The sequence below is a fragment of the Homo sapiens genome, chromosome 20 (assembly GCF_000001405.40).
Source record: "Homo sapiens chromosome 20, GRCh38.p14 Primary Assembly".
NCBI lineage: Eukaryota > Metazoa > Chordata > Mammalia > Primates > Hominidae > Homo > Homo sapiens.
This window is the reverse complement of record NC_000020.11, coordinates 12,632,439-12,704,527: the sequence shown is the minus strand read 5'-3', so window position 1 is coordinate 12,704,527 and position 72,089 is coordinate 12,632,439. Positions and strand designations below refer to the sequence as shown.

At 39.4% G+C, this 72,089-nt stretch overlaps 1 long non-coding RNA gene across 5 annotated transcripts, besides 1 other annotated feature; it reads left to right on the top strand.

Moving 5' to 3' along the window:
* Positions 3,365-3,866: an enhancer, noted in NCBI's record as "NANOG hESC enhancer chr20:12681309-12681810 (GRCh37/hg19 assembly coordinates)". NCBI's record gives its function as "activates a minimal SCP1, AML or CMV promoter by ChIP-STARR-seq in primed H9 embryonic stem cells {active_cell/tissue: H9 hESC(primed)}" and the evidence as "EXISTENCE:reporter gene assay evidence [ECO:0000049][PMID:30033119]".
* On the top strand, positions 31,308-53,315 carry LOC105372532 (uncharacterized). Of its 5 annotated transcripts, XR_937266.3 has the most exons (6): positions 31,325-31,411; positions 33,411-33,541; positions 33,674-33,800; positions 45,377-45,437; positions 47,741-47,984; positions 53,007-53,084. It is a non-coding gene; the product is annotated as an uncharacterized LOC105372532 (long non-coding RNA). The 5 variants fall into 5 exon arrangements; XR_937267.3 differs by lacking the exon at positions 47,741-47,984 and having other exon boundaries at positions 53,007-53,090; XR_937268.3 differs by lacking the exon at positions 33,674-33,800.
* Positions 53,316-72,089: the final 18,774 nt, after the last annotated feature.

The window sequence follows — 72,089 nt, the reverse complement described above, 5'->3', positions numbered from 1 at the left end:
TCACCAAAGAAGATATTCAAATGGAAAATAAGCATATGAAAACATGCTCAATATCGTTTGCAATTAGTGAATTTCAAATTAAAACGATAATGAGGTATCAGTATATACCTAATGCATATTGCTTTAGAAGGGCAAAAATCCAAAAATCTGACAATACTAATTACTGCTAAGGATGTGGAGCAACAGGAATTCTCATATATTGCTGGTAGGAATGCAAATGGTATAGCTACTTTAGAAGCAGTTTAGCAGTTGCTTATAAAGTTAAGCACAGTTTTACCATATGATTCAGCCTTCATTGTTTCTAGATATTTACCCAAATGATTTGAAAATTTTTTTCCAGATAAAAACCATCGCATGAATGTTTATAGCAGCAGCTTTATGATTATGAAGTTAGAAAAATATAGAAGCAACCAAGATGTCTTTTAATAGGTGAATAGCCAAACAGATGGTGGCATATCTATACCAGGGAATATTATTTAGTGACAGAAATAAATAATCTATCAAGTTATAAAAAGGCAGGTATAAATATATTTCTAACTGAAATTTCTATCTCTAAGTAAAACCTATTCCTAAGCATATTTCTAAGTGAAAGAAAACAATGAAAAGACTACATACTGTATAATTCCAATTATATGATATTCTGGAAAAGGCAACACTATAGTTATGATAAAAATATCAATGTTTGCCAGGGGTTTAGAGGGAAAAAAGGCAGGTTGAACAAGTGATACACAGGGAAATTTTTTAGGGCAGTAGAATTTTTCTGTTTAATACTATAATTGTGGAAACATAAACTATGCGTATATTAAATCCCACAGAAATTTACTGTAGAACAAACATTAGTGTGTGAAAATTTTAAAAAATCATTTAGGAGTTTGGGAGAGCCCGAGATGGAATGCAGCACGTGACAAAATAATTTACCTAAATTACAAATCTATGAAACAACTTCACTGAGCAGGGTGGAGGAAAAGGTGCTGAACTCAATAACTTTGGATATAAGTGGAGTCCACTCTTTGAGTGGAGTAGAGTCTGTAAGACTAAAGACAAAAGAGAGTGTACATAGACACCATACTGTGGTGGATAGAGTTGATTTTCATGAATATATGGGTTAATAATTCTGTTGCCAATGCACATGTATCCTGAAATTGGACAATTCAGTGGATGGTAGGAATCAGATTTCTAGATGTTGAGGGGAAGTTATAAATACATAAGGAGAGGAGAGTCAAATGCTCCACATGGTAATAAATTAGAGTAGGAGACATCAGTGCTAACTGATATTTAGCTTAATATAGATACATATGGCTACATATATAAATTTTATAAATATGTAAATATACTACTGGAAGCAATGACACCACAGTAGCAATGAGCACACCTATGACCCAGATATTGGTTTGTCATACCATTCACCATTAACAGTACAGTGCTTCTTGTAAAAATGGTAGCTCCTAGGATTGTCAAATGAAATATATAGGATGAGCCTTAAAAATGTGGTATTGCCAGAAAGTACGAAAGTACCTGGAAAAATACCTCACTCTGATGGGGATATGGCAAAGGGACACAGAAGCCAACTTAAAGAGTTCTCAATGGTCAAAGCTAGAGAAATTTAAACAATAAAATCAATAGAAAAATATTGGATTATAACCCAAAGTATAAAGTATTTATGAGCCCATATTAACATAAATAAATGATTGCATAAATAATTAAATGAAGGAAATGGACAAATATCAAGTACAGAATAATTCCAAATAATTTATTTAAATTCTCAACCTTCAAGGAAGAGGTGGGTATCAACTTCTACTGTTTGGTATGAGCTATGCATAGTTACTTCCTTTAAAGAGCACAGTATGGAAATTGTGAGGAAAGAGGGTAACTTTAGAGGGGAGAAGCCTGACAAACACTACCTCAGCCTGGTGATCAATGTCAATGTTGTTATGTGATGAAAGTGGCACTTTACCTCTGTGGTCTTCCTCTCTTGACTAATTCTTTCCCCTTTCTGTGACTACCTGCTTTCTCTATACACTGTTTCACTTCTGCCCTACAGTTTAGCCATTCACTGATGACTTTTAGTCTTACTCTTTAAGACTCAGCTGAATGTATACAACCTTCCCCATTTGCTAAACATAGGCTCATATGTTCTTGGTTCCTGTTATCGTTGATTCCACTCTGGAAACTCTTGGCTTCCATGTCTCTGCATTTGTCCCAGTCTCAGAGTTACTTCTTGGGGTACTTCCTGATTATTTGTTTACGATTTACTTTGAGCTTGAACTTAAGACTGCAGTATGTGTATTTCAAACTGTGGCGTTGATATATCAAGGCTAGATTTTGGTGGACATGTGGGTGGTGACATTTCATTTTGCTTTAGCCCTTCTGGCCCTGCAGTTCTCAAACATGTTACTCTCATTTCTGCCTTAGGACCTTTGCACTTATGACTTCCCCTCTTGGAGCACTCTTCTTCCCCAAATTTCCATCTCATTCTCCTTCATCCAGGTCTAGTCTCAAATCTCAAGCTCTTTAAAAAAAACTTCTGTGACTATTCTAACTAAAGCAATATGCTCATCTCATAACTTTCTATTCCCAGCTGGCTTGTTTTTCTTTTTAACATGTTAATATTATATATTACATAATTATGTGATATAATTATATAATTATTACACATTATAATTATATAATGTAACTTACATAATTATATAATAATCATATACATATTATATAGTTATATAATTATATATTTCTTATAGTTTATTATCAGTCTCTCTCTACTAGATCATAAGCTTCATGAAAATGGGTGCTTTTTCTGCCTTTATCACCATATTTCCACCATCTAGGACAGTGCCTAGGGTACTCTAACCATATTTGACATTGCATAAGTGAATATCACTCCATCTACCAAGGGTAGTTTTTCCTGTCCCAGAATACATCAGAGAGAGCTTAATATTCGAATAAAATATAATGCTTCCAGTGCTGATGTTTCAACTGGATGCTTGACTTTAGCTGCCTCTTCCCCTACATCCATTGCCATGTACCATTGATGTCTGACTTCTGCTGAGGAATAACTATGAACTCAGGCTGTGGGCATCCTGATGTATCATACCCATGTTTCCAATTATATAGTGGCTCAAACTGATGAGCAGTCCGTGTCAGAAAAGCTGCAATGCCAGGGGAAGCAGAGCCCGCCATGTACCTACAGATCCTTGGATGGAGAGCTTCCAGGACACTCATCTTAGCTACAGTCTCAGATGGTTGAAGCAAAACATTGAAAGTAATGATATGGCTCTGTTGCCTGGAGAAGCACCCAGGGTCCTTGGTCATGCGCCGAGAAAATTAGTGACACGGACACATGTGGAGTGGTTTAAAGAACAAAAAGTTCAACGGGCAAGAAAGAAGAAAACAGCTCCCCCATAAAGAGGGAGGTGGGCTCCGGATGGAAAAGCCCTGCCTATGGTGAAAAGCAGTTGGTTATATTGGGAGGCTGGAGGAGGTGGTGTCTGATTTGCATAGGGCCCAGGGGATTGGTTTGACGAGGTACGTCATTCACGTAGCCCGCAAAAAAACTGGCCCTCCCACTCTAGCATTTTAATATGCAAATACGGCTTCCTGGCCTGTCGCCATGTTGTCCTGCATACGTGGCTTTATCTGGAGGCTGTCATGACATCTGGCACACGTAGTGACAAGGAAAAGAGGGCAAGAGGCTCCATATGGAATGCACCTGGCTTCCAGGTAGAGCTGCTTGCATTTACATATAAAAGCTTCTAGTGTGCGTATCTATGCCTGACTTCTAGGCTGCTTTCTGTTAGAGAAGAAATGGTTTGGTGGTTGCTTTTCATTAAAGGAAAATTCCACCAAGAACTTTCACCCTTTCTATCTGCCTAAAAATTATTTCTTAATAACTCCTGTATTAGTAAGAAGCGTATATCTGTGAAATGACGGACAGGGATGGGTAGAGTAGAGCCCACCTGGCCTATGGCATTGGGGATTTCAAAGCAACATGGTAACTCTTGTACAAAGTAGAAAGCCAGAGACCATCAGAACCAGTAAGCATGGTCCACTGAGATGGCTGGGATCCCCATTACTGAAACAATGCTTTCCAGAGCAAGAGTCCATATATTCAAACCAATGATGGGCTCAGCAGACCCACACAAATACCATACCCTTAACATTCCTGGGAAGATTGTGACAAATCCAGTCCCTGAACTCAGGACCCAAACTCTGACACAGACTAATGTGGCTTGTTTCTTCCTAGTATGCTGACTTTGATCTTCTGTGCTGGCTGGCTTACTTCACCAGCCAGTACCATTAAGATAATCTAGGAACCATTAATTCTCTACAAACCATTAGACTTTCAACTGACTTCCGACTGCAGTCCCTGGTTCACAGTTCAGTAAAACTCAAAGGTAAAGAAAATGGTTTTAGATCAGTGATTCTTGGTTCAAGTCCGGGAGGCCTCTGCTTGATCTCACAGGGTGGCAGTATACTGCAGTAGTTACCAGTTCAGACTTGAGAGCAGAGAACTGGCCTCCAAGCCTAGCTGTACTATGTCTCACTGTGGGATGTGGAGCAGATGCTTATCTTTTCTCAGCGTTTGTTTGCTCAGCTATAATAGTGGCTGCTTCGTGGCATTGTTGTAGAGCCTGTGAAATAATCCATTAAGTTACTTGACATGGCTTTCACCATCATCTTTTCCTACTTCTCCAAGGTGAAGTCTCCACTATAGGAAGCAGTATCATTACTGTCACAGAGCTCTGGGTACACTTCCCTTCTCTTGCCTGTGAATGTTGTACCATCCACATAGATCATCTTCTTTTCTCTTATGTTAAACTTACAGAGTGCATGTTTGGAGTAGATTTCCCTGAGCACTCTATGAATTGTCCTGTCCTCTTAACTCTTAAGATAATTAAAATCTGTGCTGATGCAGATAGTACATGCTGCCATGCATTCTAGAGCATTCTCATTTATTCATGACACACTAATGGACTGTCTACCATATGTCAGTCACTGTAATAGATGCTGAGCATACAAACAAGACCTTCCTCTTTTCTTAGAATCTGTTTCCAGTCTGCTGAACTACAGACAGATGAGATTATCCCCATGCATAGAAGCCCCTAGATGGAGGGCATCTAATTACTGTTGGGCTAAGGCTGGAGGCCTCGTGGAGATGATGCCCTTCATGTGTTTTCTTGCCCTAATCATTCCACAAGTTCCTTGAAGCCACGATTATCTCAGGTCATTTATAATGCTTTCATATGGAAGATTACACATAGTAGGAGCTCTGTAAGGCCACCTCACTAAAAGTAAATAATATCAACTAAAAATTATACAACAATTTTAGGAAATAATTGTAATAATTTAAAATATAAAAATTTTCCTAAGAAAGGCTGCTGGCACAATCTTTAGATGAACAGATGCAGCCCATCTCATGTGCAAACTGGGTGACAGCCTGAAAATGTGCATCTCAATGTCCAGCAACAGCCACAGAAATGTTCTCTGAAAGTGAGGCTCCCCACAACCTCTAGGCATGAAAGGCTGTGGGTGGAAGACTTGCTCTTTCAGGTTCCTTTAGGTCCACAAGAAGTTTCCATTGATCACAGTCTCCCCCAACCCCCCCGCAGGTTCACAGATTGGGCATAGACCTCTGCCATCGTTCCTTAGACAGATGGCCCAGTAAATTGATTAGCTGAAAGCTCAATGTGATTATTATGGTTTTTGCTAAAGGATATTTATTTTTCTTGACTAATTATCCAGTTTGGAGATTTCCTAATCTGTTCTGTCTGGCCTAGTGTTTAGAAAAGCTTGTTTCTCATGACTGATGACTTTTCAGGCCACTGCAAACTCTGTTTAAGCCACAGAAAGAGAAGCAGGCAACAGAATGGCTTTACTTCACCAGTGTATGCTATTTAGGGAACGTGGCTCAGCTAGGAGAGAAGGTTGCTATGTTCAGGGGCATAGAAATGCATCTTTGCACCCCAAAAAGATGAGAAATGATTAAATCAATATATCCAGGAACATGTTTTTTACCTTCTTCATCAGCAATGGGTTCTACTGAGTAATTGTCATCAAATGTGCAGCTTACCCTCTCAGTGTTAGCCATTCACCCAACACTGTCACTTATCATGTGAATGGTATTGAGATGTGTCAGTGATTCTTAAAGTATGGTACCCCAGATCAGCATCACCTGGAACTTGTTGAATGCAAATTGTTAGAAAACAATACTGTGGTTTAATAGGCCCTCCAGGTGATTCTGATTCATTCTGAAGTTTGAGAACTAATGAAATAAAAAATGATGTATAAGAGATAAGACTGCTGACTTTTTATTTATCTGTAAAGATTCAGAAAAGTTTCTCGTATTTAGGGTATTCAGAATACAAAAGGGTGCTTTGATTTTAACTTTAGTACATAATTCAGGAAGCTGAAGAATGTTTCAGGTAAATATGAAAACCTTTAAGTCCCTTCTCAATTATTTTTCATCACACTTCTGACCCCTAGAAGTTGAGAGATACTGTCTAAGCCAGTATTCCTCAGATACTGTCAAGATCTCTTTAAGTCATCTTGGCTGAGTTCAGTGTGGTTCCTGCAAAAAGTAGGGATTCACCCCATATCTCGGGCATATTCTTGGGAATCCCACATATTTACCACACCTGGATTTGCACCAGAGAGACTTAGAAAAACTTCAATGCATGAAAGAGTACCCAGATCAACCCACTTGCATAAGAATATTTCTTGAAAGATCTAATCCCATAGAAAATTTCCGATGGGTTATGGACATGAGTAGATTGTATTTAGAATTCCTGTGTTAGTATGACACTTTGGTTGTAGGTAACAGAAAACTTAGTTCTAGTGAGCTTAAACAAATAGGAGTGTGTGTTTCATTATGTAAAGTTCAAAATAGCCCAACTTCAGCCACAATGACAACTGTGTCTTAGGAAATCTTCTCTTCATCTCTCAGTCCTGCTGCTTTTCTCTGCTGAATTTCTTTTTAGGCAACATCACCTCAAATAAGGACAAGGATGGCCTCTATTAGTTCCAGGCTTATGTGCCACCAACATAGTAAAAATCAACTTTTGTGGTAGCTCCATCAAAAGTCCTGGTGAGGGCACTCAGGGGCTTGCCTTGGTTCATGCACCTATTTTCTAGCCAGTTACTAAGGCCAGTGCTGAATTAGTCTGACCCTGGAGTAAAGGCAATGCCAACCAGGAGAATCAAAAGAAAAGAAGGGGGTGCTCACCTGTGTGGACATTAAGGGCTCTGTTGTCCATCAAGTGTTATCAAGCTGGCAGAAACAAGTGATTTCTATTGCAAACTCCAAGAAAATGTGTAGAGCTCAGGATTTAAGAAGAATGCTGCTTTCTGTTCTTGCCATCTATAAGCATAGTAGGAGCTTTCACTCCATTACCAGAGTACACATTTAGGGAAAAATCAAGATTATTAAATTCGATGTGGACCAATACAAAGTCTTTTGTTATTTCCTTAATAGGTAATTCATATTTATATGGTATTATGCTAGATGGTGGGGAAGAGGGCTATATTGCGATGGTTTTTACACATTTATGAGAACATTCTAGAAAATCAGGATAAAAAGACACAACAATTAATTATCTAAAAATTCCAGGACTAAGTAGTCTACAGAAAACTCAATTTTGAAAATATATTCAACAAGTCACTGGTTAAAAAGTGGTTCATATCCTGGCTAACAAGGTGAAACCCCATCTCTACTAAAAATACAAAAACTAAGCTGGGAGTGGTGGCAGGAGCCTGTAGTTCCAGCTACTCGTGAGGCTGAGGAAGGAGAATGGCGTGAACCCAGGAGGCGGAGCTTGCAGTAAGCCGAGATCGCGCCACTGCACTCAGCCTGGGCGACAGAGCGAGCCTCCGTCTCAAAAAAAAAAAAAAAAAAAAAAAGGGGGTTCATAAAGCCATATAAACAGATTTTCTGTCTCCACGCACATTTTCAAAAAAGATGCTTAACTTCCAAAGGACAACCATGCCCATTCCTCCTAATCTGAGGATTCATTCATTCCAGCAAATATTCCATATGTTTTAAGAGCCTAGAGCAGAGCAAAGCATATCCAGGCTAAGATACATACTCTTCCATGCATAACAAGGAGTCGCTTGCATTTTCATCCCAAGTGTGAATGGTAGGTATGGAAGGGCAAGTGTTTAATGAAGTGTGGAACCTCAGGGTGGACCAGAATGCAGTGAGAGGTCATTGGATGCAGCTGCTGCGTTGATGACTTATCTTTGACAGGAGAATGAGGGAACTCTGGCTGAAACACCAATGTCACTCCTCACTGCACTCCTGTCGGATGAAGCCTAATGTAGATAATTCTGTCACAGGAGAATCTCAGCCTTGCCAAAAGCTACAGGGATGAGCCCTCCCGCTCTGATACTGCCCATTGCCCCCTTCAGGCTTGAAGGGGAAAAAACAGTGCCAGGCTACTGTTGTTGGTGGTGTTGATATGTCCAGGTGAAAAGGTCACTCCAGGTAAATTTCAGCCTCTTCAGTGTGCTGAGTTCAAAGGTACTGCAGAAGGATGAGGTGTGTGGCAAGAGGGAGGGAGGAAAATCAAATTAGAAATGGCAGATGTAGAGTGTTCAGACTCTAGACTCAGAGGGACTTGGGATTAGACCCCAGCTCTACTGTTTATTCACCATGTGTGGTCAGGAAAGGTTAACGCTTTACATCAGATTCTTACCCACTCAATGAAGGCTCAGATTTGGTTATAAGGATTAAGAAAGAGGCCAGGCACGATGGCTCATGCTTGTAATCCCACCAGTTTGGGAGGCTGAGGTGGGCAAATCACCTGAGGTCAGGAGTTCGAAACCAGCCTGACCAACATAGTGAAACCCCATCTCTACTAAAAATACAAAATTAGCCAGGTGTGGTGGTGCATGCCTTTAATCCCAGCTACTAGGGAGGCTGAGGCAGGAGAATCACTTGAACCTAGGGGGCAGAGGTTGCAGTGAGCCGGGATCATGCCATTGCACCCCAGCCTGGGCCACAAAAGGGAAACTCCATCTCAAAAAAACAAAAGAAAGAAAGACAGGTATATGAAGTGTCTACTTGGTGAGCACTCAATTGATGGCAATTATTGTGAGTAGTATAATCTAAAACAGTGGTCACTTTTCTGCCAGTTCTGGAACTTTACCATAAGTAATCCCAGAAACACAAATTTTAGAACTGTGTACTATAAGTTGGTTCTAAGGGAAATTTTGAAAATTCAGGTTTATTTATTTTCAGTGTTTCTTTCCTTGAGGTATTTCTGATTGCTTTATGCTATTTGACACTGGCAATAAATTGTCAAATTTTGATGCTATCTTAAAATACTAAACTGTCATATTCATTAGGTCTCTTTTTTAAGTTAGTGAATTTTCAGCTTATTTGTGAGACTATTTCTATCATTATTTGAAAATAAGATATAGTTTGATAAAGGTTGCTACTGAAAAAAATTTCTTTAAAATGTTTTACTTTACAAAGTCAAAAAATAAATTAATATATTAAATGTTAAAAGATATCACCTTTCCTTAAAATATGTTAGCTTTCACCTTATTTTTTACCTTCTATGAAGTTTATGGGCTCAAAAAGAGAGTCCAGGTTTGAAGTAACTGGTGAGAAAGCATTTTCAATTCGGTTTTGGGAATGAGTGATCTGAACACAGGACATAATTACAGCTGAAAAAAAGGTGTTTCTACAGTGATGTCAATAAAATTAAAAGAATCATAAAAAAGATAAAAGGAACAAGAAAGACGTCTTGTTAAGACTACAAGAATATATATATATGTATACATATACGTATATATGTGTATACGTATACGTATATATGTATATATGTATATATATACATACACATATACATATATATACATATATGTATAGATGTGTATATATATACATATATATACAGACGTATATATAAAAGGAAAAGCTATACTCATATCTAAATCCTAGAGCACTTTTAACTGCAAGATATGGAAAACCAGGCTAATCAAATCGACTTGAGCAAAAAATTGAATTTAGTCATTTATTCGCTCACATATCCAGAGAAGTCCCAGGAGTGAGTCAGGATTCATGCTTCACATATTCAGACCTCAGTTTTTCTCAATCTTCAAATCTTGTGTCTTCTCAGTGGACATTAATCTTTGAGCACTACAGCCTAGAAGCTGCTCTCTTTTCTAACAGCTGAACATGTTTATTAGGCTTCCTCTTGTGGTTTCAGTCAAGTCCTCATCCCAGAAGCAATTCCTGTGACCAAGGGGATGTGATGCCTTGGCCAGTTAGACCTGAGTCTTATGGACACCCCTCAAGTCTGGAATATAGTTCCCATCATAAACCACATGTGATGATGGTGGAGGAGGTGAGAGTTCCCCAGGAGGAAATCAAATGCAATTATTGGAAAGGGGAAGATGACTGCATTCCTCAATGTCCAGTTTAAATTCTACTTTCTCTGGCAAATCTTTCCAGAACACATCTTACACAGTGACCACTTCTCCCTCTCAACACACAAAATATACTGCAAGTGATGTGCTTGCCTGACAGCCATTCTCCTAATTCCTTGTACTGTTCTTTACATCTTAGATTATTCCAGGGGATGCTTGTCTTGGTCCATTTGGACCACTATACCAATGTACCATAGACTGAACCACTTATAAATTACAGAAATTTATTTCTTATTGTTCTGGAGACTGGAAGTCCAAGATCAGGGTGCCAGCATGGCTAAGTTCTGGTAAGGATCCTCTTCCGAGTTGCAGGCTGCCAACTCTCAATGTATCCTCACATGGTGGAAAAGACCAAGGGAGCTATCTGGGGCCATTTTTATAGGGTACTAATCTCACTCATGAGTGCTCTGCCCTCATGACCTAATTACTTCCTAAGGACCCCGTTTCCTAATACCATCACTTTGGACGTTAAGATTTGAAAATATAAATTTTGGTGGCCCATAAACATTCAGAACATGGCAATGCTGTTGGTGCCTCATCCAGATTCCCTTTACTAGCCAGTGCACCCTTCCCCCACCACCCGCTGTGAGAGTTGACTGCTAACACCTCACAGTTGCTCTGCTTCCTCAGATAACTTAGCTGAACTCAGCCATTTGGCCAGAAATTTGTGTCCCATACTTCCACCCAGGAGCAGCCCATAGCAAATGTCTGCAACTCATTTTCTCACATGGAGAACAAGAGGCTTATTCCCTTGCCTTGAGGCAATATCAGCTCTGTGGCACAATTCACACTCCAGAGCTGCCTATGTGATTAGGCCCAAGCTGAGATCTTCATTCCGCTCCTCTCCTGCCCCATCTATATTTAGAGAACATACTTTTAAAATCAGCTTTCTTTTCTCTTTTCTTTCTCTCACTTTTATTTTTCTTCTCCTGAGAGCTTCTCTCAGTAAGTCAAGAGTCTCGAATCTCTTTTTCAGTTTCTAGGTTTGGATAACTTGATATAAGGTAATTATTAAACTTGTCACATTCATTTGTCTCTAATAAATGTAAGATTCCTGTGAAGAGGAACCATGTTTTGGTCTATCCCTAATTTTTAATATGATTTACGTTTTCATATATGTACATGGTGCTTTTCCAGCTGCTTTGAGAAGGCAAGACCACATCTTCTATTGCAATATTTCTCAATCTTTAATATTCATACAGATCCCCTAGAGATGTTATCAAAATGGCTTAGTAGACCTAAATTAAGGCCTGAGATCTGTAGTTCTAAGAAGCTCCCAAGTGATGCTAATGTTGTCGGTCTGTGTATGACACTTTCAGTAACAAGTTCTACTACACATCAATTATTTTAAATCACCCACCGCATTTAGTACTATGCTTTCTATCCCATAAGCATTCAGTAAATGTTTGTTCTTAGACTCTGAACTAATTGAAAAACATAGGAATTGAAGGCATTTTATTGAAAAGAAAGCTGATTTTAAAAGTATGTTCTCTAAATATAGATTTTCTTTCCTACATCAATGGCTATCAGTAAAAGTTACTAAGGGAGGCTTTTTTTTTTTTTTTTTTTTTTTAAGTTTCTAGATAGCCTGCAACAGAAATATTTCCTGAACTTAATTTCTTCTGTTCCAGGACACAGAGCTAAGGGGCCAATTAGTAACAGTCCAGTATTTCTTAGATATGCCAACGGAAATTGAAGACAGTAATTTTGTGAAGAATTAGAATTTGATTTCTTATCTGGCATCGGAAATTTAATGTCCACACTGAGCCTCAGCTCCTGAGTTTCATCTTGAAGTCACTCACGCTTGGGCCTTTGGTTCATCTCCACAGCAAGGATAACGGCTGCAGTCAGGCTTCTGCTGAGATGTGCATTTCAGGTCTTAGGGCTGTAGGTGACTTCATCCCAGGGCTCACAGTTCAGCTGTCCTTCTGACATTCATCCTATTAATTATAGATGAGATACTAATCAATCTGTCATTCTGGAATTCTGCAGAATCTAGCTCTGCTCTCAACAAAGAGTGAGAGTTCTTCAGTGTTATCATCAGATCTTTCTTTTGGAACAAAGATTTGTATTATGTTTCTCTCTGAGAGGGAGAAAAACTATCAAGTCTGATAAATTCTGATATACAAACACTGAAAGCGTATAAAGCAGTACAATTTATTTTGTATAAATATGTGGTTTTCAATCCTGAGTTTATCAGAATTGCCTGAAGGGCTATGTGAAAATACAGTTTTAATAGATCTGGGGCATGAATCTGGACTCTCCAATTTTAATTAAGCTCTCTAGGGATTCTGATACACAGGGATGAGCATCATTGGTGTAAAATGCTAATTTCTAAATTTTCATGAGGATCAGAATCATCTGGAGGGATTTTTAAAACACAGTTTCCTGAGTTCACTCCAGATGTTCTGACTTAGCAGGTCTAGGGAGGAACCTAAACATTTGCATTCATTATTGTTAGTTGTAGAGATAGGGTTATAGCTATGTTGTCCAGCATGGTCTTGAACTCCTGGGCTCAAGTAATCCTCCCATCTAGGCCTCCCAAAGCATTGGGAGTGCAGGCATGAGCCACTGAGCCCAGAGCAGAATTTGCATTTCTGAAAAGCTCAGGTAATGCTGATATCGCTTGTTCATAGATAACCTGTTATATATGATATGGTTTGGCTGTGTCCTCACACAAATCTCATCTTGAATTGTAGCTCCCGTAATTCTCATGTGTTACGGGAGGGACCCTGTGGGAGATAATTGAATCATGGGGGCAGTTTCCCTCATAGTGTCTGGTGGTAGTGAATAACTCTCACAAGATCTGATGGTTTTATAAGGGGTTTCCTCTTTCACTTGGCTCTCATTTTCTCTTGCCTGCCACCATGTAAGACATGACTTTGCTCCTCCTTTGCCTTCCACCATGATTGTGAGGCCTCACCAGCCACGTGGAACTGTGAGTCCATTAAATCTCTTTTTCTTTATAAATTACCCAGTCTCGGGTATTGTCTTTATTAGCAGCATGAGAAACAGACTAATACAATATAACAGTAGTATAGCTACATATTAGAATCACTGTAGAGATTTTAAAATCTCATGCTCAGAACAAGTACCAGCATCTCTGGAAGTAGGACAAAGGCATCAGCCTTTTAAAAAATCAGGTTATTTCAGTGTGCAGTTAAGGCTGAGAATCACTGGTGGGGAGCAATATAGCATCAATCTTACCTTCAATTTTTAGAAGGAGCCACCTGTGGAAACATGGAATGGTGAAAAGCATTAACTTTATGATAGGCAGATGCAAGTTCAAATCCCGACTCTGCCATCCAATAACTGAGAGCCTGGGTGCACATTACCTAACCCTTTTAAGCCTCAGTATTCTCATCTATCAAATGGGTATTATAGCAATAGTATCCTCCTCAAATAAATGAGATTAAAAAAAAGTCAAAGCTTTTGCCACAAAGGCTAATACACAGTAAATGCTCAATAAATGCACATGGATATTATTGTTACCATTGTGTCATTTGTTATTATTATAATTGTCATTATGTAAAGAATTTTAATGAAAATATTTCTTTTTTTAATTTTAATTTTTTAACTTTTATTTTAGGTTTGGGGATATATGAGAAGGTTTGTTACATAGGTAAACGCATGTCACAGGGTTTTTTTGTACAGATCATTTAATCACCCAGCTATTAAGCCCAGTACCCAATAATTATCTTTTCTGCACCTCACCCTCCTTCCATTCTCCACCTTCAAGTATACTCCAGTGTCTATTGTTTTCTTCCTTGTGTTCATAAGTTCTCATCATTTAGCTCTCGCTTATAAGTGAGAACATGCAGCATTTGGTTTTCTGTTCCTTCCTTAATTTGCTACAGATAATACCCTCCAGCTCCATCCATATTCTTGAAAAAGACATGACTTTGTTCTTTTTATGGCTACATAGTATTCCATGGTGTGTATATATCACATTTTCTTTCCTTACCATGCAGAATGCTATTTCCAACTACTTCCTTATACCTGATATTCTTTATTTTAGAGTCTATGTGGTGGGTGTTTTGGGGGCTGAGGCCAATTATTCGGCATTATTTTACATATAGACAGATAGTACATTTAGCTTTAAATATCATTCATCTCTTTGTGAATATATGTCTCAGATAATTTCCCAATCACAAGTTTTAAAGACAAGAAGGATGTAGACTGAAAATCTTGGTGTTATAGAACACCTGCAAAGCTGGAGGAGAGACTATTTTCAAAAATGACTCCAACTTTTTACCCATTTCTGTGTCTATACTCTGCAATGTGACTGTGCAATTCTTCCCATGAGGAGAATAGATCTCTTTTTCCACCTCTTGCATCCGGGCTGTCTTGTGAATAGCTTCAGCTGATAGAATGTGGTGGAAGTGATTGGCAGCAAGTTCGGAGCCTGGGCGTCAAGAGCCCTTACACACTTCTGTTCTCTCTTCTGCTCTTCCATCTTCATCATGAGAACATGCCAGGCTGGCCTGCTGGCATATATGACATGGGGAGCAGAGCAAAGTCAACCAAGTTGTCCCAACTGAGGCCCCAGATACATCAAAGAACCCAGCCAAGATCAACAAAGTCTCCTGGTCAATCCATAACTCAACTGACGCAGGAATAGTCAACTCAGATCAGCAGAACTGCCCAGCCAACTCATAGGTTCATGAGAAATAATAAATGGTTGTTGTTTTAAGCCACTACATTCTGGGCATAGTTTGTTATACGGCACTAGCTAACTGACATAGAAGATTAAGTAAAAAGATTATTTTTAAGTAAGTGAAGATAATAGGGACTGGGAATAATGGAAGCCACATTTCACTACTTCAAAAAAATTGTTTAGGGTTGGTCATCTGGACGTATTACATATAACCTGAATGAGCCAGCATTTATTTACTTTCTCAAAAATAAATTATATCACATTGGGGTCTCTGAAATGACATTTTTTGTGATATTTTCTGGTAATATAGTTGAAGAATAGGTGAGGGGCGTGTGTGTGTGTGTGTGTGTGTGTGTGTGTGTGTGTGTGTTAAATTTAGTCAACAGTCCGTAGACACCCAGGAAGTCTCCAGGAGGGAAGACTTCCTGGAAGATTCTGTTCCAGACAAGAAACAGATGACATTTCTAGTGTGTAGGTCATAGACAAGGCTAAAGCAACAATAGATAGTGCCAGTTTCCTATTTTAGGCTTATAAGATTTATCAGAAGCTACCAGTTACAGGCCTATCAGCAAAGTCACCCAAGTAGTGGGGATTGAGGAAAGGTGGCAGCAAGGAAACTACTAATTGTGCTTTTTAAAGCAACTGCCTCCCAGGAACATGGACACGTAGCATTTATCTTCATAGAGCTATTGGAAGGCCCACAAAGGAAGGTACTGTGAGGTCATGAGCTAGTGTCACTGTGCACTTATCAGTGCTGAAATCCCAGGTGATCTCATCCACCCCTCATAGAGATAATAAGAACTACCAACATTCTTCTTCAACAGAGTCCTTTTGTAAATGTGCTTTAACTGTTCAACTCTGTAAGACAAGTGCCTAAGAGTGTAGTATCTAATTATTCCACAAAAAATTGAGTTGGTATTTAATCTTGTTAAAGTCTGTAAATAAGTTTGGCAAGCAAGCTTACGGATGGCAACTTGACACATAAAATATTTCATTTTGGGGTGTTGTCGGTGTATGTGATTTGATTTAGATACTTCACAATCCACAATGTGGGAGACAGGGACAACTAAGCAATAAAATTTTTCTCTCAGGTTAGTTTGATCACAATGCCTATAACAAGAATGTCCTAACCACAGGAGTCATGATGACTGGGCATGTGATTTCTAGGTTGTAATGGATATTTACTGAGCATCTTCTGTACATAATGGGACCCTATGTGGGCCAAAATGATTGAGAAACATTCCCTATCTTTAGAAACAGGTAACATTGGAGGAATCAACATTAGAAGGAAAATCAGACAAAGTAACAAACAGTTAAACTACAATGTAAAAAATACTATTAGAAGTGAAAAAGAGAGGGCTGGACTGCAAAAGAGGTGGAATTAAGAAAATTCTCACTGGGATATTGACACTACTTTTGAAGGAAGAATATGAATTTGCCTACCAGAAAAGCTGGGGGAGACCAGCTCTGGTGAGAGAAACAGCTTGTGCAATATTATGATGCCATGATGGACCTTTGTATATTTGGGACACGGCAATTTCTTTGGTGTGGTTAGAGGTTGCACTTGCTAGGAAGAACAAGAGACGCTGGAGCTGAAGAATCAGGTCTGGGTTAGATGGTGGATAACCTAGGGATGCCATGATAAGGATTTTATCCTGGAAGAAATGGAGAGGGTAAGTCTAGAAGCAGGGAGGCCATGTAATGGCATATGGCGGGAGTCTACATCACAGATGGTGAGAGCCTGAAATAAGGTATTGTGCTGCTGCTCGTTGGGAAGCAGACCCTGAGCCAAGGATTTGTGTGTAAGTGGTTTATGAAGGCAGTACTTTCAGCAGAATGTGTGAGGGAGTATGAAAAGCAAAACAGAGAAGGCGAAAAAGTCAAGCAAGGGTGTGAGTTCAGAAATAGCATCACCCTCAGCCTGGTCCTAGGATGAACTCTGTAGCAATAATTACTCCTCACTCTGTAGCATTAATTACTCCTCACCCTGTATCCCATACCAGCTAGCCATGGGCTAGAATCCATCCTAAGGGAGATGTAAACTCTGAGTCACTTCTGACTCTCTCTACAGGTGAGGCTGGTTACAGGCCCAAGGTCAGTCCTCTGAAGGTCAAAGGTATAAACTTTTAATGGCAAGAGCACAGCTGGGCAATGGTGAAAAAAAGTTGGTTAAAAGACCCTAGAGGATCTGAATGGGGTACCAAGGGTATCCACTACACAGCTGTAATGGGAAAGGGGGACAAAGAACAATAGTTCCCAAACTATGTTTCTGGGGACATTTAATTGTGTGAAATTTCTACAGGAATTAGCAATGGGAATGGTGGTTATAAGTTTGAAATTGCCAAGTTGAATGAAATTAAAAACCTTGTTTACTGCAGAAATTCTCAGATCCTTTGATATCCCAAGAGGCCAATAAAATACAAAGCATTTTCAAGCTCATTTAATGAGAGCACACCTTGGGAAATACTTGAGTTGGGAGGTATTAAGAGTTTGCATTGATTGAACTAAGTAGATCGCTATAAATGTTGAAAGTGAGGAAGGTGTCTGGGTGACTTTCATGTTTCTGACTTGGGCAGTGGGATGGTAGGGCAGGTTGTGGGTAGGGGACATGAATAGTTCATTTTTGGATTTGTTGAGTTTAAAATCTCTATAGGAAGGAAAGAAATCCGTGCTGTTGATTTGCCAGAAAGTTATCACTTAAGTTTAATTTATAGATGAAATTACTCAGGATGAGGGTATAGGCTGTAGGAGAACAAAAGTTCTGAGGGTGGATATTTGGAAGACACCAGGGTTTAATTAAAGAGAGTAAAACCACCCCACAAAGGAAACTGACAAGGAATATTTGGAAATGGAGGATAACCAAGGGCGAAGAGGTCTAGTAACCTAAGAACTAAAAAGATACATTTTTGGTTTGCAAACTAGATCATTTATAATCTTTGTGAAACAACATTAGTGGAATATTGGATACATATGCTATATTGCAGCAGGTTTAATCTAACAGAAAATGGAGCAGCTCCTCTGCAAAAACAAAAACAAAAAACCAAAAGACCAAAAGGAAAGGGGAGAGGGTAAAGGAATAAAAGAGTTTCTTTAGATGGAGAAAGTTGAGTGTGTGATTACACTGAAAGGAAGGAGATTTCAGAGAACAGATAGATGAAAATTTAGAAGTGAAAATAAGTGACTAATGAGGGAAAGCTTTTAAGGTGTTCAAATTAAAGTATTAGGAAAGTGGACACAAGTTTTGTTATAAGGGATGGGGATGATCATCATGGTATGGGAATTGGAAAAATAATTATAACTAATTTCTTTGCTTTATTTGTGGGACATGAGGAATCATCCTCTGAGTGGTTTCTGATTGTAGTAAAACTTTCTTTATTTGTCAGATATTTGTTGACTGTCTAAAGCATGCCAGACACTGTGCTAGGCACTGGTGCTGGGAAGATTAGGCAGCATCTTTGTAGATATAATTATGCTTCTTGTCCTTAAGCAGCAGACAGTTTAGATGGAGAGGCAAACTTCATGGAGGAGACTGTGAATGTTTGAGTAGAAGAACATTGACCAAGAGCATGAAATGGTATTCTTGGATATCAGTGAGCACCCTGCTGAGTAGCATGAATGCTCATCACTGGTTAACTTTCCTCAGTGGTATTCTATTATACCCTGGCAGGAAGGATGAGGATGCAAGTTCGAATGGATCTAGGCTTGGAATTTTGCGATAAGGGTTGACAGAATTAAAAAGATAGGATAAAGAAAATGGCTACAGTGATGCACAATGATGTCCTAGGAGGACAAGCAGAAAGTTGGGAGGTACCAAGGGCCAGCAGAATAATGAGAACAAGTAACTGATGCAGAAAGGGCCGGGGAGAATAAGCTTTAAATTTGTGGTCAAAGATTAGGACTTTTGAGGTAGATCAACTTCAGGTTGTTGATATTTTCATGGAAATGTGTGGTCAAAGATTAGTGGAGGTGAAGGTTATTGAAGTTAAGGAAGTTACAGAACTGAACACCAGTCAGTGTCAACTATGCTTCTAGCAAGAGATGGAGCAGGGATTAAGATCACAAATCAGATGGCAAGGTTCTCAAGAATAAAATAATGAAAAAGTGAATGATTCTGTCCCATTAGACTCTAAGAATAGTAAATTTAAAGCTAAACCAGACATGCACATACAGGACCCAATAGTCAATATGAAACACTTCCCTGATTTACCAAGCAGTAGAACAAGCAATAATCTCTACAAAGCAAAACTCGTTCATGACTATTAAAAAACACACCTTCCTTCTTTCTGTGTCATGAATTTAAAAATAATGTCAGAATGTTTGAAATCCTTCCCTCACTGTTTAAAAGTAATGGACTTAGTTGAGGGGTATAAAATATTCACCTCAAACCCTAGGGATTTGAGAGCATCCAAATTCCATTCCAGTCCCCTGCAGATGACCAGCACTACTGTACACACAAGAGAGGCTCACTCGTGTGTCAAAATAAGGCAAAGAAACTTCCCCCATCTGAGATAGATGTCTGGTTTACTCTTCATTGACATAATCAAAAGTAAGTCATTTCCTCAGGAAATAATAGATGCTTGGCATAATGTTTGTCTATGCTTAATGGTTCAGAGAGATAAATTTAACATGACAAGGGGCAGGATAGACCAAATACACATCATATGGAATGAAGTGAATAGTCACCTATATATTGTCACTTTATGATATTGATTCTTGTTTATAACTAACAGAAGCTTCTTCCAGCTGCTCTATGTTATTCTTTCCCCTCCAGTCTGCAAGCCATTTCACCAAACGCCTATCACGGCAAGCTAATTCTTTGATTAGTTTGACTAAATTCTACACCACCACCAACTTAGGATGTGTGAACCTTGGGTCAAGTGATTTTTCAAATATGTTCTTTGATCTTTACCACAAACCTGAAAGATAGGCATTATTATCTCAGTTTTACAAATGAATGAATGGAGGCTTAGAAGTAAAACTTCTTGCCCAACAGAACTGTCACCAAGTAGTTGTGGGACTGTAATCTGAGCTCAGGTCAGGCAGGCAGGCCAGTGGTGAAGCTTGTGATCTCTCCAAAGTGCCTGCTGGCCTCAGAAACTAATGAAACTGCAACATTTTATATCTCATTTGGGTATCTTGGGAAATAAAGTTGTTTATTGCTTGGATTCCAGGTACACCAATGTTTGGCTTCTAGTTGATTCCATATCAGCATAGCCATCTCCTCATAATCTAGGATTGTAAGCTGCCAATCAACAGGGGCATGGGAGGATAGATGAGCTCTTCCTAATTCCTTCCAAAATCAAGATTCTGTGAGGGATCCTGAACAGTCCCTGTCTAGTAGCAGTCCCCTGCCCTATGCACAAATAAGTGAAAAACCCAATTCCATCCACTGTTCCACACTATATAACCAGTGGACTCCAAATAGCAAATTTATGGCATACAGTACAGTGCACTACCATGATACACATTGAAAATAGTGATTTGTCAACATGATAGAAAAAAAGTTTTCTTGGAATCTGTGTAAGTCAGACTATATAATAATTTAACACACATAAGGAGATTCAAGAGGGTGCCACCATGAATATTTCCCCAGCCATAAGCCTTAAAATAAGAAGGTGATAGGAGAAGTTTGCTTTTGCCTTATTGTCTTTGGTGTTACAGAAAATGATAAATAAATTTGGAAAACTAGTGGAGTTATTATTAAGTTTTTCTGCAATGCCTTTTCATAGTGGGAACAACATAGAATTGAACATGTCTATCACATAGATGACTCTAATCCTAGGACTACCAGCTTAGCAAAACTTTCTCTGCTAAGATTCATTTCTCTGCTTGGGGTGCAGTGCAGAAAAATTATTTTTAAACTGAGATAAAACTTTTTATTCAAAAGCCAATTTCAAAAATAAATAAATAGATGGGACCTCTTTGATATACATTTTGATACGGGAAGGAATAGGACAGGGTTTGGAAAGACATCATCATTTTGATATGACTGTGAACAGTAGACTTCTTTAGGGAAAAAAAAATCCCAGTGAAAAATAGGTAGTTTCATGTCCTGAAGATCAAATGTAAAGAGTATGATCATAGTTTTGTAAACTGCTTGTCTTTCCTTGTTTTGTTTTTTGTTTTTGTTTTCTTGCCACATGCAGAAGATAGAGTTGGATTATTTTGGAAGAGTGACCTATGACCTGGAAGTCTGGATCCCACAACATTTGACCCAAATCCCAAATGTTTACTTTTTCTTTACCTAGAAAGAACACATTAGTCTTGAAATCTGATATGTTTTCCATTTTATAATAAATAATGCTTAAAACCCACTGTCTCAGTCAAGGTTTAATAAGAGAAGCAAGACCACTAGGATTATATATGTATGAAAGAGAAGATGGATGTAAAATGGAAGAAATTAAAGACAAATGGAAACCCACAAGGATAAAGTGGAAACTATGTCAGTCTTGTTGCCTCTGATCTTGGTAATGTGTTTGTCCTGCAGAAATAGGAGCTCTATCCTGCACTAAACACACACTTGGTCCAGGAGTCAGGGAAGCTGTAGGAAGAATGTGGGGAAGACAGAGAAGTTGCAGGCCCCAGCTCCTGCCTCACAACAGCAAGGTGAACCAACAGATTAATGACAAGGCATGTGCATGACAAAAGCTTGTTCCCCAACCTTCCAAGAGTAAAAGCAAATGGCCAATGCCTCATCACCTCCCTCCAAATCTGCAAACACATCTGTTGTGGTTCATCCTAGCCAGAAACATAGAGAAAGGGACTTCTGGGAAATACAGTGCAGCCTTGCCATGCTTATGTGTTAAGAAAGCCACCCCATCTACCTTCATGAAAGTACACTGACTCTTTCCCCAAAGCATCATGTACAACTAGGGGCCCAGCCACATAATGATGGGAGGCAGTGATTCCAGTGCTCTAAGGCAGGTGGCATGGCCACATTCAAGGACAGACACACAGTTTCATCAGGCAACCAACTCTTCACAACTGTTTTCAAGATCCATCATGCCTCCTCTTCCTTATGACTATCTCCTCAGTTTTCTCTCCAAAGCCAAGAGATAAAATACACACCTTTAGCCATGGTCTAACACACACGGCAGAGGCCAATATAGAGAGGAGATAAACCATATTCAAGTTCTCTGAGACATGACAGCAGTTCTTTTTTTTTTTTTAGTGATATTTCCAAACTACATTTTTTCCTAAACATTTACTACTAGACTAAGTTCTGATTTCCTCTTCTGGTAAAATATTTATATCAGCTGATGAAGGCCTTTATTTTCCTTAACACTGACATGCATAACCCAGCCTCTTTGTCAGGCATATAATTCACCTGGCAGTAAATACATTTGATACACAATATGGAATGCAATCTGAGGTGCTTGCAGCATGAGAACACCAAAGCCACATTAAAAATCAAGAATCCTATGGTCGTGCTTGGGAGGGTAAGCATACGGCAGGCAACTAAACTCCATTTATGGTACAGCATCTCAGTTATTTAAAAATATCTCATAAAATGACTATATAAGTACTATATACGTTTGTGTGTATGAGAGAGAGAGAGAGAGTGTGTGTGTGTGTGTGTGTGTGTATTTTGTTAGTACTGATGAATACGAGAATGAATGAATAACTTCCTGGGGAAGATGAGAACCTTGAATCTGGCTTGAAAGTGGCAAATAACTTGAAAATGTAAAGGAAGAAACCAGATGAGGCATTATAGTGAAGGAAAGACAAGCAATTGTGGAGGGTCTTAATAAGAAAAGTAACAAAAAGTTAGGCTGATGAGGTGGTGCAAATAAGTCAATGGTTCCTCTTACAAGGAGGCTAAGAAGTCTTGGGATAAGAAGATATCTGTAGGGTGAGGAATGATTTTAAGAAAATCTTAGCTGGTAGAAAAAAATTCCCAGAAAACTAGAAGCCTAAGACCTAGTGCTAAAATCCAATTAGTGGGGACAATAAGGGCTCTTTTTAAGGATGTGTCTTCCAAACAGAAAAGTAAGCATCTGAATTCATTAGGCAGAAAAAAATGGCCGTCAACCAACCAACATGGAACCTCTTTGGTGCTGTCAGCTCAGGCCCCAGGCCCCATGGGACACACTCCAGAAAACACAGGCTCAGAGACCAATTAAAGGAAGGACCTTCATTTTCCCAGAGTAATGTACTATGTGAGATAATCAAGATCTGCAAAAGGAACAAGCTGTTGCTCTTTGTCTTAAAGAGCAGATTTGACTGGGCATGACCAATTCTATTTTTTAGAGCTGTTCACACCTAAGCCCACACTTATGTCTCCCACCTCATTTACTCTTTTTACAATGAAGCGTTGACACTCCTCCATCAAGATGTGGGGTCCACACTTTCTCCCCTTAAAACTGGTGGCCTTGTGTCTATAGGAGAATTGAGGCTGAATGAGTTCTGAAGCAAGGACATAAAAAGAAATATAATGCCTCTGCCATCTTCATTCTGTCTCTGAGGACACACACCTTGGGGCCCCTAAGTTGTCAGGTAAAGTGTCCAGCTACTTGAAGCTGTCTTTGTGAAGGGACCATGATGCAGGGAGACCATATATTTGGAAAGAGATGCCCAGAGAGCTCCATCTGTTCCAGCCCTCAATTGTTTGAGTCTTCCTTGTCCAGGTGTCAGACATATAAGTGACTGAGCCTGGATAATTCCAGCCCCCGGCCTGTGGCTGCCCCAGCTGACAGTTGGCGCCAGCCTTTGAGTCTCCGAATTCAGGGTCCAGACCTGGCTGAGCAGAGATGAGCCATGCAAATGTTGAAATTTTGCTTTACACCACTAAGTTCTGGGGATAATTTGTTATACAACCTTTAAAGAATTTTGGACTACAGGGTGAATACAAGTTCGTAGAGAAGATGGAAACATGTCCAATAACAGTAAGAGTGATGTGGAATAATATTAGTAGAAGTAGGAGTATTAGTAGTCATTTCAGTAGTAGCAACATTACAGTAATAGTAGCATTACATATATTTTTTCCACATAATATTTAAAAAGAAAAAATTAAGATAGTGCTTTTGTTAACCCTGTTTTACAGAGGGGAAGCCTGAAGTGTAAAGAGACAAAAAAGTCTCCAAGTTCTCGGTAGGTAGTAGAGACAGGATAATGCTCCATGTAGTCTGGCTTCAGGGTCTACACACTTAAACATTTGAGTACATGGGTAAAGTTTGGAGATAGTTGAAATCTTAAAGTTATTGCTGCTGATAACTAGCATTTATTTAGCACTTACTCAGACTCTCGGCCAGGCACCATGCTTAAGGACTTTAAGTGAATTGTTTTAATAAGCAATGCAAGTTGAATGGCTAGGAGTGTAAATGAAATGGACTCTTTTTAGGAGGCAAAAGAGACAGGTTTGAAAAATTGTTTTTACTTAGTCATGAATTTTAGAAATTATTTAAAATACTGCAGAATAGAAATGCCTAGGAAGGTCATCACAAGCCCCATAAGCAGAGAAGCGGTCAGGAGTATAACAGAAATAGTGTAGATTGCAAATTAAACCCCAGTGCTCCAAATCACAGACAATCTATGTGGCACCTAAGAAATCACTCGTGAATTTCCTTTTATTTTAAGCCAACATTCTCAATAACTGAATAGCACTGAAAGAGAATCCAATAAAGACCCAGCCTGCAGGCCTACTTTAAAAATTATTATTAATATGTAATGGTGCAACATTTATTGTGAGTGACTCATGATAATTTTCAGACCCAGAATAAAATTAAGTTCCTTTTCTCTTTAGTAGAGCAACTCTCAAAAATTAAAACAGATGCAAATGTGTGGCCTGCCCACGCACATTCTGATTCTGCTATCAGATATTCATCTGACAAATAAAAGCCTTCTCAGGAATTAGCATTTACTGCATAATGAAATCTGAAATCTGAGAAGATGGAATGAGAAATTGTTTTTCTACAATATATGTAAGGTTTTTGTTTTATCTGGTGTTTTTAACTTTACCTTGTGATGTTAGATTTCTACAGTGCCATTTTGTTTTGCATTAAATCGTGAACTCTTAGAAGGCAAACACTGTCCTATTTAATCTATTCCCTACATTCCTCAACCAGAGACATTATGTGCAAAAGGACTTGATACTTGGGAAACAGTGGCTATGGTAGACACGGTGGCCCTTCTCTCCACAGCCACACCCTTCTTCATCTTTGTAACATGATGCAATTTTATTTTTCCCAGATGAAGCACATGCCCAAACCTAGGAAATAAAGCTTGATTGATTGGAACCAATCTTGTCTATCCTCTTCTTCTTTTCTGTCCTCCACTGCAACTATGGGTAGAAGAGGGCATCCAGGAAAGATTCTCACCCTAGATGGAAAGACAGTCACTTTATGCCAACTCAGTTCTTCCTTTCTATCTGGCCTGCCATGATAAGGATGCAGAGATAGCCCAGAAAGTGAAGGGAATGGGGCTGGGCGCAGTGGCTCACATCTGTAATCCCAGCACTTTGGGAGGCCAAGGCGGGTGGATCATCTGAGATCAGGAGTTTGAGACCAGCCTGACCAACATGGTGAAACCCTGTGTCTACTAAAAAATACAAAAATTAGCTGGGCGTGGTGGCTCAGGCCTGCAATCCCAGCTACATGTGAGGCTGAGGCAGGAGAATCTTTTGAACCCGGGAGGCGGAGGTTGCAGTGAGCCGAAATCATGCCATTGCACTCCAGCCTGGGCGACACAAGTGAAACTCCGTCTCAAAAAAAAAGAGAAGGTAATGGGCTGGGAGCATTGAGAGAAACAGCCTGGGTCCTGGGTGGCATCACCAAGTGGCTGAACCTGCCCTAGACCATTCACCTCCAGGCATCTTGTTTTCAACTGGCTGACTTCTCATTTTAAGCCACGTTTGGTCAAGTTTAATGTTACTTGTGGTCAACTATATCCTAAAGGGAATAATGATGCTTTGAGTATACCAAGAAAGATTTTTAGTGAAACCAATATTTATGGATGTGAATAAGAGTTATATCTCAAAACTACAGCCCCTATATGTTTTCAGGAAATATCAGAGACTTAAAACCTGTACCAGGTCTCATGATAGCACTATCTGCACTCCTGGGGCAATTGCCTATATACTTGCTTTAACTAGGCAAGCTTTCACTAGCTTGTAGATTTTCTCTCAGGATACAGTCAATAGAACCTGTTGCTCAGCATGTTTTGTGGGGATTGCTATGTTGCTGATAGATAGAGAGGGAGGTGGGGGAAGAAATGCTTCCAGGAGATCTCAAAATCATGAGCATATAAGGAGAGGGAACAGTATAATGCAATCTCTTACAATATTAAAGTAGTAGAAAGCAAACCAAGATATTAATTCCAGCTATGTCACGTGATAGATTTTTGCATTTAGACAAATTTCTTTACCTCCTTATGCCTCAGTTTTCTCCATTGTAAAGTGAAAATAATAGTAATATCTGCACTATTTGATTATTGTGAGGATGAAATGAAGTAATGTTCTTAATATAGTACATGGTACATAATATGCATTAGATATGGCAACTATGGCTTTAAGAAATCAAAATGTATTTCCTGACTAAGGTGATTCCACCAGAATTGGTCTTTTATCCTCTAATTTCCAGGTAAAGATATCTCTTTTTCTCTAAATACCTGAAATTTGCCTTAGGAAGATTTTTCCTGTTTACCTCTTCGTCTGGTGAATGGTTGGCTTGGCTCGGCTCGATTTCATCTTCGTAAAAAAAAATGGGGTGATTACTGAGGGTTTCATAATATTTCTTGTCCTAGTCCTCACCTGCTCTTTGATACAGGCCTAGTATAATAGCAACTACTCTTAAATCTCTCAATGAGGCTTCCCTGAACAACAAAGAAAATGGTAAAAGAAGCAGTTCCAAATTAACTCTGATTTGTTTTAGGCTCACTGCCTAGTTCTTCATAACTCTCCTGCCTAATTTTGTTTGTATCAGAATTTATAAACAGGAATCTAATCTGTCTTGCAGTTACTATGTTTGTGTGAGTATATGTGTTTGTGTGTGTGCTCCAGAGCTGCATTTTTTAAAAACTTTTTGTTGTGTAATTTGAATGCTTTTGTGAAGGATGTGCTCTCTAATTTAGCTCTACTCAGAGGTTGCTCCATGATACTGAAACTTGTAGGAAGGCAAATTCCTGGCCCACCCCATATCTGAGGGTAGGCCCAGGACCTGGGTCTTAGTAAGTACTCCGGATGTTTCCAATGCATGCTTAGGTTTGAGAACCGCTGCTCTCTTCTGCCCATTACTTCACTTTATTCTCTATGACAGTCTGTTTCTCTCCTTCATGTTACCTAAAATCAATTGACTTTTATGATCGTTGGTTTAAACTTTGAACTCATGAACAGTTTTTATTCCTACATTTTCTCTGTACCATTCACCAACTTGACATGCACCTGCTGTATGTGTATCCCTTAACACAGAGCCAGACACATTAATAGACCCTGATCCAGCCAGGAGTCAAACTAAATCAAGTCATAGAATCATAGTCAGGAGAAAAGGCCTTGGGAGGAGCAAGTGCCAGAAAGTTACAAGAGAAAAGCCTATTAAGTAAAGTTAATCAGAACTATAAATGTGAACAAAAGGAGTGTGTGCAATATGAGGGTGGACAGAAATTTCTGCAACCTGACTGGGCAGATAATTTTATCTAAATGTGGGTAAACTGTAGGGCTCATTATACCCTGACCCTTTAGTACATATTTATTTCAAGAATTTCAGCCTTGCCTCAGTGTCGCCTCCTCCCCCCGCACCCCAGCACACACAGAGGTGGAAGACACAGGTTTTCCTCCTCCCATTCTGGGGTTCTCTGAAACACTGTCATCCCAGAAGCTACCAATATTCAAAACAAAATCTCCCATAGGCCATAGGGACATACAATTGTGCTTTAAAGACATCTCTAATTTAATTATTAAATGGCTGTTTTTTTTAAAAAAAAGAAAACATCTGAAATAGCTAAACATATACAGGGAAGAGCAAGTGTTTGCCACACAAGAAATCAAACAAATTGATGAACAGAAAGAAAATGACTATGGAACTATAACTGTTCTATTCTTAACTAGCAATCTGCATATTTTCTCCCAATTAATGCCTAGAATGGGATCTGAGTCAGTTGAAACCTAATTACTGGCATATCACTTTGTTGATTCAAAGCCCTACAACAGTCACTGCTCATGTTTCATTTGCATGAACTCTGCAAAAACCACCCCTAGGATGTCAGTGCTTGCTTTGCCACCAGAAGTCTATGCTGTAGCTATAACTTCGTGGGCAAATGCACACTACCTTTCCTGTCACTCTGCTGAGTAAACGTTCTGTCACTCACAGTCCTCATTCATTTAAGATGAAGACATGTCTCTTGTAAAGATTTTTCCAGGACCTATTTTTACTAATGGTGTAGTGAGGTAGTTTGGGGAGATTCCCATAATGCAATTAAGAAGAAGTGTGGAAGACCTGACTTCTGTAGCTGGTGTCCATCATCTCACTTTAAAATTTTTAAATTTTTTTAGAGACAGGATCTTGCTTGTTGCCCAGGTTGGAGCACAGTGGCATGATCATAGCTCACTTTTCCCCCAAACTCCTGGGCTCAAGCAATCCTCTCACCTCAGCCTCCTGAGTAGCTGGACCGCAGGCATGCACCACCCTGCACAGCTAAATATTTTCAGTTTTTGTAGAGATGGGGTCTTTCTATGTTGCCCTGACTGGTCTCCAAATCCTGGCCTCAAGCAATCTACCTCCCCAAAGTGCTGAGATTACAGGTATCAGCCACCACGCCTTGCCCATCATCTCACTAAACAAATATAAATAAGCAAACAAAACACTTCCCATTGAACAATGGCACTCCTAATTTGAACAATGGCACTCATAATTTGAACAATGGCACCCCTAATTTTCCCACTACCCTGGGAATAGATGTTACAGGTATTATCACCCTTACAGTCTAGGACAACGTTGGCCATCCCCTGGTGTAGGGGAATGAATACTAGCTTTGCCTGCTTGTCTCTCCTCCCACTGCACTCAACAGGGTGGGCCCCAATGGCCTTTCCTGGGAATACTTCATTGGACATTATATTCATAGCTCCCTTATTAATTAGGCTGTTTGGTGTCTGTGTTTCTCATTTAGCTCCTGCTAAAATGCCTGCACATTAGCTATTGTTGTCTTCTCTATTATCCTCAGCTAACCCACAGGGGAGTTGCTTAGCCATTTCAAAGAGAGAATTGAAGCTGGTGGGGAAGCAGAGACATCTTATCTTCTTGCATCTGCTCCGAAGAGGTCTCCCTATTACAACTTCCTCTTTTTCACTTCTTCCATGGAGTCATTCACCCAGTCTTAGAAAATCTGACTTTAGTATCTCTGGAATTTATTTACTAATGCCAAATACCCTCCTTGAGGCCAGAGATATGAATAGAGAGAGGTACCAAGTGTGGACAGAGGCTGGGTGGAGTTGAGGGGATGAAAAAATTTCCAATGCATCTAGTACACAGGATGTTCATGATCTGAAATATGTCTACTTGGAGAGAGGTACCAAGAGTGGACAGAGGCTTGGTGGAGTTGAGGGGATGAAAAAAGTTCCAATGCATCTAGTATACAGGATGTTCATCATCTGAAACATGTCTACTTGGCCAGCTTCCTCATTCTGCATACACAGTAGCCCACCTTGACCACCGGCTGGCTTTGCTCTTTTCTGCTGCTCTTGCCTTGGCTCCAGTTTCCCTCAGGCTCATTTGCTTTTGCCTGGAGTCTTTATCTTTGGCTCATTCTATCCTGCTCTTCCTTCACAACTCAGCTCAGGTGTGAGTCCCTCTGAGACATCTTTTCTGACCCCTGTAGGCTGTCTTAGGTGCCCTCTAATGTGCACCGCTGCACCTTGGGGTCAATAAGCTTTTGAAACATTTGTCACTCTCTATGACAATTGTTCATTATCTTGTTAGTGTAAGTTCCTTCACCTACACCACAATCCATGAAGAACAAGGTCTTGCCTTTTACATCCCCGAGATTCCTACCACTATGTACAGGGCCTGCCATGGGATAGGGACTCAGTGCATGATTCATTAAGAAGTGAGCGAATGTGTAGCCAAAAATCCCAACCCAGTTGTGTGAACTTGAGAAAATCACTCGATCTTTTTGAACTTTAGTGTTTTTCATCTCTAAGAGAGATTTCTAAGCAGTACCGTTTGTTTTCCATCTCCCACTTTAATAACCCAACAAAAAGTCATTTAGCCTGAAATTATGCATAGAATACTCCACTTCAAAAAGAAAGTGGTCTCCTTGATAAGGTAATCGGCGAGGGTTTCTGAGAAAGGTTGTGGAAACAAATTCTTTTGAAGCATTACTCCTCCATGTTGGGTTAGATTAGCAAGAATCTGCATGAAGATTGGAGGACAGATGTGCTCTTTGTAGTCCTAAAGACCACTTTCATACTGTAAGACTTGAAAGCGATCTTAAAGCTTACTCTAGTCTAACCCACCTCTTTTACAGATAGAGAAACACACCTCTCTTGATCTGTAATTTATGTGAATGCTTTTATCAAATCTTAAACACAATGTACTATTATCAGCAGTTAACCAAAATGGCATGCTCCTTAGCAATGGGGAAAATTAGGAGACTCTATGAAAACAATGCTGGCTTTGCAGGTTGTAATTTTTAAGGTTTATTTTGGAGGGATGACCATAATAAAAGAATAGAGGCAATGAGAAAGGCTGCAGAATGTTTACCCACTTTAAAAACAAATTACAGTGTCTATCTGGAAAACAACATAGATATTTGATCAAAGAAAATGTATTCATTTAGTAAAATGTGGGCTTCTATTGAGAAATAGAGATTTTCTCACCGACAGACCTTAAAAAAGTGACTCCCAGGAGCAGAGTGTAGAATGCAATAATGTCAAGTCATGGGATATGCATTCATGTCATTTTCTGACAAGGGTTTTTTGAATGTAATCATAGTTATTAGTTGCAATCTTGCACAGGCGATCCAAACAGTGATAGCAGTGCATTGCAAGCCCCTTTACAAACTCTGCATGCGGTAAAAAGCTCCTTCACAAGCCAGTTAGTATTTACATTCCACGATACCTCAAATATTGCTTCTTTGCTTTCGGAATGGTTGATGGCAGACTTTATACACTGAAGGAAATATTTAGTGAACTTGATTTTTATTTCCTAAAACTCTAATCCTGAAACACTGAGGTGTCTCCCCCAGAAACGGTTGCAGGTGATTTTTGTTTGTTTGTGTTCTGTCATGACAACACAGAACACAGTGGGGAGAGGGACTCACCTGAAATTGCTGGTTAGAAAGGGAAGCAGTGGCCCACTTTTCAGTAGATTTTATACTTCTCAAGACGTGAACATTCCGGTTAGTGTGGCTGGGAGGTAAATCCTAAAATAGCCAGTGCCCCTCTGAGTTTTAAACCTTCAGAGGGGCACTGGCTATTTTAATAAAACCCTGACTTATGGACAAGTGGCTATGGAAAGGCAGTTTAAAGCAGCTTCAAGTGCGTAAAATAAAGTGAATTAGGGATGGAAGTATTGATTTGTAGGCAATTCCTTATGCAAAACAAATAAGAATGATTAGCAACATGTCATAATTAGGGTTTTTAAAGTACTTGAACCTAAGTTATTCCTTTAACTAAGGTGAATTGGTAGCTCTATGTTTTTATTTACTCCGTTAATTTATTTAGCAAACAGAAAGAATTACCCCACAGAAAGATGAGTTTAATTCTGTTTTTGTTTGTTTGTTTGTTTTTCCCCTTCTGAGCTCTTCCCAAACTCAAATCAATGGATGTCAGTGGGTTAAGTTCTGGGACATCTTTTTGGGGCATTCTCTAATCCAGACTGTTTGCAAATCTGAGATATTTTCCTCTGAGTTCCCCCCATGTAGTGCCTTCAATCAGTTTAACATCAGTTTAACATGGGGGCTGAGGCAGTTTGTTCATTGTTTTAATACTGTTCTGGAGTTTCCAACTGATAGAAGCTTCACAATCTGGACAGGGCTCATTCTTTGACAAAGGACAAACAAAGGTAACTTGGATACCCCTATAGCAGCATCTACCAAAGTACTAAAGTGGTAACCTGCCCTTCAGGTTGTCAACAAGAGAGTCTTTTTCCTTGGGCTTTATCGATAGACACTGCATTATTCTATATCATTTAATGACTGCCACACATTCTTGGTAATGAGCTCACTATTTCTACCTAAAGAGCCCTGTTTGAGCCTCCTCTAGTTCTCTATTTCTTCATGGAAGGAGATAGGCTAAGACAGTTATGTCACAGTTACCTGGGCCCTGCCCTGTGTCGATAGGAGTTACAGCTTTGCCCCTGAATGAGTCTTCTCCAAGCCTAGGAGCATTTCCAGCCTGATTATTTCTGGGCTCTAGGACACTCTTGCCTACACTGGGTCCTGAGAAATGCACAACCGGGATGGCAACATTAGAAACAGGGCTCTGCCTGTGTGTTCTCTGGACCTCAACATTTCCTGCTGAGGAGCTGCCACCATGGCAGAGAATGTGATCAGCTGAGAGCAGGAAGGCAGTGACTTGATATCGATGGGTCCTTTACGACAGGAACAATGGGACGCTCAGTGAAAAACACGTAGTAAACTTGCACCTCTTATTTTTCAATCAGGGACTTGGAGACTTGAGGTGAGACAGGATTCTGGTACCAATGGCAAGGGAAATTGTGACCATGGAGTTTTGAGGACACCTTGAATGAGGGGTTCTAGTCCTATGTCAGAAGTGGGCTAAAGGTGTAGGTCAAGGTTAGTGCGAGGATTTTATATCACAGCCTTCATAATCGGGACAGATGACTAGGACATTAGTTTCCTTTTCCCTAGTGTTTCCCTAAATATATTGCCATCTGATCGATAATTGAGTCTGGGGTTTCTGTCTTCTGGTTCATCTGTGTCCTCATCAAAAACTTCAAGCTTCACTGTTTCTGGGAACCGGAAGGGGTGTTTTTTAAGCCCCTGGGGCATATAATTTACAAGATATTTTCATCTGACTTAAGTGTCCAGGTGTATATGAGATATTTTGATCTTAGCTTTCATCTAGCAAATAGGCCACTCAAAAACAAAGGGAAATACAACTGATATGTCATCTGGTTTACAGTTACTCTTACCTTTTGTTTTTCTATCCCCTTAGCAGGGTCAAAGTTGTTTGGCTGTTTTGGTTAAACACATAATCCCAAAACAAGGTTATTAGCTATGGAGGAGATGAATATTGGAAAATGCCACTAGAATAAGTATTAAAGATGAAATCCAATCTGACCAAAATGGTAGGATTGTGGCTATGATTCTGAAATAAGAAAAGATTTTGGCTCATGGACCCCTACTCTGATATACACCATGTTCTGCCTCATAGGGGCAGGTAAAGTTCCTATGGAAAGTGCTTAGTGTCCACGAGATTGGCTATAAAAACAACCGTGAATATGACTAGCTTTGAGAGTCAGAAACTCTGATCATCTGCCAAGGCTCTCCACCGGCAAGAAAAAGGTAATCAATTTGTGAGAATAAAGTTTATGATGTAGAATAAAGCTAGACTCTTTGATCTTGAGATGAGCAGATATCCCAGATCTTGGGGGTTATCCAATTAAATCAAGGATGTTTTTGGCTTTGTCTTTTCAGGTGAAGGCAGAACTGGCACTGATCATCTTCTGAATTCCCTTTCAAGGTTGAAAATATGGATAGCACAGCCCAATCTTTGCTATTGATGTTCTTATGAGCCAAATGGTTGTTGCAAAATAAGATTCTAGTATGTGTTTCTTTGTTTCCTGATATAATCCCTTAAACTAGTCTTTAAATTGGTGCCATGCATGTCACTGATACATTGACTTACCCCATGGTATTAAAGGACTAAGGATGTGTCCTCTAACAGAGACAACTGAAAAACACAAAGTATTTGCTTAGCCAGTAATGGTATCAGAAATGTGTCAAAAATCTTCTGCCCACTGGTCCATGAACCTAGGCTGTAGTCTTCAGTGGCTATTTTTGCTGAGTCATTTAAGCTGGGAGGACAACATTTATTTCCCTTCTCACCTGAAGTCTTTTCCACTCTTTTAAATTCAGAGTGTTACTGAAAAAAGACACTCTGATATTCAACCCCCGTGTGCTGGGAGCTCCAGAACTTTCACAGAGCTATAAAATCTTCAGCTCAAAAAGGCACTAGCATGAAGTTCAGATGCCCTGTTACAGAACAAAACAATGTGATGAAAAGCTACTGGGTACTATTCATGAAAACCCTGAGATTGAAGAACCACAAGATGTTTCATCCTGATCTAAGTAACCAGATACTTGTCAGATATTTATTTATTTACATATAAATGTAAATGTGAATACAAATGTAGTTGAATACATCTAGCATTGGGTGAAACTTCTCCTAATGAGACAAAATTATAGCTAATTCTCAAAGCAGAGAAGGACACATAAAATGTGGTGCCCCATTGTTTTTTGGGGGGGAGTCCATCTTGAAGTAGATTTCAAATGTAAGTGGTTTATTTGGGATGTGATTTCCTGGGATAGATCCCAGGAAAATCCCAGGAAATCCCAACGGAGGAGGTAGAGAGAGAAAGGAAAGAAAAGAACACTCAACTAAGTGTGTTATGGAACAGGCTACCACTGAAAACAGTTGAGTCCCTATCTTTCTGGGGAACTCCAGGACAGAGCATAGAATATGCCACCAAGTTGTCCTACGTGAGGGGTGTGAAAGTGGGGGTATTTAAACACCCACTCCTATCCTCTCTTTCTGAGGGCTGTTCTCAATGGTGTCAGCATCTCAACATTTCTGATCTGCCCCATATGAGGTTGAAAGAAAGCCTTTAGGTGAAAGTCAGGTGTCTTTGGTAGGATGCTGTACGTGTGTACTGGAATGGTGGCAGCTAAGGGGATGAGGCCATGGCACTTACAGCATCTACTACAATTCTCCTATAATAACCAAGAGGAAAGGTGTGATTTCCTAAGTTCTAAAGCCAAGTTGTGGGACCCTTTAAGGGAAGATTTATAAAGTCTTGGGCTGCTATGCTATAAAAAAGGGAACCTGATATCATCTCAGGATGGATTTGTACCAAGGGTTAGAACCTGCAGAAAATTTCTGATTGAAATAGAGTTTATTGTCAGAGTTCATGGAAGTTCTTGACATAGGTTCACAAGAGTTTGGCATTGTACATGAACATAGAGTCCAGTGTCCTCTTTTAGTTCAATGATTTATAAAGATAGAATTCCCTCTAAAGTGGTTCATGCATCAGGCTTGGGAAGTATTGTGTAGTACTGTTGTTTTTGTAACCCTTAGAGAGTGAGAACAAGAACTTTAACTGTTCCGGTGGCTCCATGTGTAGGATCATGGAGGTTAATGGAGATGCATGAGTTACAGGGATTCTATCTAGTAAAGTAGTGGAATCTTTACCATAAAAAGGAGTTGGAAGCATGGATAGACCAGTGCCAGGGCTAAATGAAGACTCCGCTGTCTCTCTTTAAGGGAGCTTCCCACAGAAGAGCCAGGGCAAACCTGAGCATTATCCCAGGAAAACCACAGATACCTACTGGAAGACCAGCTATATAAGATGGAAACAGATCTGCTGAGAGCAAGAAGAGAGTCACATCCCCACAACAATAATAATTACTGTATCTTATCATTAGGAGGCACTTGCTGTTTCTCTTTTCTACTGGAAACATTCAAATCTAGAAGAGTTAAGGGAAGAAGAGATCTTCACACAGATTATAAAGTATCAAACCAGATTTGATTAAGTTTTAAAAATGGAAATTGATTACAATGGTTATGACATTGAGCCAAAATTGCAATGGGATAGGAAAAGATGATTTAAGGTGCTGTGTTTAATAACAGTGATTTAAAATAAAAGGGAAGGTTTTTAATGGTTTACTGCTCTCTAGAATGTTTTCTACATTCCTAAAATAGTATCTGTACATAGTAAATGTTTAGAAAATGTTTGTTGAATGAACGAATATATATTCCAAGTTAGTTACTATTGTACTAACTGTTTGTAGGACAATACAAACCAACCAAAATATAAATATAATTGTTTATGATAAAAATACTTTTGTATATCAGTGGTTCCAGTGTTTCTAAGCTCATGTGATGATTTTCTTTCTTTTTTCTATTCTCCAGCCAAACTTCCCCTTGGAATGCCCTACCTAGTTTCTGACCCAAGAGTCTGACTTTATTGGGTTCTTTACCTGATCTCTTTTTTAAAGATCTCAGCAAAGTTTACCCTTTTTTTTTTTATTATACTTTAAGTTTTAGGGTACACGTGCACAATGTGCAGGTTAGTTACATTGTATACATGTGACATGCTGGTGCGCTGCACCCACTAACTCTTCATCTAGCATTAGATATATCTCCCAATGCTATTCCTCCCCCCTCCCCCCACCCCACAACAGTCCCCAGAGTGTGATGTTCCCCTTCCTGTGTCCATGTGTTCTCATTGTTCAATTGCCACCCATGGTGAGAATATGCCGTGTTTGGTTTTTTGATCTTGCGATAGTTTACTGAGAATGATGATTTCCAATTTCATCCATGTCCCTACAAAGGACATGAACTCCTCATTTTTTATGGCTGCATAGTATTCCATGGTGTATATGTGCCACATTTTCTTAATCCAGTCTATCATTGTTGGACATTTGGGTTGGTTCCAAGTCTTTGCTATTGTGAATAGTGCCGCAATAAACATACGTGTGCATATGTCTTTATAGCAGCATGATTTATAGTCCTTTGGGTATATACCCAGTAATGGGATGGCTGGGTCAAATGGTATTTCTAGTTCTAGATCCCTGAGGAATCGCCACACTGACTTTCACAATGGTTGAACTAGTTTACAGTCCCACCAACAGTGTAAAAGTGTTCCTATTTCTCCACATCCTCTCCAGCACCTGTTGTTTCCTGACTTTTTAATGATTGCCATTCTAACTGGTGTGAGATGATATCTCATTGTGGTTTTGATTTGCATTTCTCTGATGGCCAGTGATGGTGAGCATTTTTCCATGTGTTTTTTGGCTGCATAAATGTCTTCTTTTGAGAAGTGTCTGTTCATGTCCTTTGCCCACTTTTTGATGGGGTTGTTTTTTTCTTGTAAATTTGTTTGAGTTCATTGTAGATGCTGGATATTAGCCCTTTGTCAGATGAGTAGGTTGTGAAAATTTTCTCCCATTTTGTGGGTTGCCTGTTCACTCTGATGGTAGTTTCTTTTGCTGTGCAGAAGCTCTTTAGTTTAATTAGATCCCATTTGTCAATTTTGGCTTTCGTTGCCATTGCTTTTAGTGTTTTAGACATGAAGTCCTTGTCCATGCCTATGTCCTGAATGGTAATGCCTAGGTTTTCTTCTAGGGTTTTTATGGTTTTAGGTCTAACGTTTAAGTCTTTAATCATCTTGAATTGATTTTTGTATAAAGCGTAAGGAAGGGATCCAGTTTCAGCTTTCTACATATGCCTAGCCAGTTTTCCCAGCACCATTTATTAAATAGGGAATCCTTTCCCCATTGCTCGTTTTTCTCAGGTTTGTCAAAGATCAGATAGTTGTAGATATGCGGCATTATTTCTGAGGGCTCTGTTCCGTTCCATTGATCTATATCTCTGTTTTGGTACCAGTACCATGCTGTTTTGGTTACTGTAGCCTTGTAGTATAGTTTGAAGTCAGGTAGTGTGATGCCTCCAGCTTTGTTCTTTTGGCTTAGGATTGACTTGGCGATGCAGGCTGTTTTTTGGTTCCATATGAACTTTAAAGTAGTTTTTTCCAATTCTGTGAAGAAAGGCATTGGTAGCTTGATGGGGATGGCATTGAATCTATAAGTTACCTTGAGCAGTATGGCCATTTTCACGATATTGATTCTTCCTACCCATGAGCATGGAATGTTCTTCCATTTCTTTGTATCCTCTTTTATTTCATTGAGCAGTGGTTTGTAGTTCTCCTTGAAGAGGTCCTTCACGTCCCTTGTAAGGTGGATTCCTAGGTATTTTATTCTCTTTGAAGCAATTGTGAATGGGAGTTCACTCATGATTTGGCTCTCTGTTTGTCTGTTATTGGTGTATAAGAATGCTTGTGATTTTCGTACATTGATTTTGTATCCTGAGACTTTGCTGAAGTTGCTTATCAGCTTAAGGAGATTTTGGGCTGAGACTATGGGGTTTTCTAGATACACAATCATGTCATCTGCAAACAGGGACAATTTGACTTCCTCTTTTCCTAATTGAATACCCTTTATTTCCTTCTCCTGCCTAATTGCCCTGGCCAGAACTTCCAACACTATGTTGAATAGGAGTGGTGAGAGAGGGCATCCCTGTCTTGTGCCAGTTTTCAAAGGGAATGCTTCCAGTTTTTGCCCATTCAGTATGATATTGGCTGTGGGTTTGTCATAGATAGCTCTTATTATTTTGAGATATGTCCCATCAGTACCTAATTTATTGAGAGTTTTTAGCATGAAGGGTTGTTGAATTTTGTCAAAGACCTTTTCTGCATCTATTGAGATAATCATGTGGTTTCTGTCTTTGGCTCTGTTTATATGCTGGATTACATTTATTGATTTGTGTATATTGAACCAGCCTTGCATCCCAGGGATGAAGCCCACTTGATCATGGTGGATAAGCTTTTTGATGTGCTGCTGGATTCGGTTTGCCAGTATTTTATTGAGGATTTTTGCATCAATGTTCATCAAGGATATTGGTCTAAAATTCTCTTTTTTGGTCTCATAAAATGAGTTAGGGAGGATTCCCTCTTTTTCTATTGATTGGAATAGTTTCAGAAGGAATGGTACCAGCTCCTCCTTGTACCTCTGGTAGAATTCGGCTGTGAATCCATCTGGTCCTGGACTCTTTTTGGTTGGTAAGCTATTGATTATTGCCACAATTTCAGATCCTGTTATTGGTCTATTCAGAGATTCAACTTCTTCCTGGTTTAGTCTTGGGAGAGTGTATGTGTTGAGGAATTTATCCATTTCTTCTAGATTTTCTAGTTTATTTGCGTAGAGGTGTTTGTAGTATTCTCTGATGGTAGTTTGTTTTTCTGTGGGATTGGTGGTGATATCCCCTTTATCATTTTTTATTGCGTCTATTTGATTAATCTCTCTTGTTTTCTTTATTGGTCTTACTAGCAGTCTATCGATTTTGTTGATCCTTTCAAAAAACCAGCTCCTGGATTCATTAATTTTTTGAAGGTTTTTTTGTGTCTCTATTTACTTCAGTTCTGCTCTGATTTTAGTTATTTCTTGCCTTCTGCTAGCTTTTGAATGTGTTTGCTCTTGCTTTTCTAGTTCTTTGAATTGTGATGTTAGGGTGTCAATTTTGGATCTTTCCTGCTTTCTCTTGTGGGCATGTAGTGCTACAAATTTCCCTCTACACACTGTTTTGAATGTGTCCCAGAGATTCTGGGATGTTGTGTCTGTGTTCTCGTTGGTTTCAAAGAGCATCTTTATTTCTGCCTTCATTTCGTTATGTACCCAGTAGTCACTCAGGAGCACGTTGTTCAGTTTCCATGTAGTTGAGCAGTTTTGAGTGAGTTTCTTAATTCTGAGTTCTAGTTTGATTGCACTGTGGTCTGAGAGATAGTTTGTTATAATTTCTGTTCTTTTACATTGGCTGAGGAGAGCTTTACTTCCAAGTATGTGGTCAATTTTGGAATAGGTGTGGTGTGGTGCTGAAAAAAATGTATATTCTGTTGATTTGGGGTGGAGAGTTGTGTAGATGTCTATTAGGTCTGCTTGGTGCAGAGCTGAGTTCAATTCCTGGGTATCCTTGTTGACTTACTGTCTCGTTGATGTGTCTAATGTTGACAGTGGGGTGTTAAAGTCTCCCATTATTAATGTGTGGGAGTCTAAGTCTCTTTGTAGGTCACTCAGGACTTGCTTTATGAATCTGGGTGCTCCTGTATTGGGTGCATATATATTTAGGATAGTTAGCTCTTCTTGTTGAATTGATCCCTTTACCATTAAGTAATGGCCTTCTTTGTCTCTTTTGATCTTTGTTGGCTTAAAGTCTGTTTTATCAGAGACTAGGATTGCAACCCCTGCCTTTTTTTGTTTTCCATTTGCTTGGTAGATCTTCCTCCATCCTTTTATTTTGAGCCTATGTGTGTCTCTGCACGTGAGATGGGTTTCCTGAATACAGCACACTGATGGGTCTTGACTCTTTATCCAACTTGCCAGTCTGTGTCTTTTAATTGGAGCATTTAGTCCATTTACATTTAAAGTTAATATTGTTATGTGTGAATTTGATCCTGTCATTATGATGTTAGCTGGTTATTTTGCTCGTTAGTTGATGCAGTTTCTTCCTAGTCTCGATGGTCTTTACATTTTGGTATGATTTTGCAGCGGCTGGTACCGGTTGTTCCTTTCCATGTTTAGTGCTTCCTTCAGGAGGTCTTTTAGGGCAGGCCTGGTGGTGACAAAATCTCTCAGCATTTGCTTGTCTGTAAAGTATTTTATTTCTCCTTCACTTATGAAGCTTAGTTTGGCTGGATATGAAATTCTGGGTTGAAAATTTTTTTCTTTAAGAATGTTGAATATTGGCCCCCACTCTCTTCTGGCTCGTAGAGTTTCTGCCGAGAGATCCGCTGTTAGTCTGATGGGCTTCCCTTTGTGGGTAACCCGACCTTTCTCTCTGGCTGCCCTTAACATTTTTTCCTTCATTTCAACTTTGGTGAATCTGACAATTATGTGTCTTGGAGTTGCTCTTCTCGAGGAGTATCTTTGTGGCGTTCTCTGTATTTCCTGAATCTGAATGTTGGCCTGCCTTGCTAGATTGGGGAAGTTCTCCTGGATAATATCCTGCAGAGTGTTTTCCAACTTGGTTCCATTCTCCCCGTCACTTTCAGGTACACCAATCAGACATAGATTTGGTCTTTTCACATAGTCCCATATTTCTTGGAGCCTTTGTTCATTTCTTTTTATTCTTTTTTCTCTAAACTTCCCTTCTCGCTTCATTTCATTCATTTCATCTTCCATTGCTGATAACCTTTCTTCCAGTTGATCTCATCAGCTCCTGAGGCTTCTGCATTCTTCACGTAGTTCTCGAGCCTTGGCTTTCAGCTCCATCAGCTCCTTTAAGCACTTCTCTGTATTGGTTATTCTAGTTATCCATTCATCTAAATTTTTTTCAAAGTTTTTAACTTCTTTGCCTTTGGTTTGAATTTCCTCCTGTATCTCGTAGTTTGATCATCTGAAGCCTTCTTCTCTCAACTCGTCAAAGTCATTCTCTGTCCAGCTTTGTTCCATTGCTGGTGAGGAACTGCGATCCTTTGGAGGAGGAGAGGTGCTCTGCTTTTTAGAGTTTCCAGTTTTTCTGCTCTGTTTTTTCCCCATCTTTGTGGTTTTATCTACTTTTGGTCTTTGATGATGGTGATGTACAGATGTGTTTTTGGTGTGGATGTCCTTTCTGTTTGTTAGTTTTCCTTCCAACAGAGAGGACCCTCAGCTGCAGGTCTGTTGGAGTTTGCTAGAGGTCCACTCCAGACCCTGTTTGCCTGGGTATCAGCAGTGGCGTCTGCAGAACAGTGGTTTTTCATGAACGGTGAATGCTGCTGTCTGATCGTTCCTCTGGAAGTTTTGTCTCAGAGTAGTACCCGGCCGTGTGAGGTGTCAGTCTGACCCTACTGGGGTGTGCCTCCCAGTTAGGCTGCTCAGGGGTCAGGGGTCAGGGACCCACTTGAGGAGGCAGTCTTCCCGTTCTCAGATCTCCAGCTGCATGCTGGGAGAACCACTGCTGTCTTCAAAGCTCAGATGGAAATGCAGAAATCACCCATCTTCTGCATCGCTCACGCTGGGAGCTGTAGACCGGAGCTGTTCCTTTTCGGCCATCTTCAGTTTACCCTTTTTTCATGTCCTAGTTTTGCTCAATATTTCTTCCAGCAGATACTCCATACCCATTTTCTCTCCTATTATCCTATATTACATCTTCACTCCTCAGTACTCCTAATGTCTTCTATTTCTGAACTGTTTACTTGGTTGAGCTTGCTTCTTCCACTTGAAGGTAAGCTCCAGGAGAGGAGAAACATTTTCTGTCTTGTGGCAGAGACTTTTTCTGTCATGCATAGACCAGTCCTTTGGGCAGAGAAGGTGGCTTGGTTTGAATACACAGAGACAATAACTTTGGTTCAGGTAATTTCTTTGAGATGCAACCCAAGAAACAGAGGTGAGGGATTGGGAAAGTGAAAGAGGGAAGAGAAGACAACCAGTAAAGGGTGTGGTGTTGAGCAAGTCTCCATCATGTGCAACTGGATAACCCCACTGGGAAAATTGCATGGGACACACCTCAGAATTATTTCACTGAGGCAGTGAAAAGCTGAAGTTCTTATCCACGGGTTCCCACCCCTCATTGGTTGATGCTTGCTACAGGGAACAGTAACTTCTCATCATTTCTGGTCTATCCCTTCAGCCCATGCTTGCAGCCACAGAAAGCCTTTAAGCCGAGAGTCCCAAATGCTAAAAGTGGGAATTGTTTAATGAATCCGTAGACAATTTCCAGGGAAGGCCAAGGGGCTATGGTGGTGCACTTACATATCTACTAGAGTAGGTATTGGATAAATGTTAAATGAGTAAATAAATCACCCAATTTGAAGGAAAACGTAAAATGAATGGTTTATAAAGGCAACATAAAACTTTTTATTTTAACGTATAATGTATCCTTAAAATTACAGGCCAAGTGTTATAAAGGATTTTAATTTTTTGGTATGTGTCTGTGTGCTTGTTTTCAGAACAGCCTAGAGAAAGTAAACAGTTAAAGTTGAGAGCAAAATAAGTTTTTGGATCAGTTACACCAAAAAGTAAATTACTTACTAACAGACTTTCATGTAGCTCTAAGAGTTTTATTTGGCGTGGATGTTTGCATATATAGAAAATGAGAGCTAATGTTATTGTATATTTTATTGTTCATTTAGGAGCACTGTTTGGTTCTGGTAATTTCTTTTTATGAAATGACTTCAGCGAAGCTAACTCTGTTTCAGATAGTCTCAGCTCGTTCCTTGCTCTGAACCTTGTGCTGTAGTTGCTCTTTGTTTTTGGCCTTGCAGTAACATCTGGGCAAAAGAAATAAATCTATTCTAATATATGAATCAGCAGCAGCACCAGTAAGTGTTCTTCAGGGGTTTATCCCCTTATTCTCTCACTATCTCCCAAGGCACTCCTAAACATTCATCCAATGCCGACTGTGGCCTCCCAACTCCCATCATACAGAAACTCTGGAACCACTGCTTTATCTGGATCTAGTTTATGATTCCAGCATAAACTCTGGGCTCTGTAGCTGTTCTGCAGTGCTCCAGCTATCTGAGAATAATCAGCACATTCTAGTAGTGGAGCAGATACGAGACTGTTGAAGTTCATGCGGATGTTGGCATGGGACCCCTGGAGTTTGATGTTGTATAGGAACATAGGATTTAGTGCCCCCATGTGGTTCAGTGAATTCCAAAAGCAGAAAGCTCACTAAAATGGGCCCTGTAGACCTGCAAACAAATCTAGAAGTTTGTTCCTTTTTAACTTTAAAAATATGTGTAATAATTTCAAGTTCACAGAAAACTTACAAGAATAGTACAAAAACTTTCATGCACTCTTTACCTATATTCATTGACTTTTACCATTTTGCTATACTAGTCTATTTTTCTTGTCTGAACTATTACATGGTAGGTTGAGGACAACATGCTTTTTTATTTCTTGATGCTTTAATACATATTTCCTAAAATCAAAGACAATTTCTCACATAAAACTAAACAGTTATCAAAATGAGGATATTTAACATTAAATTTAACACTTCCACATAATCTGCAGTCCATAATCCACTTTCAATAATTGTCGCAGTAATATCTTTCATGAAAAAAATTTAAAAGTTTGAACCTAACTCAACATCATATACCATCTTCAGCTGTTATTTATTTTTAGAGCTTAATCTGTGATAGCTGCTCAGCTTTTCTTTGTCTTTTGTAACTATGACATATTTTTAAAATACAGGCAAATATTATTTCTTTGGTTGGTTGGCTGGCTGGTTGGTTATTGATTATATGGCATGTTTCATGGCTATGACTGCAGCTCCCAAGGGACTTAAAGAGAAAGAAATTCAGCACAAAAAGCAGATCGAAAATTGGAGCAGATAAAATGTCCTAGATGCCTTGAAATATCATGGAATCATATAAAAATGCAAGTTCCAGTGAGAAAGTTAACATCTAATGTGAAGATTCTCTCAACAAAATATGGGATGTTTTAATCCATTGCTGTCTCCTCCAAAGGGGTCACCATCTCTTTTCCTAGACAAACTGGCATTCTCATCCTATCGCCTTTTGACAGGAGTTAAATTAACTTGTGTCTCCATGAATCTCATTGCTCAAAACACACCTCTCAACAGTCATGAAATATGAGAATCTCCAATGCAACCAGCTGCTATCTTATTTATAGAGTAGTTGATAGCTCTCCTCCTTCCCAGCTCATGTGAAAGTATGAGGTACATGGTATATTATTATTCAAATGCATTCCTTGTTTTTGCTCATTTTCTTATTTGCTTGTTTGTTTTTTTTTAATGCCAAATAGTTCTGCTTTCTATAATTAGTAGTTATCAATATTAAATTACTATTAACAGTTATCAACCTGGCTTTAACTTCAGGTAAGAGCAAAGGCATTATAGGACATAAACAAGGTCACAAAATAAAATGCAGATACTCAAAATTGAAGTGTTTCCACAAGATTTCATCAATAGCTCTAAAACGTCCCAGTCCTGTCGTAGGCATTGGGATTCCAAAATTAACCAAGCAGATATACCTCCTGCTCTCTGGAAGTTTACAGTTGAGTGAGAGAGAAGGAAAATTAATTATGCAATTATAATGGATAAGAAAAACTATTAGGGAAGTACATCATGATGCTGAGGTACATAGGAGGATATGCTATCTAGATCTCAGAGCAAGGAAGTCTTTTCAGAGGAAGAAGTTTCTTCAAAGCTGGGACCATGAAGATAAAGAGAAGATAGCCAGACCAGGAGTGGTAAGGGGAAGAGTGGTTCAGGCAGAAATTATGGTCTGTATAAAATCCCAGAGGAGAAATAGAGATAGAAAAATGATAGGAAATGAAAGGCTGGTGATGTATCAGTCAGCTGTAAGAATGCTGTGTAACAAGTCACCTGAAAGTTCAGTGATTTCCTACCATAAGCATTTATTCTTTCATTCATAGGTTGGCTGATCTACAATGAGCTCAGAAGGATGTCTCAGATTTAGACTCTCATTCTTCTAGGTTTAGGTCCAGGTCCAAATGTGGATTGCAGTCAGGCATTATTCCATGTGTTTATTTTAGGGACCATGCTGAAATTACCCAGCAGTTACTGACAGCAATCACTCAGACATGTTCTTCTCATGACAGGTCATTGTGTCTAAGCCCAAAGCCATGAGATGGAGGAATACACTCTTCCCTCATTGAGGAGGTATGTGTGAATATTTATTCAACATAAACCTAGACTATCACATATGATACAATTGGATTATGGAATATAAAGACTGGAGAGATAAGCAGTGGCAATGCCAGCCATACACAGAGTTCAGACTTTATCCACAAATGGTTTTTAACTAAGGAGAGAGACAGAGAGAGAGAACCATATTTGCATTGTAATGTGACCATATTGGTTGCAGTTAGGAGACTAGACTAACACAGGACTACAGTGAAGCTGGGGAAACTAAGAAAGATATTATGAGGACACATTCATCTTTGAAATCATCTCAGATAAACTAAGAAAAATATAAACTAGCGAGACATTCAAGTCTACATTAGTGGTTATTTTTTACATCTTCAGTCTAACAGGTCAAAACAAAAACCAGGATTAGCAGAGGGTTCAAAGGCCATAAACATTGGATTGTAATTGGTGGTGGAAATTGTACTGAATTTACCTTGAATACTCTCATTTTAACTATTTTATTGGTTGTTTTATAGATAATAGCTTGCTTTATAGTACTCTTGCTGTATTATTTTAGGGTTGGGCTCCAAGAATTGTGTCTTATAGGATATTACTACTCAAAGTATGGTCCATGGATGAGAAATATCGGCATCACTTAGATGCTTAGAAGTCTGTCAAAAATTCAGAATATTAGACCCTAAGATAGACCTGTGAAATCAGAAACTACTAGCATTTTAATAAGTTACCCAATTTAGATAGAGAACAACAAAATTAAGTTTTCATATATCTAACTAACCTGTCTCAATTCCATTCATTGAAAACTGATTCCTATGCACAATGGAGTCTAAACATCACTGTTATAGAATATTTAAAGAGGGACTACAAATCAGAAAAAAAGGCATCTTCACAGTCATTCAGTCAAAGCTCGACATTTATAAGATGTTATTGTCAGCAAAATGGTGCATGCAAAGGTGTATTCTTCCAGACCTCTCACATCTAAGGAGCTTGCAATCTTGCTGGCTGAAAGTCACATAAAAGTTTCATACCTAAATATTGTGATGTATGTTAAGAGTGTTAATATAAAGTGTTAGATCATTAGCAACAATCAGTATTGCCTTGGGGTTAGAAAACTTAGTTGAAGGTATGATATGCAGAATAGACTTTGAAGTATTGCTGGGATTCTGAGAGGCAGTTATGAAAGGAGAAGACATTCCAGGAGGCAGTTAAATGCAGAGAGTTGAGGAAAGGCAGGTGTATTAGTCCGTTTTTACGCTGCTGATAAAAACATATCAGAGGCTGGGGAGAAAAAGAGGCTTAATTAGATTTAAAGTTCCACGTGGCTGGGGAGGCCTCAGAATCGTGGCGGGAGGTGAAAGGCACTTCTTACATGGCAGCAGCAAGAGAAAATAAGGAAGATGCAAAAGTGGAAACCCCTGATAAAGCCATCAGATCTTGTGGGACTTATTCACTACCATGAGAACAGTATGGGGGAAACTGCTCCTATGATTCAAATTATCTCCCATTGGGTCCCTCCCACAACACATGGGAATTATAGGAGTACAATTCAAGATGAGATCTGGGTGGAGACACAGAGCCAAACCATTATTAGCAGAGCATATAAACAAACAATGGCCGGGCTCAGTGGCTCACGCCTGTAATCCCAGCACTTTTGGAGGCCAAGGTGGGTGGATCGTTTGAGGTCAGGAGTTTCAGGCCAGCCTGGCCAACATGGTGAAACCCCATCTCTACTAAAAATACAAAAATTAGCTGAGTGTGGTGGTGGAATCCTGTAATCCCAGCTACTTGAGAAGCTGAGGCGGGAGAATCGCTTGAACCCGGGAGGCAGAGGCTGCAGTGAGACAAGATCATGCCACTGCACTCCAGCCAGGGCAACAAGAGCAGAACTCTGTCTCAAAAACAACAACAACAACAAAATGCAACAATAAGGCTCCAAGAGAAGTTTAATCGGATCAACCAAACGTGAAAGAAAGCAGAAGTTGGAGTATGCTTTGGAAACAGCTGGTTTAAAATGGTACACAAAGGAAACTGAAGTTAAAATTAAAGATACAAAGAGAAAGTAGGTGGTTTGAGTTAGGGAAAACGGTGGGATTCTACAGAGAGTACTGGTCAAGAGCACATTGTCTGGAGCCAAAATATCAAGGGTGAACTTTCCACTCTGCTCCTTAGTAGCACTGTGACCTTTGGCAAGTCATTTAATTCTTTCTAAGCCTGGGGTTTTCTCATTAGTAAGAAAGGAAGAGATTATACAAATCTTGCCATAGTTTTATACAATAATGGCTCCCAGAAAATCTTACCTCCTGCTTTCCATTTCCAAGTTGACTCTCCTATAAGTCATGAAACTTATGAATTTGAAGCAAGTAGAAGCCTGCTAAGTTCTTGTGCACCGAGGCTTTTCTTTTGGAATGCCGTCTTGAGACCACCATGATATGGAGAAACTCCCCGGGAAGGAGCCCAGGTGAAAGGCCATGTGGAGAGAGAGGTCCAGCCATTCCAGGCTTTGCAGATAAGTTCAAACCCTGGCCAATTAGCCAGCTTAATGCAGCATATGAGGGAGCCCAGGTAAGGCCATCAGAAACACCACCCAGACAACAGACAGAATTACAGCAATGAATGAATCCTTATTGTTTTAAACTACTTAAGTGCTCAAATGTTATGTTACATGGCAATAGATAACTGGAACATAGCTCATGGATTGTTACGTACATCACCTCATTTCACCTTCATGATATTCTGATGAGATATGTACTTACTCATAGGGAGAACTAAATAAACATTAGATACTATTTTTTAACCTTGAAGACTCACCTCATAAAATACAGAAGCATAATATGTAAACTTTATATGCTAGCCTACAATTTGTCTTGTCTTTCTTCCTCCTTTCTAATTTGAAAATATATCTTTTGGGGATTTTTTCCTTGTCAGCATACAAAGCTCTACTTCATTCTTTGTAATTATCTAGTATTCTATTGAATGGATATTTCATAATTTATATAGCCATTCCCCTTCTTATCGACTTTACATTGCTTCTCATTTTTTAAAAGATTATAGACAATTTTGTAATGAGCATATTTACACATATGTTTCAGTGCACATTTATGAGTGTGTTTGTAAGATAAATTCCTAGAAGTAAAATTTCTGGTTTAAGGTATATGCACATTTTATTTTGTGGTAGATTTTTAATCATTACTTTGATATCCAATGAAGTTGCAGAAATTCATACTCTCATCAAGAGCATGTGAGACTGCCTAGTTCCCTTAACAAATTGTTAGTAATACTATAAATTATTAAATATTAGTATGGCTTCTAATTTGGTGGGTTAAAAATTCTCATTTTTGTTTTAATGTGCCTCTACTTAATAGGACTGATGTTGAACAGCTTTTTGCTGGTCTATAGACTATTTGTAGTTCTGTTTTTTTGTCTTATCTGTTGTACATTTTTCTGTTGTGGTTCTAGCCTTATATTATTGATTTGCAAGAGTACTTTTAAAAATTATTTTACTTTAAGTTCTGGGATACATGTACAGAGCCTGCAGGTTTGTTACATAGGTATACATACGCCATGGTGGTTTGCTGCACCTATCAACCCATCATCTAGGTTTTAAGCCCCGCATGCATTAGGTATTTGTCCTAATGCTATCCCTCTCCTAGCCCCCCACCCCCGACAGTCTCCAATGTGTGTTGTTCCCCTCCCTGTGTCCATGTGTTTTCACTGCCCAACTCCCACTATGAGTAAGAACATGCAGTATTTGGTTTTCTGTTCCTGTGTTCGTTTGCTGGGAATGATGGTTTCCAGCTTCATCCATGTCCCTGCAAAGGACATGAACTCATCCTTTTTTATGGCTGTGTAGTAGTCCACGGTGTATATGTGCCACATTTTCTTTATCCAGTCTATCATTCATGGGCATTTGGGTAGGTTCCAAGTCTTTGTTATTGTAAACAGTGCTGCAATAAACATAGGTGTGCATGTGTCTTCAAAGTAGAATGATTTATAATCCTTTGGGTATATACTTTATATATTAAGGGAAATTACTCTTTGTTCTTACATGCTAAGAATATTTTTTCCAAGTTTATCATTTTTTGACCTTTGTTTATAATATGCCATTGTTGCCACACTGAACTTTGCATTTTGTATAGTCAAATGCATCAGTCTTTCATATTTTCTTTGGGTGGTTTTACAGTTTAGCTTTATTTAAGTGCTCAAATCTTTGTTGCATCTGAGTTTTTAAATTATTTTTATATTTTTATAGATTCAAGGAGTACAAAGGCATTATATTGCATAGTGATGAAGTCTGGGCTTTTAATGCACCCATCACCCAAATAGGATACATTTTATCCAGTAGGTACATTTTTAACCCTCACCCGACTCCCACCCATCTGCATTATTTTTCAGTGCAGCAATTTAGATAAAGATCCTCTACATTATATCCAAATATCAAGCTAATATTGTCGCAATTCCATAAACTAAAATATCTATCAATTCACAATGATTTGAAATCTCATTCTTATGAAATAGTGAATTCAAACTCATTTGTGAGCCCTTTTCTCTTTCATTCACCCTGCTTTTGTGCATGCCCCTGTACCAAAATGATTTCATTATTGTAGCATTATGGAGACCAGTAGACCTAGGCTACTGAATTGCTCATATAAATAGATGAGAATATATCATTTACATATATTTATATTTTCAAAAGAAGTTTACACTAGTCCACTCTAAAGAAAGTACATTTTTATAGGGATTTACAGGTCAATTTTGGAGTGACACCATAAAGTAGGGAACCGTCCACACCACAACATGTACGTCTTCTCCATGTCCCCTAGGGCATGTTTAAAACATCCTCAGTAGTGGCCAGTATTGACCCCCTGAAGATACATTTGCATTTTGGAAATGGCAAAAGTCCTTCAGAGCCAAGCAAGCTTAATAATTATGGGTAACTTGAGTAATCCCTTTATGATCAAAACCAATATTAAGGCTGAATAACACTGCTATTCTAGAAAACTAGTTCTCTAAAACATGCATAAAAGAGGGCTAATGGAAGAGAAAACGGCTCACAAATGAGTTCGAATTTAGTATTTCATAAGAATGAGATTTTAAATCAGACAATTTTTCAAAAGATGTATCCTAAATATGTTTGATTAACTCCCTTGCAATGGAGTAGACCTATAGCCTCTCAAGGTAATTATATTGAACTGATAACACTCAGTTGCACATGCATATCTTAGTATATTTATTTAACCATCATCAAAATAATGCAACCTAATGAAAAATGCAACCTAATGAAAAATGCTCAATATGTTAAATACAATTGAGCACAAATTCTACATTCACCATGATTACATTCATTTAAAAATTACCATGCTTTTGACAAAAATGCAAAAAGAAACCTCAGATAAAATTGAGAGATTTAGAGAGATGTACTTTTTTTCTTTAAAATTGAGTTAATGCTGCTATAAGTGTTTCTGCTACAGTGTTTCTCTAATAAAACAAATTAAGAGCTTAATTACTTTGTAGTCCTATCTCCTAAAGAAGAACCTTATGAGAAATACAAAGTACAGATGTGAAGAAGATGCTTTTCTGGCCAACATGTAGAGTTGCACCATACAGTAAGAACTCACAAACAGAAACCATAGTCTAATGGTCTGTCTTCAGACCTCCAGCTCTGTTGTGTTACCTGGGGCTGATGTGACTCTCAAGATTTCTTATCTGTAAAATGAGATCATTAGAATCGCTTCATGGGCTAATTTAGAACCTTGCTCATCAAAGTGCAGTCCTTGGGCCAGCAGTGTCAGCATCATCTGGAGCTTGCTAGAAAAGCAGAATTTCAAGCCCGAGACCTCCAGAATAACAATATCTGAGGGTAAAATCCAGCAATCTATGCTTTCACAACCTCTCCAGGTAGCTCTTATGCATGCTGAGGTTCGAACACTGCTGGTTAGAGAACTAAATGAATCAGATATAATTACAAACACTGCTTTCCATGAGTTCATTATCATTAGGTAAATCAGCTACAGTGAAAGTTAACCATGTGTATTGGAGGCCTGGGAATAATCAATTTTCTCTTAATTTTGGGTATTTGTTTCTACTGTTTTTTAATCTTAGCATTATTTTGTCTTAGACAAGAAATTTAAATGTTTAATAGAGAAATATTCTTCCTTATAATTTCATAAATATTTGTTGACTTCTACCTATGTCCTGGGCCTTGCATTATATGCTGGGGTTCAGTAATAAAGATTGTAAGAGAGAAAAAGTGATATCTTTTATTTACCCATTGCAAGGTTCATGGCTGACACTTCCATAACAAAAGACAGAGTAACAGGAGAAAAGACAAATTTACTTAACAATGTTCGATGTGACATGGGAGTCTTCAGAAATGAAGACCCAAAGACCCAGGGAAAACGATGTATTTTTATATGAAGTCTGATGAAATAAGTGATGGTTGTGGGGAAATGTCATTGGACACAAGGGGTGTGATCTAATGGTAATAAACTGTGGGATACTTTAGCAAGGTCTATATGTTCATATGCTTGTCTGTATCTCTGCATGGCGTTCCTTCCCACAAAGAACAGGACACCTGTCACAAGAGGATCTTCAGGGGCACATGGAGGAGGCCAGACAGTGACCTTCCTAGGTTGGATGGCTTGGTTCTCTGGGGAAAGGGGTTCTAGTTTTTATACCCAAAAGGGGGAGAAGGAGGACGAGAAAGTAGAGTGGAAGAAGGGCAGAGAGATCTTTTGTTTCTGAAACCCTCACAATCTCCTTCAGCTCAAAAATATGCAGCATGCCAAGGCACCATGCCTCAAGGTATCATGTTTGGAACCCAGATTACATAGCCTCTGCCTTCAGAGAGCTTATAGGCCAACATGAAAGACAGGCAACAAACCAATAATAACAGATGTAGAGAGGCCTATCAAAGAAACACCACTAGTTGTTATGAAAATATCTGACTTGGGTCTCCTACCTTTCAGTCAGAGGGTAGACATTCAAGGATCCATAACCCCCTGCATTTCATTTGCATTTAGGACATATATATGTTCATATTTTCACTGTTCTGGAGAGAACATTTCAAAGGTTTCCTTGAAACTCAAACATGTTAAGACCTCTGCTAAAATCAACATTATTGGCCAGTTTATTATCCTGGTGTTTTGAATCCATCGTCTGGGTAAGATTTCTTTCCCCGCACCACTCTCTCACAAGAGTGCTTGTTTTGGCTTGAATTACCCAGGTATAGATTCAGGAGTGTCTCATCCACAGCATGGAGATATCCCTTCTTCCTTCTTCTATAAAAAATTGAAAGCAAATTGTCTCCAGATATAGGCTTGATCAGGTGCGTGGCTGCACTGCTTAATTATAAGATGTGGTTGTAGATGAAATGTCCTAAGATGAGCTCTCTTAAAAGGACCTTCCCTGACATTTGTTCAACATTTAATTCACTGTTCTTGGAGATGAACAAGCAGTTCTGGTGATGTAGACTTAAAAGCCTCCAAGTTGATTAAAAGCTGTGCTTAAATCTGGACCAATTAATAAAAAGCCCCACAGGGTTAATGTTAAGGGTGGCTGTTATTATGTTTTTCATCTTCATTTCAGGGTTTCTGCAAGTGGATTAATCAGCCCTGTGTATTCATTCTACCACCAGAGCAACAATTCATTTTGATTATTATGTTACGAATACCAGCGACATTCAATAGACCTTGCAGAGAAATGTATATGAGCTTGGGCAAATATCCACTGTAGCACACGAGACAGATCAGATAATAATAGCAGCTGCAGGTTCTGGAACATCACAGAGTCCCTCCATGATACCCACTGAATTGGAATGTCAACCTGGTGATGTAGTTCATCCTTATCACCTAAAAAATTCTACAGTAATGGCAAATATAGCACATGTGTTTAAAAATCAGTATTCATATCACCTTTTGTACAGTCCAAATAGCTTTAATAGTGAATGTCCAAGAGCCTTTACATTAATTGCTAAATGCCGATAGTAAGAAAGTAAATGAAATTTAACCCCAACCCTCCCTAGGGGCTGTGGGATATTTAATAATCCTAAGCCAATTAAAAATAGGCACAAAACCCTTATTTTTTATTTTCTCACTAATAAACTACTGTCTCAATGGGCCTCAGTTTACCACAATTGATTCTGAGTTAGGCAAGTTTTAAATCAAAGCCTCAGTTGGTGGTTTGGTCAGCCTCTTGGTTGAACAAAGGGTCATTTCCATTTTTATCACGTCCCCTCCACACTTCAAATGAAAGAAACAAGAGCAGTGGGCTTTGCAGTTTGTGTGGCCAGGATATACCTGGCTGCCCCCAGGTGGCTCCAGCCATGGGTCCTGCATGGTCACATCCATGCTCCCCGCTAGCTCCCCGGCCATTCTCACGACTTCAGCTTCTGGTAATTTTATGACAGAGTGAATAAGGGAGAGGCACTATTTCTATTTTTTAATGTCCTGTGTTGGACATTAACTAGCATCATTTCTCCATCTCCCCTGGAAACCCACTACTGTCTCCCTACTCATGGATATATTTGGGATTGTAGCAAGATGGAAACCAAGCCAGCGTGCTGCCTCCCTGCCGCGGACACTGCCAGTCCTCTTTCTCTGGGGAAAACTCCTTGCTGCTGCTTCTTCCTTTTCTCCCCCACCTGTTCTGAAAGGAACACAAATGTCCTGAGTCCTCTAGTGATGGGAAGAGAATTGCAACTAGGCTGGTGCCTGTTCTTTGAGGAAGACAGCTGCCTTCCTGCCTGGCTTCAGCACCTGTCCCCAGTACACTGGTCTGTCGAGTTGGCCCAGAGGCAGCTTCACATTTACAAGAACCACCAAGACTGTGCCATCAAGAGAAACAGGGAAGACCTACGGCATGTTTATTCACAGTTGGTTGAGAAACATCACAGATGAATGTGACTGTTATTAGAATTATCCTCATTAATAGCAATTGACAAGCAGTACCATTAGCAGTACACAAGGCACAAAATAATTGAAAAGTACATCTTTTTAAACAGATTTTTGTTTCCCCAAGCCCATTGTTACTCTGGAAATTGCAACGGGCAACTTCTTTTTCAGGCAATTTCCCTCCATTACCCAGAGCAGGTGTAGCCTAAAAGAAAACAGTCACAGACTCGTTCGCAGCAATAGGATAAAAACTAAAAAATTAGAAGCCTGGCTCACCCACCAGGAAAGACACTTCCAGTTCACCTGTTACATGGCTTAGCTGAGATGCTCAGTTGACAGTCATGATGTGGAACTGCCATTCTTTCCTCCTCGGTCAAACCTCTAGAAAGAGAACATAAGAGAAGTTAAAACAAAACAAAAACAAAAACAAAAAACAAAAACAGGCTGCAGAAGGCAGGTGGAGTGAATCTGTATTAAACTGTTGTGTGAGAACTGCCATAGGAAATAGGACTCTCTTCTCTCTCTGACCTTCTTTCTCTTCCTCTTTCTCTCCCTTCCCCCCGACCCCTCCGCCCCTCCTCCTTTCCTTTCTTCATGACTTGTGGCACTGAGGAAACATATGGATTACACACCCATCCTACTCTCAGTAGTTAGAAATTGTTGAATGTACATAAGACACACTGTGCATTTTGCCAGTTTAACATCTATAAACTGTAACGTTAGCCTTCTGGCAGTGCATACCCCAGATTTACAGCAGGTCTGCCTTCCTTCTACCCTGCCAGACTCTCATGGTTTCAGTCACATGTGAGCTGCGGGAAAGCTGGGTCATTTAGTTAAGAGTGAAGGATGAGCAGGGGAGAATGTCCAGGTGTGTGGACCTGTGCATCTGAAATGACTTTCTATAAATATAAATTAAGATATGGTCTGGTTAAAGAATCTGTTCTAATGTGTGATTGTTTCCATCAAAAGACCTACAAAAGTATAAATATTAACCCATGACTAGAGATAAAACAAATCACTTTTATGAAAATAGCACAGTACTAATTTACAGAACTAACCTAAGTGCCCATCAACTAATCAGGGGAGGAAGAAAATGTGTTCTAGATACACCATGGAATACTACTCAGCCACTAAAAGGGATAAAATAATGTCTTTTGCAGCAACTTGGATGCAGCTAGAGACCATTATTCTAAGTGAAATAACATAGGAGTGGAAAACCAAAAACAGTATGTTCTCACAAGTGGGAGCTAAGCTACAAATATAAAAAAGCGTACAGAGTGATATAATGGACGGTACAGACTCAGAGGGGGGAGTGTGGGAGGGAGGCCAGGGATAAAATAAATGACACATCAGGTGCAATGTACCCTACCTGGATGATGGATGCACAAAAATCTCAGAATTCACCATTGCATAATTCACCCATGTGACAAAACACCACTTCTACCCCAAAGGTTACTGAAATTATATATATACATGTATATAAATATATATACACATACATGTCTATACACTCTTAAATATATACAGAAAGAGAGAAAGCACAGTTACCCAAGATTTGGAATGTTGTGAGAATTTTGGGACAGGAGATTATGTAGCTTTATACAATAGTAGCTATAGCCTGAAAGATTATTTGATTGCCGAGGTACCAAAAGGTTTCCTGACCCCCGAGAGCTCCAGAGAGCTCTCTCCTGCACCTCATGTCCTGCTCATCTCCTCCTTTGGTGGAAGCCTTTATATCTCTAGAAAGTATCAGGTAAGGATAATGAATGTCTTGGGAAGGGAAACCTCCTAGGCAGTGGGTGATGCACATGGGTTGGTATTCCAGTTATCAGGCACAGACCAAGGTCCGTGGAGGAAATAGACAGATGTGTTTGAAGGAGTGTTTGCAAGGGGCATGGGAGGCCCAAATGGACTCTCTGTGAGAAGGCCCTGGGTGGTCAAGAGAGAGTGGGAGTACCAACGGAGGCCACACTGTAGCAGCTTCTCCCTTCAGATTCAATTACATGACTCCAGTACCCAACCTCCACTTACCATTTATTGTCTCTGTCTACCCTGCCCAATGTCTCCCAGAAATACACTGATAAATAGCTTCATATGTAATGTGCCCCATGTCTCAATTTCACAGCCTTTTTGCTTTCCTTTCTATCTAAAATATAAACTGAAATTAAATACTTCTCCCAAAGAACTCAAAGCTGTAATAGGATGTAGTACTAAGAAGTGGCAAAGCAATCATCATGGAGATTGAACCATCCGGAGCAGCATGGCCACATCCTCCATGAACCTTGAGTAATCACAGCACATACTTGGGAGTTGGGAATAACACCGTCCTTTTCCATGTTTAGATTTTAGTGAAGGGCAGAAAGCTCTGGTGTACCTTCCATTTGAGTTTAGCACAGACAGCATACATACAGATGCTCCTTGACTTATGATGGGGTCAAGTCCTGATAAAGCCATCATAAATTAAAAAATATCCTAAGTCAAAAATGCATCGAAAACATCTAACCCACCATACATTATAGCTTAGCTTAGCCTACTTTAAATGTGCTCAGAACACTCACGTTAGCCTGTAATTGGGCAAATCATCTGGCAACACAGTGCGCTGTAGAGTGCTGGTTGTTTGCTTTGTAATTACATGGCTGACTGGGAGCTGTGGTTTGCTGCCACTGCCCAGCATCAGGAGTGAGTATCCTACCCCATATTGCTAGCCTGGAACAAGAGGAAAAATCAAAATTCAAGTACAATAGATGTATAACAGTTTTGCACCATCATAAAGTTGAAAAATCATAAGTCAAACCATCCTAACTTTGGGACTGTCTGTATAATACCATATAAATATAGTATAAAGAGGCCTGAATGCAAAGTCAGAAGATTTGAGCCACAGTTTTGATGCCACCACTTTGTAGTTTTGTGACTTTGGGGAAGGCAACTAACTTCTTGAAGAATTGAGTCTTCACATATTTAAGCCGGATTTAATAATATAGGGCTCACAATGCTGCGTTAAGACTCTACAGACATTAAATGATTTGGAGACATTATGGAAGCAACAATTATAATTATTCCTCTTCTTGATTCAGTCCTGAATGAGGTTGGGTAAGCCCTCTGTGGGACACGCATTGCTCTGCCCATATGGCTGTGCTCTTATAGACTCAGGGCATGCCAGTCCCACCACCACCCCCAGCACCTACACTTCCTTGCCTGAGGTCTTTTTCTGGCTGCTGGAACCTCCCTTGACACCCATGTAGCATGCAGGACATGCTGGAAAGTGAGGCACCCATTTTCACCAGAGCAGCCTTCAATTAATGAGGAATGGAATTTGCTATGTAAATTTACCAGGTCCCTCATGCCTTAGGTGGGATAGCCCTGGGGTCCCTATCAATACATGTTATCAGTGTTCTCTGGGGGTATTAAGTTCCAGTCACCCATAGTGTAACTTGATTGATAGCTTAGCTTTTGTTGACATCCCCACTTCACTATCTCACCTAAAATTCTGCAATGGGCCACAGCGAGGAAGGGAAATGGTTCCATTCTGACAGCTGCAGTACCTCTTCAGATCCTTGAAAGACCATTCAATCATTACATTTGTCAATACATACTCTGTCCTTTAATACTTATCTTTAGTCCATTTTCTGTTGCTTATAACATAATACCTGGAACTGGGCAATTTGTACAGAAAAAGAATTTATTTCTTACAGTTACGAAGGCTGAGAATTCCAAGGTTGAGGGGGCCCATCTGGTGAAAGGCTTCTTGCTGGGGGAGACTCTGCAGCATCCAGAGACAGCGCAGGACATCACATGCCAAGGGTTGTGATGCTAGCTCAGGCCTCTCTTCCTCTTCTTATAAAGCCACCAGTTCCACTCCCATTAGAGCAATTAGTGGATAACTCACTAATCCATTAACTCATTAATCCATTAATCCATAAATGAGTTAATCCATTATGGAGGCAAAGCACTCATGATCTAATCACCTCTTAAAGGCCCCACCTCTCAGTATTGCCACATTGGAAATTAAGTTTCAACATGAGTTGTGGGGGGAACATTCAAATCATAGCAATATTTAACTTAACCAACCTAAGCAGTTTTACTTGATAAACAACACTCATGCTGTTGCCTTCTTATCTATGAATCTCTTAGTACTTGTGTAAGATGTCCACACAAAATTATTCTTTTTCTTTTTTTTTTTAAAGGGTGTTGAGCAGCTGGTAGCAGGTGATGGAGAGAGAGTGAATGGAGAATCAAAAGGCCGGGGTGTTAAGCGCAGAGAATCTTTTTTTTTTTTTTTTACAAGGAAACTTTAATAACAGCGCCTCTGTACAGAGAGCTGTACAATCTTCCTCTGTAACTACCAAAACTGATGTGTTTAAGGTGTTTTTTCTGCATCCTTGAGGAGCACAGGAAAGTCAGGACCCTGGGGTCTCCAATGCCTTTTATGGAGATAATATCCAGTTAAAAAATAGTCCAGGGTAGCCTTGAAGGAAAAAATCTTGGGCAGTAGATAACAGACAGGTTTAATGTTCATGAGGAAAGGGGTAGAGAAAAGTTGCTAATCAAACTGCATGGTTCTCGAGAAAGCTCCGATCATCTTTGCCTTGAATCTTTATTTTGTGGGTATCAGGAGTCTTCTCAGCAGCAATATTGGACACTCCATTAAGGCAGAGGAAAAAAAAGATTTCTATTTGTTATGTATATCCATCCAATTATATTAGTTTCTTTCCATCCACCCATCTATTCATCCATCCATCCATCCATCCATCCATCCATCTATCCATCCATCATGCCTTCTAGCCCTCCTTCCAACCCTTCTTTCATCCATTTTTATCCCTCCTTTAACTCCTCCCTCCATGCTGCTTTCTAGTCTACCTTCCATGCCTTTTTCCAGTACTCGTTTCCTCCTTTCTTTCATTCTTTTTTGATCACGTTTTAAAATCCCTACTTTCATCCATTCATCCAGCCTACTATGTTCTTCCCTTTTCTCATTCATTAATATTCTTAACAGTGGCACTGGGGCACAATAGTTAAGTTTCACACTCTGGAGTCAGGCTACCTGGGTTCACATCCATTTTCATTAGTCATTAGATGTGTGCCCTCAGGCAATTTACTTAAAGTTGCTAACTTGAGGTTCCTAGTTTCTTTGTCTATAAACTGAAGTTAAAAATAACCCCTACTATATGGCTTATTCTGAGAATTAATGTACATATTATACATACAGTAGAGACTGACTTGTATTAAGTGCTCTGTAAATAGTCATTGTTGTTATAAGTATACTTCTGGTATTGAGTTTCTGCAAAGATAAATTTTTAAGACATAGCCCTTGCTTATAAGGGAATCCTATGCCTGGAGAAAGGTAATACAGCATCAAAAGATGAGCAAGTAATTCACTTCTCAAGAGGAAGATTAGCTCACTGTGTTCATTTCCTAAAGTGTATAATTCTGCATTATTGCCTCTGACAAATGGTGAAATATTTGAGGGCCCTGTGTTTCCAAAGCTCTGCTACTCTCTTACAACTCCTGACCTTTACCCCGTTTCAGTTATTTTCTATCAAGTGTGTTCATCTGAAGCTTTATTTGCACACTGAGTTTCTTGCCAGCCTCCTGCAATACAATTTAACCTGAGAGGCAATATAATATTCTTGTTGGGCATAGCAGCAGCTCAATAGAATAGATTGGGAACTCTCGCCAATGGGAATATGATTTAGGTCCCCTTGTTATGAGGAAAGCTCTGCATGCTCTTTCAGCTCTGTTGAGATGAGGCCTCTCAAACAGCAACTGTGATTCTGATATACTCGGCCTAACTCTTTTTTTTTTGTATTTCTAGTCCCTCACTACCCTTTTTATTTAAAGCTCAAGGACTTTAATACCCAGACAATTTTAAATGAATACTTAAGAATTGTCAGAGCTAGTTTGAAAAATTAAGCAAAGAATAACTTAAAGTTTACTTTGGGGGTCTACTGAAACTCCTACCAGGGCATTTGAATAAACCTGCCTAGTCTCCTATGTCTCAGAAGCAGAACTTTACAAACTTGTCTCTGCAGACACACTGAGATCCAACATTTCCATGATCAGTCAGAAAACAAAGATTTATAACCCTCATCTGGTACCTATAATTTGATGTGATTACAAGTGCAGTATTGGAAAAAAATAGCTTAGACCATACTGTGGCAACCGAAAAATCATAAAATCTCAGTGGTCCATTACTAAACTTTTATATATAAAAGTGCATTTCTGGCTCTTGAAGAATCTGAGGCAGGTTGATGGGAGCTCTCCTCCACCTTGTAACTCAGGGATCCACGCTCCTTGCATGTCCCATTTCCACCATCTCAACATGGAATTCCCAAGGTTACTGAGGAAGGCAGAAGGGTAAGAAGTTGCTGAGAAATTGCTCTCTCTTCTCCTCACTGCCTCAGCTATAAATTGACATCCCTCACTGCTACTTATGATCTGTTGATTAAAGCTTATTTGTCTGCATCCTAATGGCAAGGGCTGAGAAATTCAGATGAACACATAAAATATTTGTTGCCCCTGAACATCTCATTCGTAATTGGTATAGATATAGACATTCCAAATCCATAAGAGAAAAGAGGTGCCAAAATGATAAAGGTAATGAGGGATGTAGCTTGCTTCTAAATGACTATGAAGGGGCTCAGGCAAGAATTGTTGAGACCAGAGGCTCCATCCTAAACAGCCCAGCCACCAGCACATTTCTTGAAATTCTCATGGCCTATCTTTAGAACTAAACTTTTCATGAGTTTAAAAATATAAAATTTCAACCTCGTTTCACCAATGCTGAGAAGGTGACACATATTTATACTTAGATTATCTCCTGGCACAACATATGCCCTCCCAAGAATCTGACTTCCCTAGTTTAATGAGAACACTTTAAATGTTTAGTGTTATTTAATGGTGGTGATGAGGGTGCATTTAAGATATGGGGAAATGTCGCCGTTAATTTGAAAAGCCTGCACCATTGTTGAGTATTAGTCTTAGTACACCTTGACTGCTACATGCCAATCAGAATGCTTTATACTCTTTTTGATTAGCTTTTATCTTGTGGCCCCCTCAGTGTCCAGTCATGAAAGGCCATGAACCCAGGGAGTAGCAGTCTATGCAAAGCCTACTGAAGATTAACAAGGGCCTGCTATTAGAATTTCTTCTTCTCTCTCTATTTCTCTCCCTTTCCAGCCAGGGAATTTCACTGAACAACAAAGGCAAGTCTTACACTAGTGAGTCCTAGTGATATTGTCTTGCCTTCAAAGGACAAATAAAGCTGGAAACCTTCTAAGATGAAGCATGAGTTTGCTTGTTTCCAGGTTTTTCTGGTCTCAGTTGCCTGGGAGCTGCTCTCACACTCCTCAGTGTCTCCTGGACCCTCCTTACCCCAGAGTCTAAATCAGATGGTACCCCTCCATTCTCAACATCCTGATCACCTGAGCTCTGAGGCCTGCCTGGCTCTGCAAAGCTCTTCCCTTTGCTTCTACAGCCCAAACCGATGATAGCTCTTTGGAAAGAATTAAGCTAATACCTCATATGAAATAATTATTTCATTAAGCAAATTCTTATCGCATAGCTGCTGTCTTCTAGGCTCCACTGTACGTGACAGGAAAAACAAAGGCAACATCGGTTCCCTTTTTATTGTGCAGTTTACTTTCTAAAAGTGGGAAACAGGTAAAGAAATTAAGATGATTCTGGATGATGATCAATGCCACAAAGACAAGAAAACAGGACGATGTGATAGGAGTGACTGGGACCAGGGACACCCTGCACTGAGTGGTCAGGGAAGGCTGCCCTGCCCAGAAGCAGCAGCCCTGGCACGATGGGTGGGGAAGCCAGGCAAAGGTGCTAGGAATGAGCTCAGAATACAGGATGGAAAGGACAAAATTCCCTTCTTCCTCTTCCCACACCCAGAAAGTAATGTGGTGCTCCTTTTTCTGATCTCCATTCTAGTGGCCTAGATCCTCTGTGTAAGCAAGGCTATAAATTTTATATTAAATGTAATAACAGAGCATCTCGAAGAAAGCTCTCATTTCTCTCTTTGCTGAATTAGCATCTCTTCACAGGGCTAAACAAAACACCTGCCTTGATCTGTGGTCAAGCTGCTGTGACTTAACTTTCTCTGTTTAGATCAGTGGCTGATAACAAATTATAATTGAAACAACTACTCATTTTCTGCTCGCTCTCAATCAGGCAGACAACATCCCTCTGACTGATTAAGACACGGGGGGAAATATTTTCCCTGTTCCCAGTGACTGCTGATGGACGGCACTGATTCCTCATTGCTGCCCAACCCTTCTTCTAGGAGGCTATCAATTTCTGCAGATTCCTTGGCTGAGTTCGCTGCTATTTATTTCAGTTGCTGGAAGAATTGCCTCAGAAGTACATGTGGCCATGTACACAGTGGGAACTCAACGAGAATGATGAAGACAGGGTGAGAGAGGTAGACATGACATAGACTTACCAATTAGATCAGCACTGCACTCACTCAGAAAAGGTCAGCCTCATTACTCTTTTTTACACCATAGCTTCTTTCTCTCTCCATCTTTTCTTGGTGTGGCCTTGTGCTGTATTCTCAAGGCAAATGCAATAACAAGGAAGAAAAGGAAAGAAAAGATGGATGCCACCCAGGGGGGGTTGGCATGGGCACAATTATGGTCTTCTAAAAATAAGGGACTTTCTCAAAGAGGCTTATCTTGAAGAAGATGACTTAATAACCAGGAGTTCACAAGTCCATACTTGATGTAAAATATATTCCTGCTCCTCCCTTCCCCTTTTTTTTCAAAACAAATAACTTGAAAATCTACAATATGTGATATGAATCAAGCAAGGAATGGGGTCTTGAGGAGGCTTAATTCAGAGCCCTATTCTGTCAATAGCTCACGGGCAGCTCTGGGCAAATTCCTCCGCATCTCTGGTTTTCAGTCTCTTCATCTGCAAAGTAAGGGCATTTGATGGACAAAACTAAGGTCTCTTTTTGTCCTAAAATGCCATGATTACTATGCAGTAGGTAAGATTAAATTTAACTGAAGTAAATAACTTTTTGACAGGCACTAGATTAAAAAATTTGAAAAAGGAAACTTTTTAATGTCTCTTTCTAAAAACAAGCTATCCAATATATCCACACGTTAAGCTCTGACTTCTTAGTGTAGGGACACTCTGCCTAGGGCTAGATCAGACAAGTGGGAATCCTGAAAACGTTACAAGAAGAAACACTTTTGTTTTGTCTTATTTTATCTTGTTTTGTTTTGAAGAACAGTTTTAAAATGATTCTGAAAACAGTATTGTAAGGGAATGAGAAATCAGTGTTATTAATTCATTTATCTTTCTCCTTGTTTGCCAATTTTAAATTAATTAATTTGTTTTCTATGTTGTTCTAGAAAACGTTTAAAGTGACAGAAGAATTAATAATACAATCATCTATCCATTAGCTGCTGTTTAATTTTGTTTACCAAGACCTAAATATCTCTTTGTTGATATTTTAAAGGCAAAAGATCCTCATTGTCCTGTAAAAACTGGTGATATGTTTAAAAATGTTTCTTCCTGGGCCTGCTTAAAAATTTTCCTCAATCATACTCTAAAGTCGGTTAGAATCAAACACTTTTGAAAATCATTTCGGGAGAGTGTCCCAAATCTATTTCACAAAGTTTAACTGGGTGTTTAAAAATGCCAGGGAAGCTGAGTCTAGCTGGGGAGATAGGCATAGAAAAAATAAATGACAATCCAGGGCCAAGCTGTGCATTCCAAAGGGCACCATGCCAAATGCACACTGGGGCCAGGCTACACCCACATGAGGCACAGCCATTGAGCACTTTGTAATCTTTAATCTGCGGGGTTTGCTCCCTTTTTAGCAGATCATTCAACCTTTTCATGAAGCTCCTCCCAGTGTCCTGAAATAGCAGTAACTCCTAGGGTAGGCCCCGATGGTTTCCTGCCTGATATGTGAAGATTCTGACTCTTTCAGAGGTCAGAGGTCCTGCAGCCCCCCATGAAATTTCTTAACATTGACCAAAGAATTTCCTTCAATGATTGGAAGGCAAGTGGTTCTCAATCTTGGAGTCACTGTGAAGATCTTAAACATTCTTCTGCCTAAGCAGCATCCTAGACTAATTATAATTCACTCTTCCTTAGAAGTGGAGGCCCAGGCATAAAGTATATTAGGTAATTCCAATGTGCAACTGAAACTAAGAACCTCTGGCTTAATGTATATTAAAATCTGAGCAGAGTGGCCCATAGAATTAAATTCATGCTAATGTGGAAATGACTGATATCATTCACTTTTATAAGAAGCTTTTTTAGATTAAAAAATTGACTAACCGTAATTGTACAAAATAATGGGCTACATAGTGATGTTTCAATACATGTAATGTATAGTGACAGATCAGGGTAATTAGCATATCCATCATTTCAAACATTTATCATTTATTTGTGTTGAGAACACTAAATATTCTCCTTCTAGCCATTTGAAGCTATATATTATTGTTCACTGTAGTCACCCTATAGTGCTATAGAACTCCAAAACTTATTCCTACTAATTAGCCATAGAGGCTGTTTTCGAAAGGGAAAAAAGTAAGGGAGGAACAGTAGCAAACATCCTTAAGATAGTCACCTGGTCTCTCTGAGTCTCTGTAACTTCGGTTAATGATAAAAACAACAAAAAATTAAAAAACCTAACAGACTTCCAATGAATGCTACATTGCACTATTTTTAACCCTCAGATAACCTTAAAGATGGGTATCTTGAGTCTCAATTTAGAGGTGTGGAGAGGTTAAATAATTGTACAGGAGCTTATAATGAGTAAATTCTGAGGGAAGATTCAAAACTATGTATCTCTCTTTATAAAGTCAATGTTTTATAAGAAACAGGGTCTAATTCAAAGGATAATGGGATGGAGCATATATTGTGTCTTCCTCTTAATAGATTCTGTATAGGTTGGTCTCCTTCAACACTCCAGGGGGAAGGATTTTCACACATATACTCCCTCGGAAGAAAATTCCTTAAGTAGGTCCTTCTGGGAAAGGGCTGGGGAGATGAAAAGAGCAGGTGCTTAAGATTTCTTAAGCATGACAGAGCAACAGGGCTCTAGGCAAATTGGAGGGGATGACTTGTTCCTGAGTAGCGTATTTAGGAGCAAAACGGAAGGGGCCAGGCTCAGACCTGGGTAGCAACCTGTCAAGGTGAATTAGGGTTATGTTGATTGCTTACTGAAAGGTTCTAAATGCAATATAGAGGTCACCTATAATCGTCGGAGTTGTACTGCTTCCCTAAATGACATGCCGTCTGGCTCTGCCTATCCAGCAGTGATCACATTAGAGTCAGACCTCCATCTCCAAGCAGTCAAGGAGTATTGAATTTGCCTTTTTTTTTCTGAGCAATAAAAGCAGACTTCTAATTTAATTAATCTTATTCTTGATTGCATTAACTACCCACATGGCCAGAAAGTACAGCTTGGACCTCAGGCAACCAGACACTGTCCACATTAACCTCTCAGGCATTGAGGTTTCAGGGTTCCCATGAAAGGACTGATTCATTTTGCTGTTGATCAGAAGTCTGATCAACAAAGAGCCAGCCAAAAGAGCCCTGCTGTCTTTAGCTATTCGATGCTCTAAAATCAAATTCTAAATCGGGGATGGAGGAGGATCCAAACATTTCTATAACAGTCTTTTGATCTGAGGAATACAGAGCTATTTTCTTTGAACCAATGAAGCCTTTTATCCTCAAACTTATATTTCCAAGAAAGCAAAATGATGACTTTACAGTGATAGACATTCATTGGGTTTGATCTTGACAGTCTGGATATTGGGCCATTGGTATGTGGGACTGAACAGACACTATATGTTGCTGACAAAATCAATCTGTTTTTAACTAGAGCTCAAACAAAGGTACACATGAAATCAGATAATTTAGAAAGTATTGGAAGGCAGCATCCAAAATAATACAGGAATAGAAGGGAAAAATGTAATGAGGTGACACATAATAGCGGGGAAAGTAATGTTTTCTACTTAGGTTACCAAACTAATCTGTACAAAAGCAGTAAGAGGTATGTAGCCTTGAACAGCAGTAGGTATGGAAAAATACTTATTGATTATAGTAGATGAGAAAGCCAATAAAAATAAAAAAAATGATGCAACTGATAGAAGCCAATGTTACGCTAGGCACTGTAGAGTCACTGTTGGTGCCCTGCCCAGATCTGCTTTATTAGGCTGATGCTTCTATCCCCCAGTTCCTATGAGTGTTGGCTGCTAAATAGCTCAGAGCTGACCCCATTGACTGAGAATTGCCTTTGGCTGCTAGGAGCCACATTGCCTGAACGGTAACACTTTTCTCTGGTAGCCTATAGCCAATGATTGATGGAATTACAGGTGCAAGAGACTTACAGGATCCTTTGCCTTTGGAAATGGGGTTCAAGTCTATGTTGCTGTTCACTGTCTAGCACTTCCTATGGGATCAGCATGGACTCCAGCTGAGACAGCATCCTTGCTTGGCTCTTTCTCCTAGACAACCTGTTTCCCTTACTCTCATTCTTCTGAAAACAACTGCCCAAATAATTACTTCCCTATGCTACCATCTCAGGCTCTGCCCACCAGGAACTGGGCCTAAAACTGTCCGCATTGATGAGGTTCTTTGTCCAGAACGAGAGGGCTATCTTACCAATCTACCTTGCAGCATCCGAAAGTTGCTAGATTTGCAACACTTCACCCAAAGAAGCCAGATCACAAGCTAGAAGACTTCCACAGGGAGGCAACCCAGATGGTGAAAAATTGAGATTTTTGACATTTAGAAACTGTTTTAAAGATTGAGATTATGGAACATATTTGGAAAGGCCTAGAGCTGGATGGGTACTGAGAAACTATTCATTTTTTCCTGGAAGAAACGACACTTGTTAGTCTGGTGGAAGAGGGTAATATTCATTTACATGGCTCCAGAAGGAAGAAAACACTACAAGAGGACTTCCAGAGCACAGATTTGGGCTCAAAGTAAAAGCTTTCTGCAGAGATATCCTGTATCACAGAATACAAATTCTGAAAGAAACCAAAGCTATGTCTTCTATGACCACTTGCTTTAGTCAGAGATCTATGAGACTCATGGAGGTTAAGCATCTTTGTAAACACCACACTGCTGTAGAATAGCCCAGCTAAAAGCAGCACCTCTCAGACTCCTGTGTTTCTCCCTTGTAAGTTGTTTATCTCTGTCACACTCCCAGTTAACTGGATCATCTTTTTTTTTTTTTAAGATCCATTGTGTGTAAGAAGTAAAATTATAGCATATTCCAAGACATCTATTCACTTAAAAATATTTATTGAGCATTTATTTTGTCTTAGGCAGTGTTCAAAGAACTTGGTGTTAAAATTAATTTTATTTTATTTTATTTTTTATTTTATTTTATTTTTTATTTGGAGGCTTGCCTTAGTTTACATTTTGAGATAAATATTGGGATCATTTACACAGTAATAATAGTGCACATGAATGAAAACTACTTAAAACAGAAAGGTTGTATTAGAACACTAAAGAGAGAGAGGAATTTTTGAAGCAGTTCAACAGACTATTTCATAAAGAAATTGAAATGATTGTATTTTATTTTCTAGATATTTTAGCCAGAGAAATATATTCTTAAGTATAGAATAGATACATAAAATTTCTACTACATTGTATGTAGGCAGCAGTGTCTATCCTTTGTGCCTGTACAGAGGATTTACAGAGGCCACAGGTTGGACAAGCTTGATCTAGATAGTGACTTGAATAAGACAGGCAGTTCCTGCCTCCATAGAAGTTACATTGTGTCACAGCTCTCAAATTTCTACAGTTCTCCCATATAGAGAAATGGGAATTTTAATTTTATTATTTTATTTTTGGGGAGACAGGGTCTTGCTGAGTCATCGAGGCTGTTGTGCAGTGACACAAACATAGCTTACTGCAACTTTGACCTCCAGAGCTCAAGCGATCCTCTGCCTCAGCCTCCCGAGTAGCTGAGACTACAGGCGTGCACCAGTAGGCCCAGCTAATTTTATAAATTTTTCTTTTTTGTAGAGACAGGGTCTCACTTTGTTTCCCAGGACTCAAATTCCTGGGCTCAAGTGATCCTCTTGCCTCAGTCCCACAAAGTGCTGGGATTACAGGTGTGAGCCACCACGCCTGGCCAGAATTTTTGATTTTATAAGCTAAATGTCTTCAGATGTTTTATATTTGGAATTTTAACCATTATTCAGATAAACCAGAAATTCAAACAGAAAAGTCCTACATTCAGGATCAATCACATTGATTTTTGTAATAGGTGTATTATACATTTTTTTTTATACTTTAAGTTTTAGGGTACATGTGCACATTGTGCAGGTTAGTTACATATGTATAGATGTGCCATGCTGGTGCACTGCACCCACTAACTCGTCATCTAGCATTAGGTATATCTCCCAATGCTATCCCTACCCCCTCCCCCCACCCCACAACAGTCCCCAGAGTGAAATATTCCCCTTCCTGTGTCCATGTGATCTCATTGTTCAATTCCCACCTATGAGTGAGAATATGCGGTGTTTGGTTTTTTGTTCTTGCGATAGTTTACTGAGAATGATGTTTTCCAGTTTCATCCATGTCCCTACAAAGGACATGAACTCATCATTTTTTATGGCTGCATAGTATTCCATGGTGTATATGTGCCACATTTTCTTAATCCAGTCTATCATTGTTGGACATTTGGGTTGGTTCCAAGTCTTTGCTATTGTGAATAATGCCGCAATAAACATACGTGTGCATGTGTCTTTATAGCAGCATGATTTATAGTCCTTTGGGTATATACCCAGTAATGGGATGGCTGGGTCAAATGGTATTTCCAGTTCTAGATCCCTGAGGAATCGCCACACTGACTTCCACAATGGATGAACTAGTTTACAGTCCCACCAACAGTGTAAAAGTGTTCCTATTTCTCCACATCCTCTCCAGCACCTGTTGTTTCCTGACTTTTTAATGATTGCCATTCTAACTGGTGTGAGATGGTATCTCATTGTGGTTTTGATTTGCATTTCTCTGATGGCCAGTGATGATGAGCATTTTCTCATGTGTTTTTTGGCTGCATAAATGTCTTCTTTTGAGAAGTGTCTGTTCATGTCCTTCGCCCACTTTTTGATGGGGTCGTTTGTTTTTTTCTTGTAAATTTGTTTGAGTTCATTGTAGATGCTGGATATTAGCCCTTTGTCAGATAAGTAGGTTGCGAAAATTTTCTCCCATGTTGTACGTTGCCTGTTCACTCTGATGGTAGTTTCTTTTGCTGTGCAGAAGCTCTTTAGTTTAATTAGATCCCATTTGTGAATTTTGTCTTTTGTTGCCATTGCTTTTGGTGTTTTGGACATGAAGCCCTTGCCCATGCCTATGTCCTGAATGGTAATGCCTAGGTTTTCTTCTAGGGTTTTTATGGTTTTGGGTCTAACGTTTAAGTCTTTAATCCATCTTGACTTGATTTTTGTATAAGGTGTAAGGAAGGGATCCAGTTTCAGCTTTCTACATATGGCTAGCCAGTTTTCCCAGCACCATTTATTAAATAGGGAATCCTTTCCCCATTGCTCGTTTTTCTCAGGTTTGTCAAATATCAGATAGTTGTAGATATGCGGCTTTATTTCTGAGGGCTCTGTTCTGTTCCATTGATCTATATCTCTGTTTTGGTACCAGTACCATGCTGTTTTGGTTACTGTAGCCTTGTAGTATAGTTTGAAGTCAGGTAGTGTGATGCCTCCAGCTTTGTTCTTTTGGCTTAGGATTGACTTGGCGATGTGGGCTCTTTTTTGGTTCCATATGAACTTTAAAGTAGTTTTTTCCAATTCTGTGAAGAAAGGCATTGGTAGCTTGATGGGGATGGCATTGAATCTGTAAATTGCCTTGGGCAGTGTGGCCATTTTCACGATATTGATTCTTCCTACCCATGAGCATGGAATGTTCTTCCATTTGTTTGTATCCTCTTTTATTTCCTTGAGCAGTGGTTTGTAGTTCTCCTTGAAGAGGTCCTTCACATCCCTTGTAAGTTGGATTCCTAGGTATTTTATTCTCTTTGAAGCAATTGTGAATGGGAGTTCACTCATGATTTGGCTCTCTGTTTGTCTGTTATTGGTGTATAAGAATGCTTGTGATTTTTGTACATTGATTTTGTATCCTGAGACTTTGCTGAAGTTGCTTATCAGCTTAAGGAGATTTTGGGCTGAGACAATGGGGTTTTCTAGATATACAATCATGTCATCTGCAAACAGGGACAATTTGACTTCCTCTTTTCCTAAAATTAATTTTAAAAAAGGAAATTGGAGGGCAGGCATGGTGGCTCACGCCTGTAATCCCAGCACTTTGGGAGGCTGAGGTGGGTGGGTCACAAAGTCAGGAGTTCGAGACCAGCCTGGCCAACATAGTGAAACCACATCTCTACTAAAAATAGAAAAAGAAAAAAATTAGTTGGGCATGGTGGCAGGCACTTGTAATCCCAGCTACTTGAGGGCTGAGGCAAGGAGAATCGCTTGAACCTGGGAGGTGAAGGTTGCAGTGAGCCAAGATGGCGCCACTGCACTCCAGCCCAGGCAACAGTGCAAGACTCTGACTCAAAAAAAAAAAAGGAAATTGGAGATCCTTGCCCAATTTGTATGTGTCTATATCTTAAATAAGGTAAAGAATCTTGCACAGAGAGGAAACCTTCCCTGTGTCCTTAAATATATTTGGCAATGAAGTAGAGTGAGGCCTCAGTCTGAGCTGATAGAAACCTGAAGAAAATAAGGATCTTTGATACCAGTCTGATGTATCAAAATAAAAGATCGGACAGAAGTAAACAGTACCCAATTTCTTATTCTGTCATTTGTTTTCCTCTTCATTGTTCAGAGAAGAAAGAGGAGGAGGAGGAGGAGAGAGAGAAGGGGGAGGAGGAAGAAGCGAAAGAGGAGGAGGAAGAGGAGGAAGAAGAAGAGAAAGGGGGAGGAGGAGAAGGCAGAGGAAGAGGAAAGAATTGAGTGATATGATCTGATTTCAAGTGGGTCAAGGGTCTTATATTCACCAGTGTGCTCTTTCTCTCTCCTGACAAATTAGCTACCATTCAAAGTTCTCTGTAGGTCAGAGTATTTACTTAGAACTGTGGGTGTGCTGCCTAGCAACTGGAATGGTAACCATTTCACCTTGGTTCTGACAGGTGCCTCAATTTGGCCTCTGTTACTTACTCAAGATCCTGGATTCCCCACTGGAATCAGGGGAATTTATCTTTAACAGCAGCACCTTTCACCAGCTCTCTGAATACAAAGATCATCACTGTGGTTCTGTTCCTCACCATTGGAAGTTTCAAAGTTCTAGTGAAGGAAGAGTCTTCTGGGCTCTCTTGAGGGACACTGTTTGGAAAGGCCTAGCAAGTCATATATGATAAATCTACTTTAATATTCAGATCCAGATTTCAGCCAACCAAACTGTCAGCACCACTGGCAACTGTGTGAATCAACATCTCTGGAACATTCATTCATGTTGATAAAATTAGGCAGATCAAAATTGTTTTTGTTTCTTTTTTTATCTCACATTATTGAAATCAATTCTTACACATATTTATTAACATTTTTGATGGAAACTGGTATAATATTACACTTTGTTTGTTATGTGGTCATTCCTTTCTTTCTATACGTGGCTTTATAAATGACCCCTGAAATATGTTGGAATATTACTTTATTTGAAATCTAGAGAGATGATGAAGTGAGGTGAGAAGAGATTATTTCTCTTTGCAAGAGAACTTCCTCAGGTGAGGGTCTTCAATATGTCCAAGTAGCTCTATCAGAGAGAAATAAAGAGCTGTTTC